This window comes from Corylus avellana, chromosome ca11, assembly GCF_901000735.1.
Source record: "Corylus avellana chromosome ca11, CavTom2PMs-1.0".
In the NCBI taxonomy this organism is placed as follows: domain Eukaryota; kingdom Viridiplantae; phylum Streptophyta; class Magnoliopsida; order Fagales; family Betulaceae; genus Corylus; species Corylus avellana.
Window position 1 is genome coordinate 19,726,127 of NC_081551.1, and position 66,810 is coordinate 19,792,936.

The following is a 66,810-nucleotide window of genomic DNA, read 5'->3' on the forward strand; positions in this document are numbered from 1 at the left end:
TAAATATTGATCTATTAATGATCATCACATCACAGTTTTATTGGTGATCATTACATCACAGTTAGAAAAACTCTAACCTTTCTTATATTATTATTCATTGAGATGCCTAATGCTATACATTATCGTCTATCTTACTTCTATTATATTAGGCTGAAGTGACCGTGTTCATTGACTCTCTAAGTTTTTTGTTTAACAAAGATTGATCTAACGCCGGATAAGTACTGTCATGTTAGTTCAGTGAGATTAGGTATGGTATATAATATTAATCGTGCTTATTAGTATATAAAATAATAAAATAATAAAATTAAAATTAAAAAAAGGAAAAAGAAAAGAAAAGAGGAAGTGCATTTTACCCTTTACTTGAATCAAACATAAAAAAGGAAGTTGAGTATTACAGAGGCCCACTGACGACCGACCCCACCTCGGACCATCCATTATCTGTGTCTCTCACATATCATCATATCCTATATCAAATATCCAACTCCTCCACTTTTTCAACTCTCCCCTGCTTTTCTTCTCCACGCCACCCCTCCCTACCCACCACCCAACTCCTCCTTCATTCCCAAATTCCCCCATCTCTTTCTCTCTCTCTCTCACAGGCGCACAAACAAACATACAGTGATGCAGATTCCTTCTCTCCGTGCGACACAAAGCTAAAAGAGATAAACCTGTCAACTTTTCTGCTCCCTTTTTTATCTAAAAATTCACTCTCCAACCTCTCCTCTCCTTCCTCTGTCACACCATCATGGTTTTCTTTGAAGTCAAGCAACAATAACAGAAACCAACCCCACTCCCTTATACTTTTCCATCTCTCACACCCAATACGAATCCAAAAAACCGACACACACTCTCGACAAAACTGACCCACCCATCGCACCAACAATGGCCAGTATTTTGAGGGACAGAATATTGGGATCCTCCAAGAGACACTCACTTGGCGGCTCCAAAAGGCACGACGAGCCCCAGAGACCCATGCAGCACCACCAACAGCAAGTGTACCCGGTCGAAGACCTGCCCTGCCCATTCGGCGACCTGGGTTCCAACTTCTCGGACTCGGAGCTTCGAGAGACGGCCTACGAGATCCTCGTCGCGGCGTGCCGGAGTACCGGGACGAGGGCGTTGACCTACATCCCGCAGTCGGAGAAGGCCGACCGGGCTCCGGCGCTTGCGCCATCAGCGTCGCTGCAGAGGTCGCTGTCGTCGTCGGCGAGCCGGGTGAAGAAGGCTTTGGGGCTGAAAACGACGCCGTCGAAGAGGAGAAGTGGTGGTGGTGGTGGTGGTGAGTCGGTGAGCCAGGGGCGAGTGAAGAAGGCGGTGACGGTTGGGGAGCTGATGAGGGTGCAGATGAGGGTTTCGGAGCAAACGGATTCGAGAATTAGGAGAGCTCTGTTGAGGGTCGCTGCTGGGCAGGTGAGAACTTTGACCTTTCCCTTTGAGAAATTTACAACTTGGGTTGGACAGTTTTTTTTAATTCTAATTTTTATTTTGGTCTACTTATTGGTTTTGTGATTTGGATTCTATTTGGAAGCTGAGAAAGTTGAGGGAAATGAAAGGAGGGAAAAATAAAAAATTGAACTTGTTCTCTTTTAATTCCTAAATATAGTATTGAAAGTAGAAAACGCAAGTGAGGACTGTGTTTAGTGTCTGTGAACTTGTTTTGGATTTCTGTCTGAATTGACTGTTTGGTTTCGCTTCATTGTGAAAGCAAAGAATATATGATTCCAAATTATTATTATTTTTCTTATTAATTTAATGATTGAGGTTTAAGTTCTGGCACCTTGTGTATTCATTATCGTCTTGTAATTTTGCACTTATAAGTTATTCTCTTGTTTGTTTCTATATTGACTTTTGGGGGTTATGTTTACTGGTTAATGGCACTAAAAGTTCTTATATTTTGTACCTATTTGGATAAGGCCATTGTAGCGAGACGTGCTTATAATCCATGGTTTATTGGTTTTTTCTTGCTTGCGTCCTTTTAAACTGGTACGGTGATTTTTTTGGTTTCTATATCATGAATCAGCTTGGAAGGCGAATAGAGTTGATGGTTTTGCCACTTGAGCTATTACAGCAGTTCAAATCTTCAGATTTTCCCAATCAGCAAGAATATGAGGCTTGGCAAAGGAAGAATCTGAAGGTTTTGGAAGCAGGACTTCTTCTGCATCCTCACCTGCCACTGGAAAAGACTGACACTGCAGCACAACGGCTCCGGCAGATTATTCGTGGGGCCCTAGAGAAGCCCCTAGAAACCGGAAAGCACAATGAATCAATGCAAGCCTTGCGTAGTGTTGTTACGTCTCTTGCTTGCAGATCATTTGATGGATCTACATCCGACACATGCCACTGGGCAGATGGGTTTCCACTGAACCTCAGGCTCTACCAAATGCTCTTAGATTCATGTTTTGATATTAATGAAGAAACAACTATTATTGAAGATGTTGATGAGGTTTTAGAACTCATAAAGAAGACCTGGGTAATCCTCGGATTGAACCAGAAGCTGCATAATCTTTGTTTCTCATGGGTTTTATTCCACCGTTATGTTGTAACTGGCCAAGTAGAAAGTGACCTGCTATTTGCATCCAATAATATGTTGATCGAAGTTGAGAAAGACGCCAAGGCAATAACGGATCCAGTTGAATCAAAAATTTTGAGCTCTACGTTGAGTTTGGTATTGGGCTGGGCAGAGAAAAGGCTTCTTGCTTACCGTGATACTTTCCACAGTGGTACTATCGAATCAATGCAAATTGTTGTCTCTCTAGGGGTATTGTCAGCCAAGATATTGGTAGAAGATATCTCTCGTGAGTATCGTAAGAAGAGGAAAGAAGTTAATGTGACCTTTGAAAGGGTTGAAACTTATATAAGATCATCGCTACGCACTGCTTTTGCTCAGGCAAGTTTCTTCCTTTCAGCATGATATCCCTAAATATGAATATGCATACAAGATGAAACCGATGTCCAACAACCTGTTGATCCTGATGTGTATATGGTAGGCTTTTGACAGTGAACCACCAGTTAAAACTGTTCTGTTGGTGAATCCTCTAAAAGTATGACTCCAGAGTTGACTTCCACAGAGGACTTCACCTTTCTGATGTACTGTTCGGTTAGTGAATCCTCTAAAGGTATTTGCTTCCAGAAAATGACCTTCATAGGGGACTTCACCTTTCTGATATAGAACTTGAATCTTTATCACAATTTCGTAATATTGTGGAGGAGTTTGTGACCATTTCCATTCTTTTTATGACACATCACCCAACCTGATTCATCACAATCAACTTTTTATTGAATTTATCCTTCCTCCTGTACTCCTACGATTGCATTTTCTCTCCTTAACTGAATCTGTTATTCCCTCCAAACTTGAATCTACTATTCCTTGAATTCTTTTTACTTGTCAATCATCATTAGTCAATTGACATTTTCAAGATAGTGTAAAGTCCATGGGGGATAAACGATATGCGTCGACTATTAGGTGTATGTTTTATTTGTATCCATGTGCATGGTGTGAAATCCTGACAATGCACTTTAACCTATATGTATTTTCCAAGTGTATTTCTTTTTTTCCCAGTCAATGTTTGGGTATACAAAATCCAGATGATTTTTTCCCCAGTTTATGTTTGAATACGTATATATGTTTTTTAATAAGCTCACTTCTTAGCTGCACTATGAAAATATGACTCAAGGTTCTAATTGATTTGTCTTAAGTCAGAAAATGGAGAAGGTGAACTCAAGCAAGCGTATATCTAAGAACCAGAACAGTCCTCTTCCTGCCCTTTCCATCCTTGCACAAGAGACTAGTGAACTGGCTCTTAATGAGAAAGAGATATTTAGTCCAATACTGAAGAGGTGGCACCCTCTTGCAGCAGGTGTTGCTGTAGCTACCCTTCATTCTTGCTATGGGAATGAGCTGAAGCAATTTATTACAAATATTAGTGAGTTGACACCTGATACACTACAAGTGCTGAGAGCCGCTGACAAATTGGAGAAAGATCTTGTGCAGATTGCAGTTGAAGATGCAGTGGACAGTGAGGATGGTGGGAAGTCTATTATACAAGAGATGCCTCCTTATGAGGCTGAAGCTGTAATTGTCAATCTGGTAAAGTCATGGATAAAGACAAGAGTTGACAGACTGAAGGAATGGACTGACAGGAATCTACAACAAGAGGTGTGTGATGGAAGGTTCTTGTTGATTTTCAAGATATAGATTTTCTTTAAATTTGATCTAAGTTTATTGCAGCCTGGATTTAGCCAGCACCTGCAGATGCAAATTTGATATGGCTTAATATTATTATGCGACCCAGATATGGATTTTTTTTCTTCTTCTGTTTTATGTGATCAGTATCATCTGAGATTCAAAAGGATGTGACCACTCACACACACAAATAGTCATATACCTGTCACATTTGTATTGCAATGGCACCATCATTATGCATTGATTCTCTCCTGGACCACATGCGGAGGTCAAGAGTGAAGAAGTGCATGATGAGCAAAACAAGGCAGACAACTCTGGAGTCAGATAAGAAATCTCCATGTGCTCTGCTTGTTGATGAGAATATATTTTTGATGCTATGTCAATGAGCTTTGGTATGCAGTACATATAGTGCTTCTGTGTGTTAGCGTTTAAGGGATCGGGTTTGGGGAATGCACGAATATCATCTTAATATATTGAGGATGACCCAATAAAAGGTTGTTTTCATTGTTGGTTTGATTGGGTTTAGGTATATGTGGGTTGGTGTTTTATCTCTATTCATTGTTTAAACTTTTGTTGCACAATTAGAATACAGGTTTTTAGTTTTAGGAGTGAAAATATTTGCTTAGGAATATCTAAGATGCTGTGTACTATGGGTAAAATCTCTTGGGCATCATCTTGTAGAATTTAAACTTTTTAGCCAAGTTCAAGTCTTCATTTTGCTTGAATATGGTTTCACCTGCTAATCCAAGTGGCTAGCAATGTTTGTCTGTTATAGTATCTTGTTCCAACACCTATGAGTTAAACCTTAATTTATTTGTTGATTTTGTTCAACTTCAAATATTTTGAGTCAAACTTATGTTGATGAAATTTGTTCAAGCCTGAAATACATTTTCTAGTTTCCTTTATATGTAGTATGTGGTGGCAATTGGCTTCCGAGCTTCATTAACACAACCTAGTCATTTCCAAAATTATGTCATTCATTAAAGATCAGTGTGAAAATTATCCTTTTACTAGTTGACCAAACCATGCTGACCTCTTTCCTGTAGGTATGGAATCCACGGGCCAACAAGGAGGGGTTTGCTCCTTCTGCTGTTGAAGTTCTCCGAATCATAGATGAAACTTTGGATGCATTCTTTATGTTGCCAATTCCTATGCATCCATTGCTGCTTCCTGAATTGATGACTGGTTTTGACAGATGTCTTCAACATTACATATTGAGGGCCAAGTCTGGCTGTGGTATTATTCCATATCCAGAGAATGATGGATGCATTGATTTTTAAGTTATTACTTTTTTCAATGATCCCCAATTCTTTTCTTTGATCTGCAGGAACCCGAAATACTTACATTCCTAGTATGCCTGCTTTGACTAGATGTTCAACTGGATCAAAGTTCCATGGTGTGTTCAAAAAGAAGGAAAAATCACATATAATACACAAGAGGAAATCTCAGGTTGGAACTTCAAATGGGGATAACTCCCTTGGGATACCCCAGCTTTGTGTTCGCATTAATACTTTGCAGCAAATACGAACAGAGTTGGGAGTTTTGGATAAGAGGACAATTGCTCATCTTCAAAATGCTGAATGCACTCATGTGGACTATATTGAAAATGAGACGGGAAAAAGGTTTGAGCTTTCAGCAACTGCTTGTGTGGAAGGGATCCAACAACTCTGTGAGGCAATAGCATATAAGATCATCTTCCATGAGCTAAGTCATGTTCTTTGGGATGGCTTGTATGTTGGGGAAGTTTCTTCTTCTAGGATTGAGCCCTTCCTTCAGGAGCTTGAGCAAAATTTGGAAATTATTTCATCAACAGTGCATGACAGAGCCAGAACGCGTGTGATTACTGAAGTAATGAAAGCTTCTTTTGATGGGTTCGTGTTGGTTTTGCTTGCTGGAGGCCCTTCACGTACTTTCACTCAACAAGATTCTGAAATAATAAAGGAGGATTTCAAGTTTCTTACAGACCTATTTTGGTCCAGTGGTGATGGATTGCCCGCTGATTTAATAGATAAGTTTTCAACCACAGTTAAAAGTATCCTCCCTCTATTTTCTACTAATACAGAGAGCCTAGTTGAGCAATTCAGACGTTTAGTTGTTGAGACCTATGGCTCTTCTACTAAATCTAAGCTTCAGTTGCCTCCAACTTCCGGTCACTGGGGTCCCACCGAACCAAACACGATTTTGCGAGTTCTGTGTTGTCGGAACGATGAAACTGCTGCAAAGTTTCTTAAAAAGACTTACAATCTGCCCAAGAAATTAAACAATGCTGGGTTCTGAAAAAAGTGAGTCGATGGACTCGTGGGCAAGCAATGCTTCTGGGTCGTTCCTGATTTTGCTATATTTATTATACCAACATATTTCCTATGGGGGCTTCTAGCAGGGTTGCCCGTGTTGCAGGAAAAAATATAGCTCATGTATAGTAATATTAATTGACCGCATTCGATTTGTTCAGAGCCTTCACTTGTCTGTCACCAGAAATTCATGGGAACAGTGGACTTGCTCCTCGGTTTTTGATTAAAGAAAGCTTGGGAATCTATAACGCACGAGGAAAGCTCCTGTGAAGACAACATTTGTTGGACATGGTGGGGTTCTTGCTCTCTTTCGTTTGACCTCGTTTCATTTCTTATATCTCACACTGCACAATGACAACGAGTGCAGAATACAAAGATGAAGGTTTGGTAATAGCCTAATAGGAATGTGTTCTTTAAATTTGTTATGTGGCCATTTTTATCAGGTAGCTTCTTGTCAGGGGACGCGGCTATTATTTATTTGTATAATCTATTGTATTGACTTTTCAGAATTTTGGCTAATAATGAGAACTTCTTGTTGGAGGAGTTCCGCAGAACCGATTGCAAAAATGATAAAGAGTTTTCCTTTAAACTGGGTCAGAGAAATTTTTTCTAACTCAATTTATAAAAATGACGTGTCCTTTGAAAATGTGAGATCCACATATTTTTTTAATAGTATAGACAAAGTTAGAATTAACTTTACTAAAAATTCATGTACATCTCACATGTTAATAAAAAAAATGACGTCATTTTTAGAAATTGGGTCCGAATAAGTTCTTCTCTGTCCTTGCAAAAATCCGTAAATACGCATACATGTTTTACATAAGAGGAATGATTGACGTCACTCGTGTCTTTTTTGTGTTCATCTAAAATTGATATGATTTATAAAATTACCATTAAATTAGTGCATTCTTACGCATGGGCAGCATGGGATTGTTTTATGGGGCCTAAGGTCTGCAATAGGTTCTAACGGTATACAAGGGCAAAAACATATCAATTGGCAAAATGCAATCCCAATCCGATCAACTCCATGCAGCTATATCGCGTGAATCGGCGATTCATCTTGGCTACGACTTTAATAACTTTGGGGTTTCAAAACCAACCAAAAGGCACAAACTGTCCTTCAATGGACCATAGAAGATGTACACTGAATGTAACCCTAGGCGCCAAGCCCAAACAACTAATCCAAAATTGTTCTCTCCCATCCGCTCTACCCAAGTGTTAAGACTAAGAAGAGTACAAAATCTTCGACCGATCATTTGCATTTATGTAAGGAGAGAATAACTTCTATAAGGTCTTAGCACAAACCAAGGCCTTTGAGCCCCCCAATAAACCTTTCTTCTTCTTCTTCTCTAGACCCACTATTAACCACCAACCCGCTGCCAGCAAGCCCAGACAGCGCCATAGACGACGCCTGCCGGCCCAAACCTTGTCAGTGCTCCTCTCCCTCTCTCTCTCGCACACACCGGCAGTAGAGAAGAACTCCCTCTCCCATTTCAAAGATTTGGGTTGATTGCTTGATTTTCAACATGTTCGACAGAAGAGAAATGTGAGAACTCAAATCTTGAAAATTAAGCAATCAAGCAATCAACCCAAATCTTTGAAATGGGAAAGGGAGCACTGGCAATAGACTGCCGGTGAGATAGAGAGAGAGAGGGGGTGGCCGGCGTGGTCTCCGGCAAGTTTTGGGCCAACCGGTGTCGTTTCTGGCGCGGTTTGGGCTTGCCGGGGACGAGTTGGTGGCTGATAGTAGGTCTAGGGAAGAAGAACATGAAAGGTTTATTTAAGAAGATTTTTTTGTTTTAACTCGTATGAGTTCTTGATAAGAATAAATTAGGTGTTTATGTTTTTTTTTTGTTATGGTGTTCCACGCTGATTTGTCATACTCTTATTGGAGGGCACAAAGGTCTTGGTTTGTGCTAAGACCTTATAGAAGTTATTCTCCTGTAAGAAATATGCTTAACTATGCCAATCCTTCTCCAATGGCTCTCAGGTACATTTTATATCTATCAAATACAGTAACTGAATTAAGAAATTGCCTATCAGGAGACAATATGACATTCAGTGCCAAGGATTCTTGTTTTTTGATCCACTTCTTTTCGTGCTCGTTGTATTCTGCCAAGACCAAAAATAATAAAACAGTAACGTTGATATAACATTGGGGCCAAATCTCAAGAAATAACTGAGTAAGGAGGAATAATGTACCGATTTTGATTTCTTGGCCTTGCCCCTGATCCTGTTCTTCGGAGGTTTTAGTTTGTATATGCGAACCATCCAATGATGAGTTGTGAACACCTAAATTGATATTAAAGCCCCAGAAATCCGATCAGAAAAAGAACGGTGAGCTTTACATGAAAAAAATTTCAGATAAATTTGACTAGTTGCACCAAGATCAGTAAAGCTCATCAATCATTGGTTGCCCTCACTATAAAGCGAGAATGAACACTTGCTTATGGTACCTATTCTAACCTTATAGAGTGTTTTCCAGCAGTGCTTGCAAAAACACCCTCGTTCCTTTCTCTACAGCCTCTTTCAAGAATTTCCCAGTAGCAGTGCCTTGCTCCTGTTTTATATTCATCCTGGCTGCAGTGTTTCGTTTCAAGATCAGCAAATTTTCCACGCTTCATTACCAATAGTCCTTGCAAGAGCACTTCCCTTCAATGAAATGATGATATCTGTTTGAATCTCTCAAGATAATTGGTCGTCCAATTATTTTGGATACAAACTTCATAAACACATGGCAATCTCCACAAACCCGAATATTTTTTATAATCCTTAAGGGTGTGCCTCCATGAGGTTTTCGAATTAACCCATATGCAAGAGCAAGTTTCTCGCTGTGGTAACAGATAGATTCATACTTTTCCTTTTCCCCCACATCATGAAGAACCAAGTTTGTGTTAGGAGCAAAGCCAACTTTATGGAGTTCCCTAATCAGTCTGTTTAGTTCTTCATAAATTTTTTCAGTTTCCGGATGAGTCCGATCTTCTGAAACAAATTTGTGTACTCTGTTATCAATCTCAATCCAACTGTAAGCAGCAAATTTTTTGACATTCTTGTTCTTCATGAGAGTTCTCATGGATGCCACATCTTTCCATCTTCCACAAGTAGCATATATGTTGGAAAGCATGATGTAAGGTCCAGCATTGAGCGGATCCAATTCAAAGAGATTCCTAGCTGCCATCTCTGCTTGTTTGATGTCACCCTTGATTGCACTAACAGATAGAAGGGTAGACCAGATTAGACAATTTGGTTCATGGGGCATACCTTCAATAAGATCTACTGCTTTGTCCATGTAACCTGAACGACCAAGGAGATTGATCATGCATGCATAATGATCCAAAGTAGGTATCATACCATGCTGTTTGCTTATTGAATCGAAATATTCATGTCCTTGTTCAATCAAACTAGCGTGGACACAAGCAGATAAAACACCTATAAAAGTAACATTATCAGGTTTCAAGTTTTCTTGCAACATTTTCTCATAGAGGGCCAAGGCCTCTTGATGCTGTCCATTCTGTGCATAACCTCCAATCATCGCATTCCAGGAAACCACATTCAAAGTTGGCATTGTTTTGAAAACCATCCAAGCATCTGAAGTGACTCCGCACTTGCAATACATATCGACAAGGGCACTAGACACAAGCAAACCATCATCAACTCCCATATGAACTGTTTTTCCATGAACAGCCTGGCCATTATACAAAGAAGCTAATTTCGCGCAGGAACTAACCACACTTGAAATAGTAAAACTATCAGGTCTGACATTTGCTAGTAGCATCGTGCCAAACAACATCAAAGCATCCTCTTCTCTCCCGTTTTGTGTATAACCTACTATCATTGTAGTCCAACAGATCTTATCCTTCTCCTTGATCTCGCTAAATATCTTACTAGCTTCATCTACATATCCACATTGAAAGTAAGCTCCGAGAACATTTGAAATCGTAACTTGGTCAGGCTTCAAATCCCATAACTTCATTTCATGGAATAACTCTATGCATTTCTCAGGCTGGCCATTTTTCACATACCCAGAGATAATCGAATTCCAGGAAACCACATTCCTGTTAACCATTCGATCAAACAAACATCTTGCGCGATCTATGTCACCGCATTTGGCATATATATCTATCAAAGCATTCCAAATAAAAACATTCCCACACAAATTACCGACAATAATCCTCCCATGAATCTGTTTCCCACGCCTCAAATCCAATAACTGCGAGCATGCATGCAATGCGCTGACATGGGTATACTCCGTAGGTTCAAAGCCTTCTTCCTGCATTCTCACAAACATCTCCAAGGCCTCGCTGGAACACTCATTTCCAGCAAAACCTGCAATCATCGTATTATACGAAACTGAATCACAGAAAGGCATCTGACCAAAAGTCGCCCGCAAATCCTCGACTGAACCCGTCTTCGCATACGCAGATAGCATAGCATTCCAAGAGAAAACGTCCCTTTTAAGCATTCTGTCGAACAGGTTTCGAGCATCCAAAAGTTTCCCAGATTTTGCATACAAATGAAGAAGACGATTTTGAATGAAAGCGCTGTCCGGTTGGAAGAAGTGAAGCTCCATGTGGTTTTGCAGTCGCTTGGCTTGGTCAACTTCGTTGGCTCGGACGCATTCGAGCAGGAGACGAGTGTACGCCTCAGAAGTTGCAGACCCACGAGAGTACAAGAGGTCTACCGCGTGGCGAAGATTGTGCTTGGCTTTCATTTTCGTTTGACTTTCGTCGTCGTAGTAGTAGTTGTACTCCGAAATCACGATTGAGGTTTAAGTTCTGTCACAAAGTTCCATGGTCTATACAAACAGAAGGAAAAATAACATATAATACACGAGGAAATCTCAGGTTGGAACTTCAAATGGGGATAACTCCTTTGGGATACCCCAGCTTTGTATTCGCATTAATACTTTACAGCAGATTCGAATAGAGTTTGGAGTTTTTGGATAAGAGGACAAATGTTCATCTTCAAAATGCTGAATGCACTCATGCGGCGTGCGGACAAAGACAATATTGAAAAATGAGATGGAAAAAGGTTTGAGCTTTCAGCAACTGCTTGTGTGGAAGGGATCCAGCAACTCTGTGACTCTCTGTGAGGCAATAGCTTATAAGATCGTCTTCCTTGAGCTAAGTCGTGTATTTTTTTTTAATTGAAAGGAGAAAAAGGTTAAGGGATCTTTTCCGCTTCTTTATCCTAATCTAATGGAATAGAGAACGGTTGATTCTATGAGAATGCTTCCAAATACTAGATAAGAAGCGGCTCATTTAGCCAAACAATATGTTCTATAGTTAGCACTTTTAGAAACTTTCTTAGCTTTCCAGTTGTAGAAAGAAAGCAAATACAAAAAAAGGTCAAAAACACACTAGAAGCTCGTGCTAAGTCATGTTCTTTAGAATGGCTTGTATGTTGGGGAAGTTTTTTCTTCTAGGATTGAGCCCTTTCCTAGGGAGCTCGAGCAAATTTGAAAATTATTTCATCATTAAAAATACCCGTACATGTTTTACATAAGAGTAATGATAGACATTTTCTTTGTTTCTCTTGTGTTTATTCAAAATAGACGTGTCTTTTAAAATTACTATTAAATTTGTAATAAATTATTATTAGATTTTGATCAAATTGTAATTTTAAAAGCCATATTAATTTTAGTTGAATACAAAAAAAAAACACAAAAGTAACATCTATCATTACTCTTTAAGCAAATATAAATATAACAACCATGCCAATATAAACAACTTTTAAGCCCAAGGTTGCATCCCTTGTTGCTAGTACGTCAGAGTTTCTTCCTTCTTCTGATTTTCAATCTCCTTTTTTTTTTCGCCAGATTGAATTTGGTGGGTGCTAAGAGGAATTATGGGTCTCTAGTTAGACTTTTAACAATGTTATTGTGATTTGAAGTGACATCATAAAGTTGCGCTCACCCTCTCCAACAGATCACCTCCATTATTCGGTGGCAAGCACTTACGTAGTGGTGGTTACTTTCTAATGGTATTTTGGTGTCTACTTTTTAAATCATATGTACAACTTCTATGTGATTGTTATATGATCATTAAACAGTAATATATGTCGTGCCTGTGAAAAGTGACCATTAAGGACACATTCTATACAAAGACTATATTAATCAGAACCCTGGCTATCTTTGAATAATCTGGCATAAACATATTAAACAATCTGGATTCAGTTTTTTAACAAAACAAGTTCTTTTCTGTAACTGTATAGCCTACACAGATGGGCAGCGTGGGAAATTTTTTGGGGCCCAAGGTCTGCAATTGGGGCTAACGGTATAACCGTATAGATGCGACTGACTGTCAATTCTGTCATCACTGAACCATACAATGATGAGTTGTATGCAACGAACCCATTAAATTTGTTAGAGAAAGAAAACAGGAAGAGAAGTTGGTAATGCCACAAGGCACAAACTGTGTCCTTCAATGGACCATAGAAGATGTACACTGAATGTAGCCCTAGGCAACAAAGCCCAAACAACTAATCCAAAATTGTTCTCTCCCATCAGCTCTACCCAAGTGTTAAAAGACTAAGAAGAGTACAAAATCTTTGACCGATCATTTGCATTTCTGTAAGGAATATGCCTAACTATGCCAGCGCAATCCTCCTCTAATGGCTCTCAGGTATATTTTATATGTATCAAATACAGTAACTGAATTGAGAAATTGCCTATCAGAAAAGTAAATATGACATTCAGTGCCAAGGATTCTTGTTTTTTGATCCACTTCTTTTCTTGCTCGATGTAGAGCTTGCTTTCTGCCAAGACCAAAAATAATTAAACAGTTATGTTGTTAACATTGGGCCAAATCTCAAGACATAACTGAGTAAGGAGGAATAATACATACCGATTTTGATTTCTTTGCCTTGCCCCTGATCCGGTTCTTCGGAGGTTTCAGTTTGTATATGCGAACCATCCAATGATGAGTTGTGAACACCTAAATTGATATTAAAATCCACAGAAATCCAATAAGAAAAAGAACAGGAGCTTTACATGAGAAAATTTTCAAATAAATTTGACTAGTTGCACCAAGATCAGTAAAGCTCATCAATCATTGGTTGCCCTCACGATAAAATGAGAATAGTACCTGTTCTATTTTTTAAAAAAAAAAAAAACTGCTAAAATAAAATAACATTTTGGAAAAGAAATCCATGCAAACATCACAAGAGCTAACCACATCAAATCTCAAAACTAGCAAAGGCCCAAGGGGCCGTATTTAATTATGTGACAAGAAAGAAGCTGCTTTATTGGCAATGTTATACACCCTGGGGGGCCACGGTTTGACAGTATGGAAGAATAACAGAGGTTAGGAAAACCAGATTCCTGAACTACATAACGTTTGCATAGATTAAACTGCTTTTATTTCAAAGCCCACCACATTCAGCAAACATATTAATCACAGACAATGCTAATTATATCCCACAGCGCACTTTTCTAAAATTCGATGTTCAGATCAACTTACCTCTTCGAAATGGGTAAGTTTGAAATACTTCTTTCCAATTTCTGTCCGCCTGACCCTATCAAAGGCTTTACCATCTGTCTCCACAAACCTGTTGTAAAGAGATAATAATTCAAAATTTAAACAGGCAAAACAAATGTACTCTCCATATAGAAACCACTCACTTCACAGCAAAATCAGACCTGTAATAGGAGAGTTTGTACATGAGGCAGTTTAGCATGGTGGGAGTGGCCTCAGAATCAATCCGATACTGACCATCTCTCTGCAAACAGAAGAAAACATAGTTAACACTTTGCTAAATCAAATGAATTACCTAGTAAGCTACAATATCATCCAGTTCCTTTGCCCCCCCCAAAAAAAAAATCCAAGACCCATTTTGTTAGTTATTACTTTTTTTTTTTTTTGGAAAGTAGTGATCATCACTTACAAGGTAGTCAGGCTCCTTGATATGAGGAAATACACCACCTCCTATACGGACCATCCACAGGAACTTATTAATATCATCACTGGGGTAGCCAACGAGACCTGTAAAGTAAGACATCAGAACAAAGTTCCTTTTTTTTGGGGTATATCTCAGCATACAAGACAGAAATTACCTCCAAAGACAACAAGCACATATTTTACATCCAAAGAGTCAAAAATTTCCCAAGCTGCCTTTTCCGGAGAAGACATGGCAGTACCAACTGTTGCAATGTGTGTGTTGTTCCATGTATTATTGTCAACAATGACAGTACGATTAGCCATAGCAGTAGTTTGGTACCCATAGTCCCACCAAGATGCAACCTGAAAGAATACAGCAACAATCAGTGTCAGTGAATATCTTCGTTTGGTCAGACGAGGCTATGTTAGTGATCAAAGTTTATTAGCAGACACAATAAGCTGTTATACAGGCCACTAAATCCATCTGGTGGAGAAGTCGTGTCATTCTCCAGCAAGTATTCTTGTATAAATACCATTAATTAAGGTGACAATTACCCCAGGTACCCTGAATAGAAGCAGTTAGTGGCAACAAATTGCTATTGCAGACAGGCCCAACATGTGCATTATTTGTGATGTAGCTTGAAATACATCAACGTATAGTATGATTAAAAAAAAAAATTATGAGTTAATTCTTGCATCAAGATATATATTAGGACATAGTTGGCTCTAAGCAGTTTTACTCTCCAGACATTGGCATGCATTTTACATTACACTAGATTGAAAAACAAAAATAGTCGACTAAACCCATGGCAATCAACAGAATCACTCCTAAAGCGAGCTTAAAGCAATCTGCCACCCATTTATTCTCACCCAGGCAGTTATATCTATCGTAGCTTATCCATTTAAAGCTCCACGAGTAACTTTTCTTCCTTCTCATTTTGGCCATAAAAAATGATTTTTCTAGTACTAAGAGTGAGCCCATTGGTGAAAATAACTGCAATCGAAACCAAGATGAAAATATTTTCAAAAAAATATTGTGCAATGAGAAGTAAAAGACTCAATAATAAGTTAGTATAATCATGAAGGCTAAAATTATAAACAAGATCATGATACAGCTGCAACTTTAAACCATAATACCAGAAAGAAACTGAAGAAATAATAGTCCAGACTTCAGATTCATGACAACAAATGACAAAGTCAGTCATACAAATGTTAAATAGAAGAAAAGCGCAGTAAAAGAAAGGAAAATACATGATGCTGAACTCACTTTATCATCCACCTCGGTGTTGTGGCTCAACCATGCATAAGCCTCTCGAAAATCATCAAAAACATGAAGACCATCATTTGAATAAGATGTTAGAACGATAGAAGGAGCTGAATAAGCTTCTGCTGCCGCCCAGACAGAGTGAACCTACAAAAAGAAATGTCATTCAAAATTAGAGGCCGCTTTTATTAAGAAAAATATTTTAGTAAACAGAAAGGGGAGCAGAGAAGGAATAGAGCAGGTATCCCTTTAAAAAATGCTAATAAAATTAAAAGTTGATACATGAAGAATAAATTTTGATTAGTTTTATATATATAGGTGAGGAACCCCTCCAAGACAAGGCTATTTCGTGTACCCACCCTGTCAGGTAAACTTCGGACCCATACAAAGTGCCCCCTTCACACGGATCGGGTAATAATCCGGCTTCGCCGGCGGGCTGACCCCAAGGAATTGTTTGCACCCAAGGGAATTCGAAACTTAGAACTTGATGGAAATGCCACCAAGACCAAGGCCCTTACCACTTGAGCTAACCCCTTGCGGTTGAAGAATAATCTTTTATTAGTAAAATAATGGAGATAGATTTTTCAATTAATTCTAAATTTCCTGTAGAGTGACATTTAATGTCAAATATAAAGCTTTCAGATGGATGCTACTATTCACATTCAAAGGAAACTTAAGAAAAAAATTAACATTTTTCTTTATAATAAGCAACAGAGAGTAGTAATGTGCAAAACTTCAGAATCATTCTACATGAAAAAATGGGTTGACATATAATTGAAAGTAGTTACGAGTTTAATTGATATTAATTGAATCTATAAGTATATATTCATTCAGCTAAAAAGCAGGAAAAGGAATAAAATAGATTCTTAACAAAAAGATTACTATTGATGAAGAAAGAAAACAAATCCAATACCACATAGAAAGCACCCAGCAACACAAGCAAGAGAATAGCGATAACAGATGCTTCCAAAGGTAAGACCAGTAGCCTCTTCTTAATTTGGGACTTAACGGAAGGCTTTTCCACATGCTCCTTTTCCTTCTTCCTATTCTTTTTTGAGGGTCGTTCCTTTACTGCATCCTCACTTTTTTCAGTCTTTACCACATCTTTCTGTGCAACAACACTATCAGAACTAGAATCCCCTGCCTTAATGGTCAAAAAAAGAAAAAGAACTTTAGCCTGATTAAACTTATTAAGTGGGGCCAGAAGAATGCAAGCAGTATAGTGTAAAGAAAACAAGCTTACATCAGTTTGAGAATTTCCCGCTACTCCAGGTAACTGAAATTTGATCGATCGTGTGAAAACATCAAACGCTCCTGAGAGAGCAATTCCAGACATGATGCATGCTGCTGGAGCAAGTACAAGCATAAGACGTACCTGTAAAAATTAGCGGAAACAATGATGAGAGACATAAATATATAAGAAGAGGAAGGAAGACATAAAGACATCGGCTATCTCAAAATTATCTCACCATGACTCCAGAAAAATAAACTGATGTGACAATATAAAGGACCGCAAAGGAGCTTGCATCAGACAGTGGTGAGAAGCACGCCTAGCAAGTAAGCAGACCATGTTAGATGTATAAGTACATACCAAATCAAGCAAACTTGAATTGAAAATTCAAAACTTACAACAATGCCAGCAGGAACCAAGAATGCCAAGACGTTAATGTCCATAAAATAAGAAGGCCAAGTAGGTGGTTGATGCTCACTAACACTAGCAATAATTGGTATGTACTTGCTTGCATATGTTCTGTCAGAACGCAGTGAAAAAAAATAAAAATAAAATAAACAATGTTGATTTATAACTACAAATATCAAAGCCATAATAACATTATTCCGCAAAATTATGAGAAAAGCAATAGTGCTACAAATAGGCCAAACAGTTCGTTTACATCTCAAAGAGAAAGAAGGGGCTACACTGCCTATGGAGGATTTTTTGGCAGGCGCGGGGGTGGGGGAGGGGTGTTCAAGTTCGATGTATTAGTAACTCAAGAGCAGACAAAGCCTACTCATGAAAACAAACTGCACCAACCAAAGAGGACAGTCAATTCAATTGGGAATCAGCTTGCACTTAACTCTAATTATGACTTCTATTGCTATCATAATTATATCATTACAGGAGAGTCGAGCAACTAAATAAATAAGACATGTAAAGTGTGAACTAGGTACTTACGGATCAAGTAGACTCAAACTTCGTCCACTCCATCCCTTTGTCGGACTTGAAGCTACCATTGCTACAAGTACTGCTAGCACAGCAAAGCCCACTACCCTGAAGAGTAGATAATGCAAAAGGAGCGGTAATCAAATTTGTTTTCTGCCATATTATGAATATATTAAAGAAACTAAATAATGGAAGCTTACAGGCCAATAGATATAACAAAGGTAACAGCAACTTTGAACATTTTTGGAGAGAGAATCCCTTTGATATAATGCACAACAGCCACCACATGGATAATAATGAAAACCTGCAGATTAAATTAGTAACAAGAAATCAAGATAGAAAGAAATAAAAGCCACATGATATAAAATGGACAAGGTCAAAAGTAAAAGAGAACAATCTTGTGGCAAACTGAACAAAATCTAAAAGACTCAGTGGACCACATTGAATCAATGTCATCTAACAATTTATCTCAAGTCACATCTCTAAATGATGTATTTCAAACACTTCCTACTTCATGTCCCTTTTTCTTAGTCCTTATAAAACTCTTCCATGTTTGCAAGACATCTCCATTCAAAGATGTTGTTGGCCTCCAAAATACCATCATAGAAGTAATTTGTCTTGACTTATAACTCTTAAAAGTGGCATGGCCCAGATATGTAGTCTCAATAGTGCCTAATACAAATCTAGCTGGAACAGGTTGCTTTAAAAAACAAAAATCAGAAGATAAGGCAAGTAAAGCACTCAGAAGAAAATCATTGCTTAAACAAATTTTAACAACAATAATATATATATATATATATATATATATATATATATCAGAGCTGATTATCAGTGGGAAAAAGACAACTCACCAAAAATGATGCAAAATGTTCTGATGTCATGACTGCATTGAATCCAACAACAGGCACTAACGCAGCTAACAATGTTCCCAAGACAACCTGCAATGAAAAAGCTATAATTTGGACGAGAACCAAGAGAGTTCATTTATGAATTGAAGAAAATTTTCCAAGTGACATAGCCTCAATTTCTAGTCAAGGAAATCACTGGGAAAATTTGTGATCTTCAAGTGATATTAGTAGTTCAGACAGCAATGAATTAGAGACTACACTCCAATCAATTTTAGCATGTATTCTACTATCTTGATATACATGCATGGTTGTTTTTTTTTTTGTATACATGCCAAGTACAATGAATGCAATGGATACTTACAAGAGGACAATATGCAATGTATAGTCGAGAAGAGAAGCGACCAGTCACAATGCACAGAAGAACATGCATTGGAATAAGGTTAATAATAAAGGTGTAGCCTCCCCAAGAGCAAACCTGAAAGAAATAACATTTTTGCAAACAAAAATAAATATGGTGAACATAGAGAAGGACTCAAATAGCATTAGGATGAACAGCTTACCATGTAAAAGTATGCTATGGCATTCAAAGTGGCATAGAAGAGGGATCCTGTATTCAGTGTCTTGAAGAACATATTTGTAGTCAGCAACAATCCATATAGAAACCCCAACAAAACATCAGTGGGAAAACATTAACCAGCCAAGTACACCCTACTATTTCTTAAACAAACCTTTTTTTTTGTAAAACAAATTAGAATGGTAAAACTATTAATTAGAAAATTACGCCTTATTATTTTTTTTAAGAGACAGCTTTTTTTTAGAAGTAAATACAACACCACAAAAATCTAAAAGAGCATACTGGAATTTAACAAACACTAACCTTTATATAGAGGTAAAAGGTAAAGATCAAAGCAAATATAGCTACAGCTTCATTGTCATAGCTGCCAGCCACAGATCGGGATATATATGATGGAACCTGGAAAGAAAATATAAAATGTACAGTGAATATTATGCATTTGTTCATATTAATGTGTTGCAAATAATTACCAGTAAAATACACAATGGTTCTGCAAATTCAAGAGAAACTTCTTCTATTTACAAGACCAATGTTCTAAACTATAGAATACAACAATTCATAAAAATTCCAGGGATAGGCCATGACATATTTCTTCAAGTACAATCACAACTCAGACTAAGATCAGAATATCTAATAGAAAACAATAAGAGAAATTCAGATTAAGATACCTCAACTGAAAGAAAGATACATAGCAAAAGAGAAAGGATAAAACAATCATAGATCAAAAGTATTTAGGACAACTCAAAATAAAATGATTTTGTTTTGCTGCTGTTCTCAGTCTTACAAAATTCAAATATAAGAAAAACTTGCAGAGTTATGAATACCCGCTGTATCATTTACCATGGCCAAAAGAACCGCCGCTGTCAGTCCAGCACCAGCACCCTTAACTTCCTGTAAAGGTGGGGGTGATATAAGATCATTATCAAAGCTGAGGATAAAATCCAAATTCTGAGGACACGCATTTCAGTGAGAATACATACCTTAGTCAGAAGGTAAGTAGCCCATGAGGCAAATGCAGAGAATATAGGTGCAGTAAATACACAAACAGTTTCCACAGACAGAGGAATGTTTAAAGAATTCACAATCCTACATTCACAGAATAATTTCTCAAGCATATTAGTAACATAAGACTCATACATAGCTACTACTTCAATATTGTTAAGATGGGTAAACCATATCAAGACAAGTGCACTGAATTCAGAAGAAAAATTGAACCACAAAATACACTCCACTAACTTAATATGAACTCTCAAAATTTTTGAAAATTTTTACTTATCAAAAAAAAAAAAAATATGAACTCTCAAATACCCACCACCAGATGGAGCCTGCAGTCAATGTCAATCCAGGGTAAACAGTTCCGCCAATAACACGACCGAGAGGATACCTTGAGAAAAGTGAAACAAACAAAGTCACTTTAGAACTGTTAAAGAACTTCACTCAAGGAGAAAAAAAGTGTAACAAGAATTATGCATGAGAGTTCGTTTTTCTTTACTTTTTTTTTTTTTTTATAATGAATGAGAATCCTTCTTTTATGTATAAAAGAAATTACCAGGTGCGATCGTCAAACCAGTTCCAAAAATCATATATTCCATTCTTTGTCAGGAACTGAAACCGAAAAATAAGGCTGTCATCTTCTACATTGCTTTATATTATGACAAAATAATGAAAGTCGAGGCAGGCACTGCAGACTTAGAAAATGAAGTTCAACGTAGTAGTGTAGTGAACAGTTTTCAAGTAGTCAAACAGAAAATTCAAAACATTATGCTTACCTACGCAACATAAGAAATAAAACACTAACAAACAAAAAAATAAAAAAACAAAACAAAACAAAGGTTCCACTTGGCGGAAAACAAACCTGAGTGACTCTATAATTGAAATAAGGATCGAATTCGTGAATCACACTCTCATACTTTATAACCTGCAAGTTATTCAACAGAACAATGTTACAGCGAGCGCTAGCTACACGCATAAAAAGAAAAGAAAAAATCTAGAAAGACACGGCTACACTCCATTTGGTTGCTGACAAAATGTAAGAATACGAACAAAATTCAAATTTAGGTCAGGCCTCAGTAGTACGGAAAAAGCCTCCAGCAAACTGATCATACAGCAACTATTTTTGTTTTGCTAAGTTATATACAATCTATCACTAAATGGCCTACAGCATTTCCAAAACCATAAGACACGGATGAAATTACTCAAGAGAAAGTTTGTGTGACCGACTGTAAATTCCGTTTTACTTCCATTTCCTTCATTTTCGCAACAGCCAAACGGAAAGACTTCAAAATTGATGACTGAGAAAAGATCGGATCTAGAAGGAAAGTGAGGAAGGTTAAGGATCAGATAGCTTACAGAGAAGAGACGGATCGAGAAGGCCAGAACGCCGATCAGGACGAGGATGAAGAAGGAGAGGACATTTCCAAAAGCGTATCTCAGGGTTGTTCCTTTGGAGGTCTCCGAGCCCTCCATTGATGGCAAATCGAGCTGACTTAGTGCGAGAGAGAGCGAGAGAGAGGGAGAGACTGTGTGAGGGGGTTTTTGTAGGTCGTGCGTTGAGAAGACTTCGGAGCGGCGAGTTTGATTTGTGAGAACTACGAAACTGCCCCTATTATCTTAAATGACAATGATGTGTCCCATGTATCTAACAAAATGACGGGAGCATCCTTTTTATTTACTCGTGGCAAACGATTATTGCCTACGCGGACATTCCTCGTCATTTAATTGGTTGTGGACTACGTGGTTTGCAAGGTGGTGTGATCTTATTGGAAGGACTTTAGTGATTTTGAGGTCTTCGGATATAACAATGTGGGTGAGAATTCACGGATCTGGATCCCTTCAATTAGGAAGAAATTCAACATTCTCTAATTGTAGCCTTTTATTTTTAATTTAGTGGTTTATAAAATTATTTAAATTTTTATAAAATAAAAATTAATATTTAATATATTGGTTAAACAAAAGCAGCTAATATTTTATAAATTATTAATTTTAAAATAAAATGCCACAATTAATAATTAAAAAGTCTCTAATTTCTCCTCGATCAGAAATAATCTTAATTCAAAATTCACTCCACTTCTTAATACCTTTTAGATGATATTTTTAGTTTTTTGTTTGAAAATTTATTTAAATATGACATTTATGTTTGAGTTTATTAATGTTTTTATTTTTTAAAAAAAAAAACAAAAGGGAGAATGAAAGGAATATCCAAAATTGTTACTTTTAAAAACATAAAGAAAAAAAAAAAGTGTAATAATAGGATAAATGGGCAGATAGTGGTTATCCCTTCGTGATTTACTTGTCATATATTTATCTCGAAATCTAAAAAATACTTATACCGAGTTACTATATATATAAAATGCTAATCCCAAGGCTTTGGTTAGAGTGGTAATTAATAGTAGCCCAATCTTGGTTGATGGTGTTCAAGCAGGCGGTTAAAGACCACTCCGTTTTACACTTTTACATGAGTTACAGGCAAATTTACAATTTGCACATTCATATATGGATGCGAATATATTAAAAAAAATGAAAATTGTTTTATTAAACTAAAACAACGTCGTTTTAGGAAAATTAGTAGGGCAACTGATTTTTAATTTAGTTGTATTGTCCAAAGTTTGTAAATAGATGTTTTTTTTCATATTATAGTTTAGTTTATAAATGTTTGTATTACCAAATGTTTACAGCTTTATTTGTATTTTATATAACAATTTACAAGTATATTTAATTTAAAAATTGGATTAAGCTCATCTAAAAGCTCATACAAAGATTTTTTTTTATAAAAATTTAAAAAAAAAAAAAAGAAAAAAAAAAAAAAAGAAAAGAAAAGAAAAGAAAAGATCACAAGTTGCGGTTATGGCTGGATTATGCAAAAGAGCATATGCAAATGCGAATTCTAAATTTTGATCTCTACAAAGTGCAAATACGGAATAAGGGTATTGCCTAAAGGAAACTTGTCCTCATTTTTAAATGGAGGTATCTTTTTGCAAATCCAATAAATTTATGCTCCGTTTATTTTGATGTAAAATATCTTCCATCGGAAAATGTAAAACGTTTTTCAATATTTGGCACGAAATCACTATATATATCATTGAATTATATTAAATTTAAAATTCCGAAAATGTCATTATTAAGTCTCGATAGTGTCCTAACCAAGTCTTGGCATTGTCATGACTAGGTTTCTACGATGTCCCAGTGAGTCATGACCGAGTCCCATTGGTATCCCGGTCGAGTCCAAACTGAGTCCTAATAGTGTCCTAGTCAGGTCCCAAACGAGTATCGATGGTGTCCTAATTGAGTCTTGGTCATGTCACTACGGGGTCCCAACCGAGTCCTAACAGTGTCTCGGCAAGGTCCCGATGGAGTCTCGATCAGGCATTAGCGAATACCAATTGAGCCCAGCAAGCTCCTAACTCAATCTTGGTTGGGTCTTGGCAGGGTCCCGACAGTGTCTCAATCTGGTATGAGATAGTCCCAATTGAGTCCCAACGAGGTCCTGACCAAGTCTTGGTTGGGTCTCGATGGGGGCTTCGGTTAGGTCTCAACAGTGTTCTAACCAGGTCTTGACGATGTCTTTGTCGGGTCCTAGAGATGTCTTAGCGAAGTCCCGACAGTGTCTCAATTAGGTATTGGTGGGGTCCCGATTAAGTCCCGACAATGTCCTAATCGAGTCCTGGTTGAGTCTCGGCGGGTCCCGGTTAGGTATCAGCAGTGTTATAACCAGGTATCAATGATGCCTTGGTTGAGTTCTGTCTAGGTCTAAGTGGGTTTTGACCATGTCCCACCGGTGTCCCAACTGGGTCCCAGCAACGTCTTGGATGGGTTTGTCGATTTGAAAATCATATACTCAAACTCATAAAATGGTTTATGGTTTAAAAAAATGGAAACCATTTTTCATAATTTAAAGAGGCTTTTTTCATTAAAACCGAGAAATATTTTATGTTGACTTTTATTTTACATTGCACAAAACACTAAAAAATACAAAATATATTTTTCAAAAATCATTTTACGCCGAAACAAACGAATTCATAGACTTATGTGGATTTCACATAAATTTAATGATGGATTCGCCAATTCATAATATGAAATTGGTGAAAAATAAGATGAAATAATGATTTTTATTATTTTTCAACTATAGGCCATTAATTGTTGTGGATTTCCATCCGTGTTAAATTACTGATGTGACCCTATTTGATTAAAAAAAATGGGGTAAAGTCCATATACTCCCTCCAACTACTACTTAATTGACAATGTTTATCCCAAACTTTTAATTGTGACAATGTCCCCCAAAACTACAAAAACATTGTCAATGTCCCCCAATGACGAAACTACTCTTAGTAAAATAAAAACAAAAAATACTAAAACTTTGAGAAAAAACCCAAAAAGAAAAAAGAAAATATAAAATCCAAATTTTAAAAATTTTAAAAAATTGAAAATTTTCATTTAAAAAAAATAAAATTTTTCGTTTTTTAAAACATAATTTAAAAAAAAAAATCGTTTATTTTTAATAAAAAATTTGGTTTAAAAAAAAAAAAAGCATTTCCGTTTTTTTAAAAAAAAATCTTTTTTTTAAAAAAAAATTAATTAATTTTTTAAAAAAATTTATAAATGTATTTTTGTCTTATTGAGAAATTTATAAGGGTATTTGTGTATTTTTGCTAGTATTGGGGTGTACTTTGATAATGTTTTGATAGTTTAGAGAGACATTAAAATTTGAAAAAACATTGTCAATTAGGTGGTAGTTTGAAGAGGTATATGAATTAAAAAAAATAAAAAAAAATAAAAAAATTTGAGTATGTTTTCTCGACCACGTTCGTAAGGGCAGCTGCCGACGTAGTCCAAGAGGTTTTGGAAAACTAATTTATCCCTCTCCCTAGAACCCTTCGGCCCTGTCGTCAAATCCTGAAATCCCCATCTCCCAATAACCTCATAATGCTTGCAAGGTTCACTCCCATCTTGGAACCTGCCTAATCTCCCAAATAACCTGATAACGCTTTGAAAGTTCACTCCCATCTTCGACCTTGCCTAAGCAGATCGAGCCACCAATTCGATTCGAAGAGGGCGATCAAGCCTACGACGTCTCACGCTCATTTTGAGGGTCAATCCTTGCTCTCACTCCTTTGATTTAAGGGTTAGTGTTTCGTTGAAACGGTGTTTGTTTCCCCGATCTAGGGTTAGGATTTCATTATTTTGAGCTTCAACATTGCTGGTCAGTTAGGTATTTCTTTTAATAAATTTATTTAATTATGTGTTATTTTTTTGGATTGGGTTTGCTTTTGATATTATTTGTGAAAGTTGGTTTGATATATTTATTTGCTCGCAAATGGGAAATATCTGATTTGTATGCTCTGCATGGTCTCCAAGAATTGGTCGAAAAAGAAAAGAAATTAACTTATGGATTTTAATTCACTCTTTATGTTCTGCTTCAGTTAGAAGGCAAATGAGTTTTAGAAAAATGAAAAAAAAGAAAAAAAAGAAAAAAAAAAAGGAGCTAGTTGTGACTAAGGGTGTTAAGAGAGCAAGCCGCTTGCGAGTGAATTCGGGCTAAACTCGTGCTCGACTCAAATATTAAATGAAGTGTTTTGTGAACACGAATCTTGGCTCGAATATTAAATGAAGCAAGCTCGGTTCGACTCGGCTAAACTCGTGAGCAAGCTCATATAAGGCTCGTCTTGTTTATTAGGCTCGACTCGTATATTTTTTAATAAGTAACAAATAACAATATATAGTAAACATTACTCAATAATAACAAATATATTATATACCTTTGTTTTTTTGTTATTTATGCATATGTGTTTATATATATGTAAATATTATATAAACACACACACACACACATATATATATATACTAGTGGGGATAGCACTAGCAATGCACGTGCTTGGTTCTCAGTGTTAAAATATGAGAAATAGTTAATTTACATAGCACACAAAATCATTCGCTTGTGGAAATCGATCAATCTTCGTTTGATAGCTCTTCAACAGTAGTAATATTGAATCTTTGGCATGGTCCTTCACGTCCATCAATCAATGTAATTCTTAGCCGAATAATGAATTGTTGGTTTGAATAAAGTCTTGCAAGACTTTCTATATCAGTAATGCCCTCTTATTTATAGGAGAATAAAAGTAAGATAGGTTTGATGAATCATAAAAACAATGAGGAAAATTCATGTTGTAAAGGTTCGACAAGAAGTTGAAGGTATTTGTTGGTACTATTAAAAAAGTGGAAGATATTGATAACGTATATTCATAATATTGAGTAACAAAAATATTTTTTGAGCCATGACAATTTTAATTTTGATTTTTTTCTCGGTGCTGTATTACATTAATTTATTTGCTGAGCATTGGAAGAACTTTTTTGCATCTTCGCCAAACAAAGATGCGACTAACAAACCAGTTGCATCATGTAATTTCACATGTACATGACATCTAAAATCATATCATAAAACATAGAAGAAAAAAATTTAGGGATATGATGTTAAAAGTATAAAATTTGTTCATTTTATATTTCCAAATTAAAGAAAAGTCATGTAGAAGTAGATTGTTCATACCGTGGTTGTCCAAAAACATTTGTTTCCATGCAGTTTAAACAAGCAAATGTTTCATTAACTTCTACACATATAGTTTTGCTACATTTGTTGCAGGCCATGTACCAAAAATGTTATTGCAAGTTGTTGACAATGATTTTTGCTTTGACCTAAAAGATGGAGTGCTACATTCATTATTTGTTGGAGTTTATAATTTTGATACAATTGTTTTTTGCAATAAGGTAAATATAGAAAGTTGATTATATATGAGTTTGTGAGAAAGGATATGTAAGATTTTTATACAACTCATCATGGACCAATAGCTTAGACTTTTCTTTTGTTTACGGATGCTGCTTTTAAATTTCAGCATTCCAATTCATTTCACTGAAAATTTAAGCATTATTGGAGAATCCACTCGTATTTCTCGATCTTACCTCTTTGCTCTGGACAATCAAAGAAAAAAAAAATTTAACAAAACCCATCAAATTTCACATAGGAAAAATAAAAAATTTAACTATTAAAGTCATACTCTGATATCTTTGATACACCTCTGTATCAAACAAAACCCACCAAGAGAATTGTGAAAAACCCACCAAACTCAAGAAACCCAGAGAGCACAACAGAAAGTAAACCCTCACCTTCTCTTTCTTTCATCGTTACTGTGCATGAACCGCACCAAATCTCTGTTAAACGCATCTTCCAAAACGGAATAACACAAGCAAACTAACAAAAAAAAAATCCAAACAAAACCCACGAAAAAAAATTATGAAGCACATAAATAAGCTCTACCAAAAAAGAAATCAACTTTTTTTTATGAATCCTTGCCTCTTTCATACACCCGTTTCAAACAAAATCCACCCAAAAAATCGTCAAAAATTCATACAAAACCGACCGAAAAAAAAAAAAAAAAAATGAAGCACATAAATAAACACTACAAAAAAAAGAAATCAACTTTTTTTTTTTAATTATTTTTATGAATGATTACCTCTTTGATACACCTGTTTCAAACAAAACCTACCAGAAAAATTGTCAAAAATCCCTACAAAACCCACAAAGAAACTCATCAAGCACATAAATAAATAATATTAAAAAATAAATCATTTTTTTTTTTAATAAATCCTTACCTAGACTGCGACTTCTCCTCTCTCTTTCTTTCACCGTTGGTGTGCAACAAAATCGACCGAAACAATTGTGAAAAACTCATACAAAACTGAGGAAAGAATGTTGAACAATTAAAATCATTTCAAGTTGGTCTCACGTTATAGGATCCAAATCGTCTTTGTTGGAGCCCAACCGCCGGATTTGTTGAGAGAGCTGGAGCCGAAGTGAAATCGCTGTTATTTTCTGAGAAAGAAAGAGAGAGGGAGAGAAGCGATTCAAAACAAAAATGAGGAAAGAAAATTGAACAATAAAAATTATTTGAAGTTGGTCTCACGTTACCAGATCCAAACCGTCTTTGTCGGACCCCAACCGCCGGATTTGTTGAGAGAGCCGGAGCCGTAGTAAAATCGTCATTTTATGAGAAACAGAAATAGGGAGAGAAGCGATTCGGAAAGAGAAATGCTTGTAAGGGTGCGTTTGGGAATGTGTTTTTAAAAAAATAATCTGCGATTTTAAACCAAATTGCAATTTTAGGGTGTTTGGGATTGCGATTTTAAAAACGCAAATTTTAAAATCGCAAAAAAATCTGCGATTTCCATAAGCTGATTATAGGGTGCTTATTTGAAAAAGTGCGAATTTAAAACAAAATTACGATTTATATTAAAAAGATATTTGACACAATACCTATCTTTTTTAGAATGGGAATGAAAAAAATACCAAGAATACCCACCTAAAATATATTAAAACTTTTATTTTCTCTTTTTTTATTTTTTCTTCATTCTCTCTATCTTGTTCATCCTTATTGGTAATTTGGTCATGAAACTGCAATTATATGCTAATGTTATCCAAACACTCAATTGATAAAAAAAAGTATTTTTTAGTATGTTTTACCAAACACCTGTACGATTTTAAAAAGTAGCAATTTTTAAAATCGCACTTATTGAAATCACACTCCCAAACGGGCCCTAATAAAAAGTCCATATTTTGGCAATAAATGTCACGTGGCAAGCATTTTAAAATGAAAAGAAATATCTGTTCTCTCTCCTACAGGCTTGTTAACCCCAACTGGGTTAACCAGCCTTTTTATTAAAAAAAGAAAAAGAAAAACGCGTACCCCTCCCACCCACATTGTTAGAGCATTCCCAGCAGACTCCCTATAAGGGAGTCTGTTCCCTAAATTTAGGGAATATGTCTAAAAAATTGCAAAAAACGTCCCACAGCAGATTCCCTATATGGTTCCTTAAACCATCAGCTGCTACAGTTGAACCCAATGTTTTGGGTTCAACTGTAGCGATCCACATGCTTATTAAATTAGAAAAAAAATATTCTCTCTCCTCTCTCCTCCCGTCTCACGTCTCTCTCACCTCTCTTTCTCTCTCTCGCACCACCAAACCAGAGATCAAACCAGACGTCTCTTTCTCACCTCTCTTTCTCTCTCTCGCACCACCAAACGATCAAACCAGAAACCCAGATCGATCAAACGAGATATTTCATACCGAATCAGAGATTTTAGGGATTTCAGACCAGAGATTTCAGACCCATAAATCAAATCAAACCAAAGAAACCCATAAATCAAATCAAAGACACAAGGCGTCAAGGTATGTGAGCGCCGATTGGGTCGCAGTTGGATGGTGTCACGTTGTGCGAGGGGCTGGAGTCGCTGTCGATAAAGAACTCGGCGGAGTTGGACGACATGGGGTTGATAGCGATCGCGAGGGGGTGTTGGAAATTGAAGAAATTTGAGGTGGTTGGGTGCAAGAGGATCACAGGGACAGGAGTGAGGACATTAGCTTCCTTGTTGGGAGAAGAAGAAAAGGAAGAAATTACGGGAAGAAGAAATGGGTTGCTGCTGTGCTGCGCTGCATCGGAAAGAAAGAAGAAGTAAATATGAAGGAGAGAGAAAGTATAAATTAAAGGAATAAAATATAAAAAAAGTAAAATAAAAATATAATATTTTAATGATATAGGGAAGTATTTAAGGAAGCTATTGGGGAGTAAATTGATATAAGGAAGTAAAAAGTAGTTTGGATCCTTAAATTTGAGGAATATGATCGGGTAGCTGCTGGGAATGCTCTTATCCGGCCTTCTCTCTTCCATTCCCCTCTCTCTCTCTTTCTCCCAATAGGCTTGTTAACCCAACCGGGTTCTCCTACAGGCTTGTTAACCCAACCGGGTTAACCAGCCTTTTTATTAAAAAAGAAAAAGAAAAACGCGTACCCCCTTCCCACCCACATCGTTACCCAGCCTTCTCTCTCCCATTCCTCTCTCTCTCTCTCTCTCTCTTTCTCCCCCCCCCCCCCCATATCCGGCTGCCGCCCAAATTCGCCGCCAGTCACCCATCCAGCGCGGCCACAATCCACCGCCCCTGCCACCACGAAGAAGAATCAGGGCTGATCATACAAAAACTGGCAGGCCGACCACTACCCTAACCTGACATTTGAGGTAGGCTGAATGGATATAGGATTTGTTGGGCTGAAATCTTGATGGGTTTTCTTGTTAGGACCGATTATAGTAAGATTTTGTGGTTTTTTTTGTTTGATTTAAAACATGGGTAAGAATTTTTGGGTATATTTTGTTTGTCATTGGGTAACCGATATGGGTTTGGTTCTAATTTTGTGATTTCTTTAATTTTTACGGAATTTGGATGATTGATTTTCGGATGGAAGGTTGATTTTTGTTGAGTACCAATTTCCTTGGTCGATGTGTTGAATTTTTTGGGGAATTTTAAGCCGAATGGATTTAGGAGAAGTTTCTTCGGTTATTCTTTGGTTTTATATATATATATAGAGAACCCAAATTTAACCTAACTATCATCTCTGATCTCTCCATTCTCTCGACTCTCCTCTCACAGTCTCCACCATCCTCCTCGCCTCCTATCTCTGTTGCCGCTCCCACCACTCCCCCAGTGCCCCCAACAGCAACAACCACCACCACCGCAGCAACCACACACCTCGACGCCTGGCTGAAGCTGAACGGCTCGTGCCCGGTTTCCAGGAACTTGCCGCTGCCAACCCCGCTGTCCACGCCGCTCTCGGAGGTCGTTTCACTCTTGCAGTACGCCGCGGATCGGAGGCGGAGGAGGTGATAAGATTTGTGGGTTTTTCTTTTCTTTTTGGGTTTTTTTTTCTCCGTTTCTTCTTGGGTGGTGGGTGGTTTGGGGTTTTGCCGTTTGATGTGTTTGTTTGGTTGACCAGAAAAATGTGTAAATATTTTTGGATAGATAGGTATTGGGGTTTCTGTTTTTTACTGAATTATTGTTTGTGTTTGATGAAATTAGAGCAGAAAAAGTATCTTTGTCTTATTAAACAGGTGGGTGTTGGTCTTTCACATAATATTGAATTCTAGGATTGAATCATTTTTGCCAAATACATGTACATATACATCCCAAAATTAATTGGGCTTGAGCTCGAGCTCGAATAGGGTTCCAACCCTATCGAGCCGAGCTCGAGCAACATTTCTAGGCTCGTGTCGAGCTCGAGCTCGAGCCTGGCCTCAAAGTAAAGGAGCCGAGCCCGGACAAGCCAAGCTCGGCTTGTTTACACCCCTAGCTCGTGCCTAATAGAAATAGAACTAGTCGGATTCTGTTGTTACAAATGAGTTTTGGGTTATATATTTTCCTGATGAAAGGTTTACTATCTACTTGCATCTCTGCACGAATTGATTTTCCATTATTTTTGGGGGTTTATTTGCAGGTCCTCACCATTGAAGCTCTATTGGGTTTTTCGATATTGAATAGCTTATTAACATGGCGGCTTTGAAGGAACTTCTTCCGGCTGCGAAATCAACCACAACTTCAATTTATGATCACTCCAATGATCCATGGTTCAAGCAGAGATTTAGTTCCTCTGAGGCGGAAAAATCCTCTGTTGTCAAGCTCAATCCTGTGCCTCCTTACTTGAAGCGTGCGGGTTTTGTTCCTCGAAAGGTAGAGGATTTTGGGGATGGGGGCGCATTTCCAGAGATTCACGTAGCTCAGTATCCTCTCGACATGGGTAGGGACAGATCATCAAAGCCCGGATCGAAGATTCTTCCTGTTACTGTTGATGCCCATGGCAATGTTGCCTATGATGCGATTGTGAAGCAGAATGAGAATGCGAAGAAGATTGTTTACTCGCAGCATAAAGATCTGATACCAAAGGTTCTGAAGAATGATAGTGACGAGACAGAAGCTGATGAGGAGATTCAGAAAGAGATTGAGGAGACTACACAAGAGACAAAAGCTGCACTTGAAAAGATTGTGAATGTGAGATTGAGTGCGGCACAGCCAAAAAATGTACCAAAGCAGTCCACTGAAACAAAGTTTATCAAGTATAAGCCATCACAGCAATCGGCAGCATTCAACTCAGGTGCTAAGGAGAGGATAATCAGTATGATGCAGATGCCTGTGGATCCACTTGAACCTCCTAAGTTCAAGCATAAGCGCGTCCCAAAGGCTTCAGGGTCCCCGCCTGTGCCGGTGATGCATTCTCCTCCTCGGCCTGTGACTGTGAAGGATCAACAAGATTGGAAGATCCCACCTTGTATTTCAAATTGGAAGAACCCGAAAGGTTATACGATCCCACTTGATAAGCGTCTTGCAGCTGATGGTAGAGGCCTTCAAGATGTTCAGATCAATGATAACTTTGCAAAGCTTTCAGAAGCTTTGTATGTTGCAGAGCAGAAGGCTCGAGAAGCAGTAGCCATGAGATCAAAGGTTCAAAAGGAGATGATGATGAAGGAGAAGGAAAGGAAAGAGCAGGAACTGAGGGCGCTTGCTGAAAAAGCACGTGCTGAGAGAACTGGTGTGGCACCCCCGGCGGCTATTCCAATCCATTCTGAGAAGAGAGCCATGGACAGTTCTGATATGAGAGTTGATTATGAGCCTGCTAGGGACAAAGAGAAGGATTTCCCAAAGGAGAGTAGGGAGGAAAGGGAAGAACGAGTTCGACGCGAGAAAATTCGCGAGGAGCGGCGCCGAGAGAGGGAGAGGGAGAGAAGGTTGGAGGCCAAGGATGCTGCGATGGGAAAGAAGAGCAAGATCACAAGAGATAGAGATCGTGATATCAGTGAGAAGGTTGCTCTTGGCATGGCTTCTACTGGAGCAGGAAGAGGAGGAGAGGTTATGTATGACCAAAGACTGTTCAACCAGGAGAAAGGGATGGACTCTGGATTTGCCACTGATGACCAGTACAATGTGTATGACAAGGGTTTGTTTACTGCTCAGCCAACACTGTCAACCCTTTACAGGCCAAAGAAAGATGCCGATGCTGAGATGTATGGAGGTGCAGATGAGCAGTTGGAGAATATCATGAAGACTGATCGCTTCAAGCCTGACAGGGGCTTTACAGGTGCTGCTGAAAAAGCCGCTCCAAGAGATGGGCCAGTTGAGTTTGAGAAGGTGGCTGAAGAGGCTGATCCATTTGGACTGGATCAGTTCTTGACAGAGGTGAAGAAGGGTAAGAAAGCCCTCGAGAAAGTTGGTACTGGAGGGACAATGAAAGCAAGCGCAGGGTCTTCAATGAGAGATGGCTATGAAGGAGGAGGAGGTTCCAGTAGAACTCGTATTGGGTTTGAAAGGGGGCGTTAATTAGCTTTCTTTCTTTCTTTGCTTCTCTCTCCTTCTTGGTTGGACTCGTAGTAAACGAGTTCTTAGTGTCACTTGTCTTATTGCTCAATCAGCTTGTAGTTGCAAAAACGAATCCTAGCTCTTTGAAGCGGTTGTATGAGGATATTATTTTTGTTTGCTTACCAATGTACTATTTTCCTTTATTAGTTGCAAATAAGCTACTATTTCTCATTTGCTGCTCGTGCTATACATGCTCGTCAATTAGAAATGTTGTCTTAAACCAATATTCATTTAAGTGGTGCAGTGGGCTTGAAACTACAATGCATCTATAGGGTAAGTAGTAGCGTACTATGGCTTTGAAGCTGATGACTTATTCTGTTTCACTTCCTTCGCTATATACTGTGCATGAGACTAGGAAGCCTATATGAGTTGTTTGTAACGTGTCAGGAGACTGTATGTGTTTTTTGAATAGGTAACCGAGCAGGGACTCTCAGCTTTAGATAAATTAGATGCACCATACACGTTGGCTAGAAAAGCTAAGTTTGAATTGTTTTAGGTATCAGTTTGTTTGATTTGTTAAATTTTTTCTATGTGAAGTTGTGAGCTTTCAGAGCTGGCACCAATCTATTAGTTTGCCTTTTAAGATCATTTTGTGGTTTGGTTATGCCTTTTTTTTTAGGCTATTCAGTAGTTTCCGCCTTTCCTTGCCTTTTTTGGGTACAAAATTCAGCTCACACTCAAGTTGTTTTTCTTTTTGGCTGATGCAGCCTTCAGTTCAGTACCTAGGTTGCACTGCCAGGTAATTTACTCCTACTAGATTTATGAGCTCCATTCAGCCCCTCCTGCTCAGGCTTTCTAAATCACAGCCACCCAAATTCCTCACAAATTTTTCCCATCTCAATCAAAGCCTCTCAACAACTAGTAGCGCCCCCTTTGACACTCAATTCAATGCTGAATCTCCAACAAACGTGGGACCCTATGACTCAACTCAAGATCCAGCAAAAATCATTGCGACCCAATTGCCAAATTGCAGTAACTTACTAGAAGTTCATCAAATTTATGCACATATTCTCCGGACCCAACTCCTAGATTTGTACCCTGCACCATTTCATTGGAACAACATTATAAGATCATACACCAGGCGAGATGCTCCTAGCAAAGCGCTTTGTGTCTACGTTGCCATGTCACGAGCCGGGGTCTTGCCCGATTCTTATACGCTTCCAATCATCTTGAAAGCCGTGTGTCAACTTTTTGCCACTGAGATTGGTCAACAGCTTCATTCTGTGGCCATAAGGCTCGGGCTGGAGTCCAACGAATACTGTGAGAGTGGGTTCATCAACTTGTACTCAAAAGCGGGAGAATTTGAAAATGCGCATAAGGTGTTTGAGCAAAACCGTGAGAGAAAGTTGGGTTCTTGGAATGCAATTATAGGAGGCCTTTCTCAAGGTGGGCGTGCCAAAGAAGCGATAGAAATGTTCGCGGAGCTAAGGAAATGTGGGTTCCTTCCAGATGACGTGACTCTGGTTAGTGTAATATCGGCTTGTGGAAGTCTTGGGGACTTGGGTTTGGCTCTTCAATTGCATAAATGCGCTTTCCAAGCTAAACCCATTGAAAAACCAGACATTTTGATGTTGAATTCGCTTATAGACATGTATGGAAAATGTGGTCGGATGGACTTGGCATACAAAGTATTTTCGAGGATGGAGCAAAGAAATGTATCGTCTTGGACATCCATGATTGTGGGTTATGCGATGCATGGGCATGTGGATGAAGCACTAGAAAGCTTCCGGTGCATAGAGAGGCAGGAGTGATGCCAAACCACGTGACTTTTGTTGGGGTGCTTAGCGCTTGCGTGCATGGTGGGACGGTGCAAGGGGGAAAACATTACTTCGATACGATGAAGAATGTTTATGGGATAATGCCCCAATTGCAACATTACGGGTGCATGGTGGATTTGCTTGGCCGTGCAGGGTTGTTCGAGGAGGCTAGAGAAATGATAGAGGGGATGCCGATGAAGGCGAACTCAGTAGTATGGGGGTGTTTGATGGGTGCCTGTGAGAAGTATAGGAATGTGACGATGGGGGAGTGGGTGGCTAAGCACTTGCAAGAATTGGAACCTTGGAATGATGGGGTTTATGTGGTTTTATCAAATATCTATGCCAGCAGAGGTTTGTGGAAAGAGGTTGAAAGGGTAAAGAGAGGTTATGAAGCAGAGAAGTCTTGATAAGATTCCTGGCTATAGCTTGGCAACCAGTTCATAGTGAATTTAATCATTTAAATTATTATTTATCCAAAAAACTTGAGTTGACAGAAAAATATGAATTTAATCGTTTATTTTATGTTCTAATAATTATATGAGAAATGAGAAAGGAAAATAAAATCACCTGTGGAGCATAAAGTCCTGGCATTTGGAAGAAATTCCTATTGCTACTTATTGTGGCGACTGTAGTTGTCTTAATACCTGAAAACTTTGGATTCATAATTCCTTCTTGTGAAGAAATTTACAGGGCGTTGCACAATAGTTAGCAATTACGTCGAGAGTTCACGTCCTAACAACCTCAACTGTCGACCTTACAAATATTTTCCTTTATTACTTGCAAATAAGCTACTATTAATTTAAACTGAAAGTGTTGTCTTTAAACATATTCATTTTAAAACTATAATGCATGTACAGGTTGCAGACTTGCAGGTTAAGTGGTGTACATGGGCGGAACTAGCATTTATAGTTTGGGTGGGGGCAAAAGTAAAAAATAAAAAAATTTGGAGGGCATATTCTAATTTTCAAAAATTCTAAGGAGATTTTTAAAAAATTTTGGGAAAACATGGCCTTACAACATACTGTAGTTTTTTCAGAGCAACTAAGCCAAATTCGGTTGGAATGTCTTTAATGTTGCATTTCATGTTAAATAATTTGTGCGCCAATTAGGAGAAGCTATTCTTGTATTGAAGTTAGCATGTTTTAACTTTTAGCTCTCCATTTATTTTAACACTAATAGGAGCAAATAAAAACCGCAAGGTCTTATTCTTATTTTTCAGAGCTCTTATTCACCCATTTGAGACGGTGAGAACCAATACCAGACACGAATTTGGCTCATTTAGTAAAAAGTAATGCTATATACCTCATTTTTATTTTGCAAGTTACTATAATGTTAATGGGGTAGTTTCAACTAACTATTGAATTTGTCTTTTATTTTTTAACAATGGTTGGTTGAAACTATCAGGTCAACATTAAAAGATAATTGTGAGATAAAAATATAGTTTATATAATTACTTCTTGGTGAACCATCATGCTAGACAAGGACTGGTAGTGCTACTCCCGCCCCAAAGATGGACAAAATCCCTTCCAATCTTCTCAGGATGGACGCCAAACGTGGTTAACTCCAGAGGGGAAAAAAATTGTGATTGGCCAACCAAAATTTGCTGCCCTAGGTCCCTGCCCTGGAATTCTCAAGGAATAATCCACTTAGCTACAACACTGCACACTATAATCATATAGTTTATATGATTACTTCTTGGTGAAGCATCATGCTAGACAAGGACTGGTAGTGCTACTCCTGCCCCAAAGATGCACAAAATCCCTTCCAATCTTCTCAGGATGGATGCCAGACGTGGTTAACTCCAGAGGGGAAAAAAATTGTGATTGGCCAACCAAAATTTGCTGCCCTAGGTCCCTGCCCTGGAATTCTCAAGGAATAATCCACTTAGCTACAACACTGCACAAAGCCTCATCTGAAGCTTGAAGGCGGCTCACAATGCAGCCACTGTCACTAAGCAAATGCAATCCCTAGTGAGAATTTCAGCAGCAAGTTGCCCCAACTCATCCCACATCCTATTTGTATTTGAACCATTACACGCAAAACATAGACATGGTTGAAATTAGACGGTGCTGGAGGTCAAAGTAAAACCTTTTGAGATAATGGAAGGGTTAAGGCAAATCATGCATGAACTTTCAAGTCAACATTATACTTCTTTGAAGACCCCGTAAACGAAGTTTCTAATACTAATTACACCTCTATGAGTTCACAGCATTTCATCACACATCCTTCTGTAACAGGAGTAACAAAGTTGCTTAAAACGACCATAACATAGACAATTTACTTCAAAATTTAGCCAAAAAAAAGGAAACAAGGAAGAAGGTGGTCCCGAGAAAAATTAGTTAATCAAATGCCTCATAACCAAAAGAGCAGGCACGAGTCTTGAATATGCCATGCTTGATCAACATGTTCCTAGGATAAAGGGTGTTCTTCCAAAACCACTACTTGCCTTTTAAGCGACCTCCAGAACCACAGTTTGCCTGCAAGCCAGATTAGTGAACACACAGCCTATTAAGCTGAAGGCAGCAACACTCAATTATGAAGAATGGAGAGAGCAAAAATAGGAAGTAACTCATGCAGGGTTATTACTTCTGGCTGGGGCTTCTGACTACAACGGTCTTGACAAAAGCTGTAGCCACATAAACCTTTTAAGCAAACACATCAGAATCAATTTGTTGGATGTTTGGGAAGATTTGTCTGAGTGTAGCAGAATAGCTTGGAGACTTTGCCTGGAATAAAGAAGCATGATCAAATATAGAGAAATTGCAAAAGAAATATCAAATACAATTGCCAAAGTTGAAAGGACACTATAGGTTAAACATCCTTAACCATATTGAAAGAAGGATTACCCATATATCACATATACATGGCAATAAAGCAGAATCATAAGTCTAATCTATAATTAAACTAGTTTTCTTGCAATCATTAAACAAGGATCATTACAGTCTCTATCAGTTAATTAGACACCCGAGAAAATGTGATAATCTTCTATGTCTGCTTTCTATTGTACTTTCTTAAAGTCTGTGTTTTAATAAAACAAATAGGACGTGTCATTGATGACCCAACTTCCTAACATGAAATCCTAATAGGAGCGAGAAGAGTACGAGAATAGCTCTCAATATTTCTTTATTTGGTAAGTAGCTCTCAGATATTCTCGCATAACAATACCCATGATAAAGCACCACTATATTTCAGAGATGCAGACTTTTCAGCAAACCGTCAGCTGATTTATAACTCCCCAGATATGTGTGCATGGCCCCTACTGAATGCCCACTTACCATCTCTAACATTCGTGAACAGACTAATTGGTAACTTCCTCTATGTTTTCAGTAACATTGTCTCACTAGACAACTGTTAGGGAACTTGTCAAGGAGACCTATTAGGAAAATGAACATCAAACATGGGGTGCGACAATAAAGAGCAGATTATAAAGCTTAAGAGTAGATAATCTAGATGACGCAATAGAACAAAATGAAATCATAATAGGTTTCTAAGCGAAAGATGGTAACAAAAAAAGTTGCTTCATCTCACCCTTTTTACAAGGAGAAACCATGAGACAGCAAATTTATAGTAAAGGGGGTAAGAAGTCGTGCAGTGAAAACAAATCATCACACCAAAATGGAATTTGTTGATTTGAGCCGTTCTAGGAAGGGAGGAATGTCGAGAAGACTGCGGATGAAGTTAACGTTAAGTTATAATGGCCTAGAAGTGATAAAATTTATGACCCCACGTAGAGCTCAATGGTAAAAACATTTAAGACAAGGGGCTTTGCTGGTTTACATATGAATACCAGAAGGGAACAAACACGAGAATTAAGATATACTAACAGTCAGGAAGATGGCTAAGCAAAGTGGCAGAAAGCAATAGTGAAGCTTTAAAAGACTTAGGTTCTCCAAATTGTGAATAGCCATACACATGGATTATTTTCTAAGTAGATGGTGGTGAGTGTCTCTCTTGAACCGACAGCAGCCTCAGCAAGGTCTTCAAGCGATTCTATTTGGTTGTCGTTAAGCCATAGATCTTCCAACCTGTAAATAGATATCCATTCAGGTGATAAAATCACCAATAGAAGAAAAAAAAGAGAGCACAATATCGCCCACAGGATTGGGGAGGAATACTACGCATACCTCGGCAGGTTTTGAATGTCATTCACTGATGTTAGCTTGTTTGATGATACATCCAAAACTCGGAGGTTGACTAAAGATGACAGGCCTTCCATCTTAGAAATACCATTATGGCTCAAGTATAGTTCTTCCAGAGCAACGCAATCCTTGCAGAGATAATCAAAGGAAAAAAAAAAAAAAAAAAAACATGTTAGATGTGCAGTGTTTTACATAACAGAATGCCTTGAGAGTTTGCATCATTGCCTTGAGAGTTTGCATCATTGCCAAAAGATGTACTCTTTTACAACAGCAGGTTGGCATACCTCAAATCCTGTTGTAGAAGTTAAACGATTGCTTTGCAAGCTAATCTTCTTGATGCATTTCAGCCCACACAGGTTTACTACTTTGATACGATTTCGCCCCAGCCATAACTCCTGTAAATTTGTTAAGTTCTGCAAATTCTCTATTACCTGAAGTAGAAAAATATGAAGGATTTAGCCAATACTCCAATAAAGAAAAATGATACAACTTATTGTTGTTCCATCCTAGTCAATACCTCACACTTTCACATAGATACACTGACCAAAGGGTGCTCAATTAAACAACCATACTAAGGCTTACACCCAACAATTATGTGTACGCATAAACTGTTATTTTGCTTCGCATCAGAAAGATCCTTCAAGAAAGTAGAGAGCTCACCCGCAATCTGTTGGAGCCAAGTTCAAGAATTTGCAGATCATAAAAGTGGTCAATCTCCTCCATTTTAGTAACCTCATTTTTGGATACATAGAGTTCCTTGAGCGTGTTGGAGACCTTGGCCAATCCGTGCAACGAAGTGATCTCATTGAAAGAAACATCGAAAACCAAAAGCTTCTTGAATATGCTGGCGTCAGGAATTTTCGTTAGCTTATTATCTCTGAGCACCAGCTCCTGCAAAAGGAATTATAGCCTCCATGTCATTCTAGCAACTATCTACACAGTACAAGAATCAAATGAAGGATGTAGAAGAAGCATAATTTCATTCAGCCTGATAACAAAAACAAATCATCTGAGCATCCAACACACACACACATATGCCATTCAATCTTTTCTTTAATTTAAGAAATTCTGAGCTTCAAAGCCTTCAACTCATTTTTCATTTGAAACATTTTCTGACCATCCAAACAGAGCACCAAGAGAACAACACGACACACGCGCACATAGGCCAAGCATCAACAGCCCAATGAAGTACCAAAACTGGAAAGTAAAAAACCATACTATTTTCCCATATTTTCTCGGAAACCGAACAAACCGCCGAGAAAAATCACAGAAACGCGACCATCCCCCATTTTATGGTATTAAAAAAATGATAGGAAAGAGATTGAATACCTCGAGGCCTGACAATGCGTCCCAGCGAGAGATCGGCTCAACGGCGTTGTCATCGACGAGGTTTTGGCGGAGAGACAGCTTTTTGAGGTTGGAGAGTTGCCCAATCCGAGAGTCCAAGGCCGACAACCGGTTTGCCGTCAGGTCCAACTCGGTGAGACTCGGGGGCAAGTCGACCGAGTCGAGATCGTGGAGTTGGTAGCTGGTGAGGTCGAGGACTGTGGAAGAGGGGTCGTCTTCCATCATCGGATCATCCGGTGCTCGGGTCTCGTCGTCCATTGGAATCAGAAGCTACGAGGATGGAGAAAACGGAAAAGTCGAAATAGGTTGCGTTGTTCTGATTGCTCGCTTGTGGGAAAAAATGTCAAGCGAACGACATCATTGGGATTAAACGAAAGAACTTTAGCTTTTGCATGTTGGTTTGGGACTGTAGTTTTAATAAGTTGGATCTTAAAAATTTTGTTTTTAAAAATTGCATTTTTAAAATTGCTACTTATATTGACCTAAATAATTAACTAATCTTATGTAGCTTAGTTAGTGAGTTAATTTGGGGGTGTTTGGCAAAAGGGATGACCGGGGCCTAAACACTGTTTTTGTCATTTTCCTAATGTGAAATAACACTTGTGCCCTAAACAAATCCAAGATAACAAAAAGCTTTACACCAGTAATTATTTTCCTTCTCGCGACCTCTGGTTCCGAATCTACAGCCCAGCCCCCTCCCCCACTGGTGGCGATCCAAAAGACATTGTCTGCATGCGCGTCATCGTGTTCTTCCACGGCGGCGGCTACATCCTCGGCCAAGCCAACTCGATTTCTGTAGGCAAACAGGCGCGCAAGTTCGCCCGAGAGCTCCGCGCCATCGTCTTCTCCGTCAACTACCGGCTGGCGCCGGAGCATCGGTTCCCATCCCAGTACGAAGAAGGGTTCGACGCGCTGAGATTCATCGACGAAATGGACGGACGCGATCTGCCACCCAAATGCTGATCTTAACCGTTGCTTTATCGCCGGAAAAAGTGCCAGAGGGAACTTGGCCCACTTCGTAGCGGTCAGAGCCGGCGAGTACGGCTTCAAGAGGGTGAACCTCCTCGGGCTCATAGCAATACAGCCGTTTTCGGAGGAGAGGAGCGGGTCGAGTCCGAGAACCGATTATTTTGGGGCCCGACTTTGACACTGGACGGGACGGACTGGTATTTGAGAGCTTTTTTGCCGGAAGGATCGAACAGGGACCACTCGGCGGCGAATGTGTTCGGGCCGAATGCTGGTTTTTAGAATAGACTAACGTATCTCCCTGCTTCTACGTAAAACCCATGAACCCACTTTCCAAACCAAATATCACCCACCATTCCAGCCGCACAGAGTAGACTAACGACGGTCACCTCATCAACTCTAATACCCGTCGATCTCATCTCCATAAAACACCTCAATCCTTGTAGGGCACAGTTATTTCTCACCTACCCATCAATCAAGGAAGTCCAAGCAACCACATCCTTCTGCGTACTCTCACCGAACACCCGGTGTGCATCCTCCATATAACCACAATTAGCAAAAGCGGAAATCGATGAATTCCTCACAAAATGATCAAAATCAAAACCAAACTTGACAATTTGAGCATAAAGCTGAAAAGGGTCATCGTTTTTTAACTTGGAAAACGCCTTGAGAAGCAAAGGGAAAGTGTGCTTGTCCGGAAGGGCACCATATTGGCCCATTCTTGCATAGAAAGCGAGCGACATATGCGGTTGTGAGCTTGTGGAAAAAGCTCTGATCATGGTGTTCCACAGACTGGTGGTAAGTGAAGGATGGACAACAGGGTCTGGGACGCCTATTTCGGTGATTTAGGCATTTTCATGACAAAAAACTCAAAAGTGGCCAGATAAAGATAAGGGTAATATGGACAAAGTGTTGATGGTCAAAAGGTCAAAGTGAACAGGATGTAGGCCATGGCTTTTGCCAAACGAAGCCTTGGGCTTTGGGTTACTAGGAACAACTGGGAGGCATTTTGAGAATTTCAGATTTTTTGACTGGACGTACGTATGTGGGACCTTATAGACGTACGCCTGCAAATAGTACTTGAACGTACGCATGGGGGACCACATGGATGTATGCTGACTTTTGGTTGACCACGAGTTAATGCTTGTACATACGATACAGCCTTTGGACCGCTATATAAATAGTATGTGGATGTACGTCCCTATAGTACCATACGTACTTTATTTTATAGGACACCTCCTGCAGTGCCCACAGCTTTTCCTACCCTATAAATACCCCTCTCCACTTGACCCTTAAGCCTCATTATGCCCATGTTGTCATCTAAAACCCCTGCTTGAGTGATTTTGTGAGTTGTGAGAGTTTTTGGAGGATAAATAAAGATTTTTTTGAGGTTTTGCTTCAATGAAGTAATCTTCTAAGCTTAGCTTGTTTCTTACTTAATTATTATGATGTTTAAGTGTTTTTCATAGTTACCTGAGTTGGTAGAGCTTCTAGTTAAGTTGTTTTTCTCTAATATTTATTTAAGTTGGTTTAACGTTTAACCTTTGTTAAACAGATTTTCTTATGCATTGAGGTATTATTTTGAGATTGAAGGTCCTAGAAATCATTTTAGTAGCTTTAGAACCAGTTTTAGATGATAGAATGACATTTGGAACAAATGAGGTTCTACCTAAACTTTCTAAGCGGATGTACGACCTTAAGCTTAGACGTACGACCCGAAACATTCCAGGGAACACCACTTTGACTAGTCGTCCGATAGCCTCAGTTTTCATAGTCTAGGTTCATTTTAGTTAGACTTATAATTAATGATAGATATTTTTGCAATATCTGAGGTTATGGAGCCTCAAGGGAATTTTAATGTACAAACTTACATTAATGCTTGTTGTTGCTTTTTAAGCATTGCATGACTATTTTATATATATCAAATATGTATGTTTACAACTCTCATGAAATACATTTTGGACTCCTGTGAACTTTTTTTTACGAAAACGTATGTTGATAAACAAGATAATAATGAGATTTACAAAACTATGCATATCATTTTTATAGATTAGGTTTAAAGAAATTATTCTAACTCATTTTCTCCAAATTGCAGCATTATGAGGTGACAACAAGGAAATCATTCTCATATTAACATATTGAAAAAAATTATTTAAATCCAATTTGAAAGAAAATTTTGTCCATTTTAGAGCCATATTTCCTCAATCGATAATTTGAGTAGACATTATTAAAAAGCTTAAAAAAGTGAACGACGACGTTGTCTTGTACAAATATTTTATATTCCCCGATCGCTCTCACGTGCCTCTTTTTGGTTTTTGAAATTGGATGTTACACGTGCCGCCCTGATTTGAACCTAAAAGAAGCCCCCAAAACCAGAAACCCCCCTCTCTTTCTCGCTGTGAGAATCAAGGCAGCCATGGAAGCAATACTCACAGACTGCGTACAGAACAGCCTTCGTCATTTCGTATACCGAAACGCCATTTTCATCTGCGAACGCCTCTGCGCTGAGTTCCCCTCTGAGGTTCCTTTTCCTTTTTTTTTTTTTTTTTTTTTTAAAAAGATTTTAATTTTTTTTTTTAATCTTTTTTGGTATTTTCCACTTACTTTTTTACTTTCTCGCCTCTTTGTTTGGTTCCCGAGAAACCGTGCCAAAAAAAGAAGCTTATTTCTTTGAAATCTGAATGTTGTGTCTCATTAGCCAAAGGAGACATTGGCGCATATAATCAAGATTGATACTTCTCGTTATCAAAACCCTCAGTTTAATTTATTTTCTATTAATTCCTTTCTTCTGTGGTTGGTATTATGAGAAATTTGTGGGGAGGGGGTGATTTAAATGCAGCATAGAGTGCTGGATGGAGTTGCGGGTGAAATTGTAATGAACTTACTTATTCACTACCCAAAAAAGAAAGAAAAAAAAAAAACTGTAAAGTAGTGGGTGAAATTGCAAAAACTGTTCAGTGGGCTTGGTTAACTAGGACTCTATCTTGCAATTTTCGGAAGAAGACAAAGCACATTAGTTTTTAGGTTTTTTATTTAAGAATTGATTGCTGTTCATCGAGGGACACATCAATTTTTGGAATTTTCTTAATCATTCCTCTTAGTTCTTGAATTCTTGATGCTTACTTTTTGTTGTATGCAGACGAATATGCAATTATTAGCTGGCTGTTACTTGCACAACAATCAATCTTATGCCGCGTACCATATTTTGAAGGGTATGTGTCATAGTATTAATGTTTTTGCTATTTTTCAACTAATTTGTTGTTATGGTTCTTCGACGTTTCTTTATTGTGGTTGATTTTTTTTTAAAATTATCATCCATTAATCTCTCTCTCTTCTTTTTTCGTTCATTTATTTATGAAGGAATGCAAATGGCTCAGTCCCGCTACTTGTTTGCACTATCATGCTTTCAGATGGACCTTCTTAAAGAAGCCGAAGCTGCATTATGTCCTGCTAATGAGCCAGGTGCAGAGGTATTGGAGAGTAACTTGTGTACAAGCTAACTTCTTTTGATTTTGCTCTTTACAAGAAAAATATTCTTAACCATTACATTTGTTTTCTTCAAATCTGGGATTCAAACAAGTTGCATGATTTATACTTTGGTCACTGTAATCTTTTGTATGTTCCATCACTGCTATTTGTTGGTCTTTGGTTGTCTGTTTTTTATTTTTTGGGGAAGTGTCTGCTTGTTCAGTTGTTTTTTAGGATGATGATGACTTGCTTCTTGTTGTTTATCTTCTTTATGCAGATTCCAAATGGTGCAGCCGGTCATTACCTTCTAGGGATTATTTACAGGTCACTCCTTTTTTTTTGGTCAAGTAGGTTGCTATTTTATTGTCCCATATATCATTTTCTAAACTTCCAGAATTCTATTACCTGTTGCTTGAAATACATGTACAGTACAAATGAGAAACAAATAAGGTGATACAATACATTGTTTTATAAAAAAAGAAAAAAAAAAAGCAAAACAAAAAGAAATGAAAGAGACACCCTTAAAACTGGTTTCTCTCATACAGTTATATGAAGTGGATGTCTTATGAAGTGGTCTTAAACTTATTTTCAAAGTTACAAATCTATTTGCATTTTACTTGACATGATATCAGGTGAAAGAAATATATTAAATAAAGTTCTTCCCCTTCCTTCCCCAAGAATCAGACTCTCCCACTCTGTGTGTCCTTTCATGTTTCTTCGCTGATTAATTGTAGTAGAGGTACAAGGCCGCTTTTTCTTATTTTGTGTTAGCTTCTGTTCCTTAATTTGTTTCTATTACTTGCAGCTCTAGCTTATCCAAAGTCCTGGATTGAATTAGTGCTTGGACAATGTAAACTGGGTCATTAAGTGCAGTTGATTGTATTTCATTACTATGTCTTTAATCCTTTGTGCTCTATGAATTATACTTCCTTTGTCTTACGGCTAGGAAGTGAATCTGAATTTAATTCAATTCTCATCTTTGAATGTCAGAACTAACATAAAGTCTGAAATGGTTAGTTGTTATTGACGTGCATATTGCATAATTATGTGTATGTGTGTTTGTGCAATTTCTTAATTCTGAATATTAGCTTTTTATTTATTGAGATTTTATGTTGTTTTAGGTACACTGATAGAAGGAAAAGTGCTGTACATCATTTTAAGCAGGCATTATCAGTAGATCCTTTAATGTGGGCTGCATATGAGGAGCTATGTGTATTAGGTTTGTACAAAGAATTTCCACATGGTCCAAGTTCTTGAACTGCTGTGCTACCAGCGTAATTGATAATTTCACACAGCAACTGATCAGTTAATTCTCAGGGCTTAAAATGTTATGTTTAGAAATTTAAGCTGATTAAGAGCCAACTTACTTCATATGTTGAGTTTCATTTTGACTTGCTAATTAGTGGATTAAAATTCGTTTAAGTTATCATTATTAGCAGATGTTCTCCCCCTCCCCCCTTCTTATCTCATCTTTGTACGTTTTATCGTGAGAATGTAAATATCATACATATTCGGGAAACTTCACTTACCCCCCCTAAATTGCCACCCCTTTTGCAATTTCCCCCCTAAAGTTCAAAACCTCTCAATTTAGTGTATCGAACTTTTAATTTTTTTCAATATCCCTCCTCTGTTAGGATTTTCCGCTAAATCCTATTAAAATTTTACCTATTTTTTCATAGAAAAAATATTTAATTTTTTTTGCAAAGATTGAGGCATGGGTATTTTTGGAAATACCATTAAATTCAGACCATTGCAATTTTTTTTTCCTAAAATGAATGGGGGTATTTTGGGAAAAGATAATAGAAAAGTTAACGAAGGGGTGAGATTGCAAACAATTGAAAGATGGATACACTTAATTGAGAGAAATTGAACTTTAGGTGGAACATTGTAAAAGTGATGACAATAGAGGGGTTAAGTGAAGTTTTTCCTACATATTCTAATATTGGACTACGCCGCCTTGTGGATGTGTAATTTCATAATCAAAATCTGCATTTGCAGTTCAAGTTAAACTGATTCTTTAATATGTTGTCAGTTGAGTTTGATTGTTAAGGGACATAAATAATGTCCTGCATGTTGGAATGGTCGTGATCGATGCTAGTGTTGTGATCAATGCCCTTTAATTTGAAGAGCTCTTTCCTTTTTTTTTTTTTTTTTTTTTAAAAAAAGATTTATGGTGGGGAAGTTAGGTGATGATGGTAGCGCCTTTTTATTGAGACATGCGCTTTGTCCTTTATTCATGATTTCTAGTAGCTCTGATTTTCATGACCAATGCCCCAGTTGGTCCTATACATGTGACCCGCTATCAAGAAAAGAATTGCAATAAATAAATGATGGTGTGCAATATCGGTTAGCCATAGACCCCCAGTTACTAGATCTAATCCTCCACGAAAAGTAATAAATTCTGCATATTTTTACCCATTTAAGGTATTATTATCGCTTAGCGCTTGTGCTAAGGTTAAAAATGGGGTTGCTCCCTCAGCAAAACTGGGATAAAGTTGAGCCAAAAGATTTTTCAAATTTCTAGTTATAATGATTTCCTAGTTCTTTTCGCTAATTCTAGTTAGGTGTTTCCTTTTGTATACTTCTTGTGTACTTAAGGGCGCCTTACACTTTAAATGATATTTGTCGATTACTTATCGAAAAAAATTTCTATCTGACCATGATCATGTAATTAGAAATATGATCCATTTACATCCCCACTTATTTACCATGTCTGTGTCTGTATTTTAGTTCCCTTTGCTGACTTGGCTTTTATTCAAAGTATATGCAGCTGTTGCCACAACAAGGCATAGGATAATGTCCTTTTAGAATGATGAAGTTTGAGACTTTGGAAGTTAATTAAGCCATAGTTATAAGGGCCGCAATGATATTTGTCGATTACTTATAAAAAAAAAGTTATAAGAGCCGGATTAATTCTTAATAAGGTTTGTAGTAAATGTATTCTATGTTAGGGATATGACTGCAGTTACTTATCAAAAAAAAAAAAAAAAGGATATGACTGCAGTTGCTGCTATTTTTTTAGTGAACAATGCTCACGCAATTGAGGTATATAGTTTGGGGCTTGATCTTGTACTTTTGATCCATATTTAATCAAGGCCTTTCTTTTTTGATAATTTTAGGCGCTGCTGAAGAAGCAACTGCAGTTTTTGGTGAAGCAGCTGCTTTTTGCTTACAAAAGCAGTACTTACCCCATGGATTAGCTTCCCAAAGCTTGAACATGCCAAATGAGGATCGTAGCTCAGTTTCTGCTAGGAACTTTGTTCCAGGCCCAGATGATGCCAGTCCAAGGCAGTTGAAACACATGCAAGGCAATAACCTAAGAGATATTCCTGGAAATTATCATGGAGCAGCTGCTGTTCAGCCTTTAAATGGCAGTTCATCAAACATATCATTCTATAATACTCCTTCACCAATGGTTTCACAGGTATCTTACTTTAAATTACACCTCATAATGTTATATCACAAGTGAGTAGTTAATATAGCATAGTTGGGCTCAAACTCATAGGCTTAAGCTTTTGAGTTGAGTGGTGTCCCAACTTGTTATATTATGGCTTGACTGAAAAACTCCCTAAAGTCTCAATCTCTCTAATAGTTTCTTATATAAGAGGATGTATCTTTAATTTTTGACGATGCTATCTAAGAATTTTTGGAAGTTCCAGGTGATACTTTTGTTCCAAAGACATTTGTTTTGTCTGTCCTGTGGTTTATATTCTATACTTTTTTTTGTCTAAGAGACCAGATTTTGGCCTTTTCCATGTGTGGTGGTTTTAAAAGTTCACAGAATTATTAGTGCTGAGTAGGTAGGATCTCTTTACTTTACATGGGTTTTTAGTTCTTTAACAATAAAGATGTGGGCTCAGGTCTCAGCCTGAACTAGGAAATTCCGAATTTTCAGGTGACACTATGGTGGCAAAGACATTGCCTTTTTTTTTTTTTTTTTTTGGGCTTTATGGCTTATGTACTTGAACTCTATATTTGGCTTATGTACTTGAACTCTATATTTGGCTGCACACCCCTAAGGTTTTCGGGTCTGGATTTTGTAATCCCTACTATGCAGTTCCCACATTTCGTAAGTTCCCTCATAATTCTTGTTTTTAGAATATGTTCAGAGTTCTCTTTATATAATTATATCTTCTCCCAGGAGTAAGCCTTTATCTCATTCCTTTTAGCGTCTTCTCAATCTTATGCTAGTGAAATGCAAGTTTCTCTAGTGTAGTTGCTTTAATTTTCATGTAGGCTATACCTAACTTTTATATGAGAAGTTCTGCACTCATAATCCTTTTTGATGCTGCTCATAAATCCCATGGTAGTAAAAATATGGAGATTTGCCACTGCTTTTGCACCTTTAGCTTATGGACATGATTTGTGCAACAATATTTTGTTTCTTTAGCAAATGTATTGAATTATCTACATCTTCGTTAATTTCTATTTCCTTTTTACTGTAAAGATCAATCAGTGCTCTTAGATCCTCTATGTTTCACAGTTGTCAGGTGTTGCTCCACCACCTTTGTGCAGAAATGCGCAGCCAAATGGTCCAAACCCAAGTATACTCGGTGCTGATAGCTCTCCAAGGTCAACCGTGAACTCTACTATTCAAGCCCCTCGAAGAAAGTTTGTGGATGAAGGAAAATTACGGAAGGTTATAGATTTGTATATTCATGCTCTTTATTTTTTTAATTTGTAAGAGGGAATAAGGAACAGAGAATGGAGTCTTTCAACTGGAATTGCTCATCTCTCAACTGTAATCTGGGCTGATATATAAAACTAATGTATATTCATTCAAAGCGCAAAGTGGGAGTGTAGAGATAAAAGCATAATTACACGTAGCACCACTTTGATGTATCACCTCTTTTGGTCAGAATATAGTGATAATACCGTTATGCAGTAATTCCTTATTATAAATTTCACAATTTAAATTGTTATGTGTCCATTTGTAGAGCATTTGTTTTAACAAATTACTTGGTCAGATTTTCAGAGTGCATATATTGTGCATGAAACTAGGAAGCCTATATGAGTTGTTTGTAACTTGTCAGGAGACTGTATGTGTCTTTTGAATAAGTAACTGAGCAGGGACTCTCAGCTTTAGATACACCATACACGTTGGCTAGAAAAGCTAAGTTTGAATTGTTTTTGCTATCAGTTTGTTTGATTTGTTAAATTTTTTCTATGTGAAGTTGTGAGCTTTCAGAGCTGGCACTAATCTATTAGTTTGCCTTTTAAGATCATTTTGTGGTTTGGTTCTGCCTTTTTTTTAAGGCTATTCAGTAGTTTTTGCTTTTCCTTGCCTTTTTTGGGTACAAAATTCAGCTCACACTAACGTTGTTTTTCTTTTTGGCTGATGCGGCCTTCAGTTCATTACATAGGTTCATACTTTAATCTGTAGGTTTAACTTGTCTACACATCTTATGGCATCTTTCTGCCCGATCTTAATAATTTGGTGGGGCGTGGTTGTTCTTGTTTTTGTGTTGAAGCTGACGTGACATTTTCATTTTGTTCATTAAGTGATTGGAGCCTGTCTTATTAACCACGTTTCTTGCAGTAATTTTTTCTATTGCTTGCTTGGTATATCCATGTAGACCTTGTTTGTGGGAGGAGTATTCTTCATTTTTAGATCTTTTTGATGCACAATTTGAAATCTTCCCCCTTAAAATTATTTTGTTTCCTTTGTTTCCAGATTTCTGGGAGGTTATTTTCTGATTCTGGCCCTCGACGAAGTACAAGGCTTTCTGGAGATTCAGGGGCCAACACAAATGTGAGCGCCACAATGGTTGTTGGAAATGGAACTAGCAACGCTTCTAAATATCTTGGCGGTTCCAAGCTGAGCTCTATGGCATTTCGTGCTGTGACAGTTCGTAAGGGTCAGTCATGGACAAATGAAAATATTGATGAAGGTAAAGAATCTCTTCTATCTTATACTAATTCAGTTAAATTATACTATCATATGAGGATTGAAAACTGTAAAAATGATGATCTGTCACTGATATTCCTTACTATTAATTGTTCACTACCACTTGGTTAATGATAAAAGGACTTGATTGCAACTAAAGCTATAATAGTTATCTAAGCCACGTGTGAACTCAAATTAAACTGCATTATGGATCCAAGATTTCTTTCTTATAGATTACACATGATGACTTCCAATATGTTAATGTGAGCTTGGCCAGAACCCGAAGTCAAATTTTTTTATTATGCTATATTTCTGCCCAATTGCTAATGAATTGACGCTCTATAAGCTTTCAAATTTTATTTCATATAGGGATACGCAATGAGACTTTTGATGATTCTCGTTCAAATACCACATTGACAACTTCTAGTTCATCTCCCTCTGGTGATACTAGATCCCTTGAACAAGAAGGAGCAACTATTCCAATTAGTGCAGCTATTATGAATGGCTCAAGAGTCATTAGCGGTGCTTCAGAAATAATGGGCCTTTTGAGAACTCTTGGGGAAGGCTACAGACTTTCCTGCATGTACAGGTGCCAGGTATTAAATGATTATTCTTGAATAAATGAAATATAATTTTTATTTAAATAGAACAAAAAAGAAGATTTGTTTGGAAGATGATTTTGTATTTCCTGTCTCATGCTTAATTGTTTGATTGGTTCTGGGCTGTACAGGAAGCACTGGATGTATATCTTAAGCTTCCACAGAAGCAGTATAACACAGGCTGGGTGCTTTCCCAGGTAGTTTGGTTTTTCAAAATTCTGTTCTTAACGCTTTTCTGGATTTTATACCTTTTCCCCATCTATCAATGAACTGGTTTATTTACATGCTATCGATCTGTAAATGACTCTTCTGCTAGAGCAGTAGAATCTCTGAAATACATTCGTTCATGTGTTAAATGCAGGTTGGAAAAGCATATTTTGAACTGGTAGATTATTCAGAAGCAGATTGGGCCTTCACTCTTGCCCGCCAGGCATCCCCTTACAGTTTAGAAGGAATGGATATGTATTCTACAGTTCTTTATGTGAGTTCCCGTTATATTGTCCTTGAAAAAATTCTTTGTTTTTCCCCAGGATGCAATCTGAAAATAAACTCCCTTAGCTGGGTAACTTCAGTGAACTTAAGCTAACCACAAAATGGGGGCTTAAAGTCATTGTTATTCTACTTATTATGTCATAACTACTCTTAACTTCAAGTATACTCTTAATATATTTTCTTGCATTTATGATACTGGATGTGTGCAGTAAAAGTTTCTCCCTTTATTGCTTCACTGACAGTTATTCTATCTCTATTGCAGCATTTGAAGGAAGATATGAAGTTAAGTTACCTGGCTCAAGAACTTATATCAACTGACCGCTTAGCTCCTCAATCTTGGTAGCGTTATCAATCTTTCCTCAAATAACACAGTGCATTCTAGTCTTAGTTTTCTTATAAAACTGCTTAGCATTAGAATTCTGCGAGTGACCTTTTATTACTCCTATTTTGCATCCTCAGAGCTGTTTCTCCATCACTTTTTTTTTTTTTACTTTAATCTTGTGTTTAAAGTTGAGCTGCAATATGCAGTACAATCTTTAATTATCTCGTCTTAATGAACATGGATTTTAGTTTTTTCCTCACTCTTGTGGCATTTATCTTCCCCTGAAAAGTACTATTATTATTATTCTCTATTAAACTCTGAAATCTTGAGTTATGCAGACTCATATTTATAGAAGTATAAATTGTTCCTGCCTACCTGTTCAGGGGAAGGAAGGAAAGGTTTTTTTTGGCATTTATCTTTCAGTTTGCCTTATGAGCTGTGTTTGTTTCTGCCCTCCTGTTAAATGGTTGTAATTGTGATGGCTACTCATAGCAGTTCAGTGATTTTTGGTTTTTTGGCATTAATTACCTACTTTACACATCGCTAGGAATGTGTCTTTGCAAATTTGAGGGTCAAAAGGCTGTGAAGCTCTTAGATTCTTGTTTTTGATGGCTGTATTAGGACTTGTTAGTTGTTATTATCTGCATTATTATTTCTTATATGTTTCCTTTTGAATGGACATGCAGGTGTGCTATGGGAAATTGCTATAGCTTGCAGAAAGACCATGAAACTGCTCTGAGAAATTTCCAGCGATCCGTTCAACTTAATCCGAGATTTGCATATGCACACACTCTTTGTGGTCATGAGTATGGCAGTCTCTTTTCCCACCCTGATTTAACCCATAAAATTGAATAGCTACTAGAGTGAATTTATCCATTGGTGGTTAATTCTTACTTTTTATTATTTCAGCTAGGTATTTATGATCTTGCAATTGCATCCTTATCTGCAGATATGTAGCTTTGGAGGATTTTGAGAATGGAATTAAGAGCTACCAGAGTGCACTTCAGGTTGACGCAAGACATTATAACTCCTGGTATGGGCTTGGAATGATATATCTCCGCCAAGAGAAGTATGAGTTTTCAGAGCATCACTTCCGGATGGCTTTCCAGATAAATCCATGTTCTTCTGTTATAATGTGTTATCTTGGCACAGCTTTGCATGCCTTAAAGGTTTGGTCTCTTGCTATAATGATTCCAATATTGTAGCTTCAAGAAGCATATTGTCTTTGAAAACTCTCTTAGGTTCTGTTCGGGTTTGCGATTTCAAAAAGTGCAATTTGAAATCACAATTTTAAAAGCACAGTTAAGTGTTTAGTAAAATTGTGGTCTGGCCTTTAATATTGCAGATTAGCTTTTAAAATAGCATGTTTTTAAAAACACACCCCTTCCCTTGCCTTCTAAACATAGTTTTTTCTATATTTTCTAACCACAATTTTTTAAAAACGCATTTTCAAGCAATTGCGATTTGGTTTAAAATCACATTTATGGGATGGCTTTCAAAATCACAGTCCTAAATGCACTTTTAATTGTGTTTCTATCATCCGACAGAGAGATGACGAAGCCTTGGTGATCATGGAGAACGCTATTTTAGCCGATAAGAAGAATCCTCTTCCCATGTATCAGAAGGCTAATATACTAGTTAGCTTGGAAAATTTTGATCAAGCCCTAGAAGTCCTGGAGGAGCTTAAAGAGTATATCCCTCGTGAAAGCAGTGTGTTTGCTTTGATGGGTAACATTTATAAGCGGCGTAATATGCATGAAAAAGCAATGCTTCATTTTGGTCTTGCTTTGGATTTGAAACCACCTGCGACAGATATTGCTGCCATTAAGGTGATCAACTTATTTCGTAGTTATCTTATTGCCTTTAAAATTGGATATTATTATTGCAATGCACCTTCAGTTTCCAGAATTCTGTAAATTTCCACATAAGAAAATATGATTCTTTCTTTTTGAGGATCGGGGGAGTTTAAATGAGTGGGCACAGTTCACTATATTCCATATCAAATATCTTTGGAATACATTCATCAAGGTTTTAATTTGTAAACCAAGCTTTATAGCCTAGCAGTATTAGTGTGGGCCTTGTAGAGTTGGGGATTCTTCTATCATAAGTTTAAAAGGGTTTAAAGCTTCAATTATCCCACAAAAATAGTGAAGAGAGCGGGCAGGGTCCCACCTATGAAGTTAAAGCCATAACCAGCCTCTTTTGTTATGTACAACCTTTGTTTTAAGGGTGGGGCTGCTGTTCCTCCGCCTGATCTGCCATTTCCAAATCTTTCTTTCCCATCCATTCAATTTAATGCAGGCCTTCTCAATTCTTGTGATTCTCAGCCCCTTTTTCTCATTATTACAAACAAGTTTGCCATTCAGTTTTGTCATGAGATTAGTTATGCATCTTTTAGCTTCCTCTTTTTTTTTTCTTTTTTTTTTTTTGTGAAAAAATAAAAGCATTTATTTTAAGTCCGATTACTGCACAAATAGATTGCATTTTTCTTTTTCTTTTGTTGTAAATGTTTGCTATGTTCACTCATTCTTCTAATCTTATGACAGTCTGCCATTGAGAAGTTGCATGTGCCGGATGAACTAGAAGAGGAGTTGTAGATCTAGTTGCTTTGACAGGCAGAATATGAGAATGATCTAATTCGGCTCAGATCATTTAGCCCCAAGGAGTTTGGCCTGCTTGTGCTTTCGATGGATGATGAATAAAATGGCTTGATGCTTGGGACCCCTTCTAGTTGGCAGATCATGTGAAGTGGCCTCATTTCTGTCGGTGATTCACAAACTAACAGAGGATGATGTAACAAAGGTATTTAAAGCTCTCTCATATACAGTGGTATCATGATTGATGCCAAAGAAAAAGTCTTGTATCATTACTCTGTATTTACTTGTTCATAGTTGCAGTTGACTCACCAATCCCTCGAGTGATACTTGGGCTCAATATTCCATATTATTTCCTTCTCTTGTTGATCGTGGGCTGCTAATCTGCTTCCACTCCTTCTGCACCCGTCAGTGATTTACTTTTTTATTTCAAAATTGTGGGACTTGAATTACACGTGCATGTAAAAAGTCTTTTAATTATACAAAAGGTGGGGTTGGGCAACACCAACAAAGATATCATTACAAACATGGCAATACAGAAAAAATTAAAAGATTTGTAAATGAATCAAATAAATGACCGGGTCAAGTAGTTACGTGGTGTATGGGCATAGAAACGGGTTGCCAAAAACGGTAGTTTTTTAGGCAGTATAATGAAAGTTATTTAGAGAAATGCCTACTGCAACGACAAGAGAACTTGATGGTTATGACAGGGAGGATAACATTAGTAATGACTAGACCAAAGCCGATGTTAGAGGAGCCTCATTGCCATGTCTCATTTGGATTTGGAAGTCTTTGTAGGCAGAAGGAGTACCAGCTATGAAGATCTAAAGAAAAAGGTAAGAGGGGAGCTGGGGCGGTGAGTGAATTACAAATGTGGTAGATGAAGTAGAGGCTGACAACGATGATAGAGTGGCAAATGGGCAGATGAGGGAAGGGATGTACGTAAATTTGGCAAAAAAAAAAAAACCCTCTTTCCTCGTCTTCTGTCTGCATTCAGGGACGATAGAAAATTTCATTCACTACAAAAACCTTAGAATTATGGACATTTTTAATGTGACATTTTAAGGCAAAAAAAAAAAAAAGCGTCTCTACTTAATTAGGGATGCTCAAATAGTGACATTTTGCAAATATTCCTAAGTATAATGATTAAAATTAAAATTAGGAACGTTTAAATAGTGAAAATGTCCCTAAAAGGGGACATGGCAATAGTGTGCACATCACCTTTTTGAAAGGTGACGTTTTGCACTGTTTAATTGTCCATTCTCTTTAAAAATTAAAAAAAAAAATTCCCAAAAAAAAATTATTATTATTTTTTAAAATAAAATAAATTCAAATATATATATATATATTAAAAAAAAAAAAGTGGTGCGTGTGAGTGATAGAGGATAAATTTTGAAGTTTTTGGATGTGGATGGTTGTTATAAACGCTTCAAGTGCCAAAATTTTTAAAATTAGGGATGTTTGAACAGTAACTTACTGTTCACACATCCTTATTCAGTAACACAATTCACACGTCTCTATTTACGTGTGAATAGGGACGTGTGAACAGTACATCCTATTTTTTTGAATATGAACGTTTAAACAGTAAAACGCCTCAAATTAGTAACGTTTTCAAAAACGTCCCTATTCCAAACATTACTAATTAGGCTTTTTTTTTTTTTTTGATAGTGATTGCGAAACAATTCACTCACATACAGCTCAGGATTACTCAACAATCTCCAAATCAAGCAAGGGGCATGTTAATAATGATAGCGCAGAAAATGAAAACAGCAAAACCAAAAGCAACAATAACAACTACGAAAGCACGAGTAGTACTACAAATTAATTATGGTTTCTGATTTGTGCTTGCATGGAGATGAAGAAGAGCTTCTTCCATTCTCTTTGCCATGACCTGCAAACCCGATCCGATAAAAACGCTCAAATCCTCCGGCATCCACCCTTCCACCGGTTCAACTTCATACCACCAATGAATACTACACCCTTGTTCATTGGGAACCACTTTTACGGTCGATACGTAGGAGTTGAACCCAACATTTCCATCAACAATGGAATAGCTAAAAGTGAGCTCTGTTGGGTCAATGGACAGCAGCTTCTGCTTCGTCCAGTTCATAATTTGTTCGCCATTATTAACTGGGGTTTTGAAGCCAGCACAGTAGCGGACGCACCCAGGTTGTCCATTGATGCCTTCAACAGCAAGGCAAGTTGTGAGAGTTGGGAACCATTTGTTGAGGCCGAAGAAGTCTTCCAAAAGAGGCCACACTTGCTCTGCTTTGGGACCTGCTAGCTCTTCACTAGCCTTGCCTTTCCATTTACTTATTTGCTGCTCATCATTAGCCATTTGGATCGGACCGGCGACGAAATTCCTGCAAAATAATGAAGATGTCGTTAGAAAACCGCCAAACTCGGAGGACCAGGAGCACTCCGACACCCAAGTTACCTCTTTTATCTCTTTTTCCTCCTTAAAGAGAGTTGGGAACCACTTGTATATACCTAATTCGAAATCACACCATATATATTGTAATAAAAGTGACCCTTTAAATAGAGGTTTCAGCATAATATGCACCATGCATGTAAGATATTTTCTTGTGAACATTGTCCACCACATGATGTATGTGGTCGATCCTTTCCTCGTACCATGTTACAATCGAAAAGGGTCCTCCAATTTCCAATTTTCCCTATCACATGACGTGGATCATCATGATATATATATATATATATTGTGAATACGGTCTTGTGAGATTTATTTTACACTGGAGTACTAAAGTTTTCTACATATCATGATATGTTATGATTGAGTTTTTTTTTTTTTTTTTTTTTGGTGAGTTGTTATGATTGAGGTTCGAGTTGTCGATTGTGGTGTTTGATTGCACAAACCTGTACATGATATAAAACGTGGACCAACTAGTGGTGAAGGAAAAAAAGATTAGTTTCATTTGTACTATCACTATAAAAGGATTAGTTAATTTGAAACTTCGATATAATCACTTATAAATTCCGGTTTCAGATAGCAAGTTAACACTCATGAATTTTTTTATAAATTACATACTTTATGTGGGCTACTTATCTGTCTAATATAGAACTAAAGTTAACACTCATGAGTTTCTTTATAAATTATATATTTTATGTGAACTACTTATCTTTTTAATACAAGACCAAAGTATTATAAGTAAGAAATCCATTAAAGAATTGGAATCGATGGCACATATGACCAAAAATAGCGGAGGTGTTTGAGTGTCTAGGGTAAAGAATCTTGATAAGAGATAGGAAAGAAATTGATTGACTTGATATATAATATAGGTGACATGAGTTTTGAATTTTTTGTGAGTAAAACGTGAAAAAAATGTTTGGCAAGGGGAAAAAAGACATTTGACTTTTCAAGGAAGAAGGACAAGAAAGACTCGGCAAACATAACTTTTTGAGAGGTATTTGGAAAAAAACGTTTTGATGTGATGTAAAGGTGATAGCAATTTTAAATTTTTTTGAGTGTTTTGTTTTGAAAGTTAGTTGTTAATATTTTTATTTTTTTGATAGAAAAAATAAAATGAAGGTGTTAGGTAACGGTCTATTTTGAAAAGGAAACAAATATAATAAAATAAAAATATAAAAAACGAGCATCAATAAAAATAAAAAATAAAAAAGATCTAATATAATATTCTAAAAACAACATTAATTTCAGGTGTGCACTTAGGGTTTGTTTAGAATTGCATTTGAGGAGCTAAAAAATGCGTTTAACACTTAAAAAGTCTGTTTGAAGAAAGAAAATATTCGTTTGGATAAAAAATTAAAAGGTGTTGAATTAAGGATTCAAAAAGTCTAAAAATAGTCAAAACGCACTTTTGACAAAAATTTAAAAATAAAATTTTTGTAAAAAAAAAACATATTTTAACTTAAAAATTCTATTTCTCAAATATAATCTCAATCAGGCTCTTATAAGATAACTTTACCATGATAAAATGATACATGATATGCAAACTCACTGACTTGTTGGTATAACAGAGGAGGAAAAGGAAAAGAAAAAGAAAAGGGGGAAAAAAGAGAGAATATATATATATATATACTATGCTCTTGACTTTTCCAGATGCGATGATGAAATTGGTGGCCCTAATTCAACAAATTGCTCTTTAATTTCTTCAAAAGAGGGACGGTGAGGACAATCAATTACTATGAAGATGATTATCGCTTAGAGAAATTGATTTATTTTCTTCCTTGGTCCTTTTTTTTATTCTCTCAATTTTCAAAATATCGTCGGATATTTGGGGTCGGGAGAGAATGTACATATATATAGCTCCTCTCTATTGCTTATATGCTGGATTTACTTCTAGTTTGAAAACATCCATTTATCAGTGATATTAATATTAATTTTCGGGAAAATTTTACTTCTGTTTTTCTTTGGTTAAATACTATTTTCAGTACTTATAGTTTATACCAAAATCAAATAGCCACCTAGATTTTTAAAAATACCATAAATGGTACCTGAGGTAAGCTAATAAACTCACTTAGTACCCCTGTCAAGATTCTGTTAAGTTTTTTAATGAAACGCCACATCACCTTTATACGTGGACATCACGTGGCATGGTACTTGAATTTTTGGATACCACATCATATATATATATATTTTTTAAGGGGAAACTTCACTTACCCTCTATAAACTTTTGCGCATTTTGCAAACACCCTCAACGTTCAAAATCTCCCACTTTGGTGTAGCCAACTTTGATTTCCTTCCACTTTCTCCCTTCCGTTATGATTTTCTGTTAGATCCTAACGGAGGGGTGTGAAATTTCTAAAATACCCTTAGTTTTTATTTTAAAAAAAAAAACTCTTGACCCATGGGTTCACTGGTGGATCTAACCTACCCGTATTGTGACCCACGGGTCATAATTTAAAAAAAAAAAAAAAAAAAAAAAAGACGGTCGGTGGGTGGGTCACTTGAGACTTTTTTTTTTTGTAATATAATAATTATAATAATAATTTTTTATTTATAAATAAGGGTACATTTGGAATTTTTAAAATTTTTAAGGATATAAAGGTCTTTTACTTATTTCACCATTTGATTTGACTGCAATATCTAATGGTAAGGAGTATTTGGAACAAAACGAAAGTTCAATACACTAAAGTGAGAGATTTTGAATGTTGAGAGAGTGTTTGTAAAAGACACGAAAGTTCATAGGGTAAGTGAAGTTTCATCTTTTTTTTAATAAAAAAATCCCCTTTTTTTTGGGCCAAACCCTCAAAATTTTTTTTTTGAGGTTTTGGCTCTAGGGGGTGGCCGAACCACCCCCTTGGCCCCAAGGGGGTCGTTCGACCACTCTAGCGGTTTTTTTTTTTTTTGGATTTTTTTTTAAAATAAAATAAAATATGATGTGGCATCCAAAAATCTAAGTGCTACGCCATATGGCGCCCACGTATAAGAGTGATGTGGCGTTCCGTTAAAAAATTTAACGGAATCTTGACAAAGGTATCAAGTGAGTTTATTGGCTTACCACATGTACCATTTGTGATATTTTTGAAAACCTAGGTGGCCATTTAATTTTGGTGCAAACCATATGTACTGGAATAATATTTAATAATTTTTTTTTAAAAAAAGAAATTTCTTTTGATCTTTTATCATTTCACAATTATACTCATAAACTTTAAAAAGTGTCAATTTAATATATTCATAATTTCTTTAAATTTTGGCCAACGCCTAAATCCTTACAATTTTTACAAAGTCCGTATTTGGATTTTTAAAATTGGAGCAAGTTGTTCTGCTATCGGAGTGTAAGTTAATGATCATATCCACAACTTTAAAATGATACAAGAGACAGTAAAAGTAAAAGAATTTGGTTATAAAAATTACTTCAATTCCAGAGCAAATATAAATTCAACATGGTAAAGGATAAAAAAAAAAAAAAAAAAATTGTTCTCCCCTTTCTGGAACTAAAACCTCACATGTGAAGGCTAGAGTTGCTTAGAGAACCAAATGGGCAGATCTTTGTGTTTGTGAGCTCAACTTGAATATGTTGCTAATTAGAAATAGAATGAGAATCTTCTGTGTCTAATCTATCTTATTGTGAAGCTTCTGAAACATGATTGATTTTTGAGGTTTGAGAATTGATTTCTGCATCATCTGTTGCATGATCACTGTTTTTGAGTCTTCTAAGCTCTGCTTTTATTCTTTGGTATCTGCATCATCTCTTGAGAAAGTTTCACTGAATCTACTATAATTACTTGAATTTAAAGAGGTTTCTTGATTTAGAAAGTTTCCATCATGATCATCTCTTGAATGATGATCAGTCAGAGTGGAGTCTAAAGGATTGTTGCCATCTTGTGGAACCCCATTCTCATCATGAAAGCCTTGGATCATCACTCCATCCAACATTTCACTTCTGCCAACAACACCAACATTATTGGCCACTCCACTAGGCTGCTCTGCAATCTCCTCTTTGCTTTCTACAATGTTTTTGTCTTCTTCATTCTCCCTATTTAAGCTGCCTGCTTCAACATCTTGGTCTTGTTTAAGAGTATCATCAGAAATCATTTCCTTGTTCTTTTCTGGTTCCTTAATTTGTCTTTCTAAATCCTCCTTAGCTTGTTTTTTTAAGTTTCCCCATGAATCATCAGAGTTATTTTCCTCATTGTTTATAAACACCATATACTTTCCAAATTGTTCATCAGCATTTCCATCCAATTCATCATCTCCAACCCCTCCATCCTCTTTTCTTTTACCTTCTCCCACAAGATTCATATCATCACCACTCGACCACCCTGCATCCCATTTACGCCCCAAAACAATAAATCCATGTTGATCATTGAGCTTGCCTTGTATGCTTCCTCCATAGCCCTTCCCCTTGCTGTGTGAGTGCTCAATCTGGTACAGCAACCAGAAGCACACACCCAGAAGGAATGCCAATTGTAAAGTTTGCTTTGCCTTTAAAACTTTGAGATTCATCACACCCTTTTATATACTGCTTGTTCCAGAATCCAGAGTGGTGGACTAGGACTAACCAAATAAATATTCACAGGACAAAAAAAAAATTAATAAAACACAAATTACAAAACGAGCATATTCTAAGAATAGAACATGCAAATAAAAGAACAAAACAAATAGAATTAAATTCTCCTTGGGCTTCCATTGCAATATATCATTACCAGATCATGAAGCTTCCTAATCTAAATATTTCCAACATTATCAAATTGACCAATCCTTTTCCTTCTCTTTTCTTCTTCTCCACCCCCACCCACCAAAATAAAAATAAAATCTTTTATATTGCTTTTGTTTCCAAAAACTTAGAATTCATAAATATATTCAAAACTATAATGGTAATTCTCTACATTTCAACAGCCAAACATGTGTGAGAAGAGCTTCATCAGCTTTGGCATAGAATTAGAGTTCAAGCAAGATCATGAATATCAAATATAAACAAAAACTAAAACTAAAATTACAATATGGAAAAGAAAACGAATAATTACCTTTGTTCAGAAAATGAAAAGTGCAAGAAACCCAAAACCCTGGCGACAGAACAAACCCACAACTGTGTAATGTCTTGTTCTTCTTTGCTTTCTTTTCAATATTTCATCTCTTTTCCTCTTTTGAAAGTCTCTGCTTTGAACGTTGAAACTGAGATATACTTGAGAAGAAGAAATTAACGGCTATGTACTTTTAAACGTAATCCCCAAAGTGCCCTCTGGTTGACCGATGACCTGCTGACTTGTAGTCGTAAGAGTTGGTGGTTTCACCTAAATAGGTTGAGAAAAAGGTGGTGATTTGGGAACTCGGAGATTAAAATGTCGTCCATGCCGGCCGCCTTCGAGAACGGCCACTCACGTGGTTAGTTCCGCTGGTGACGGAGAGCACAATACGGGCGTCGAATAGGTTGTTCCCACGTGTCCAAGAACATGCCTCGCACTTTTAATGCCACATGCTCTATTTGGACAATAAAATTGAAAAATACAAAGGAAGTCAGCCCATTTGAAATTTATCTCATTGGATCAATCTACTGAAATTCCATAAGTTTCTGGAATTTTAAATTTTGGCTGTTTATTTTATATCTAAAGGTTATTGTTTTATCACGTGTATAATTACTAATAAAATAACAAAATAATAAATATTTATTATTTTATTAATAGTGGGACATATGGCAGAATAATAATCTTTGGATTAAAAATAGACAGCCTAGACCTGAAATTTCAAAAACTGAAATTTCTCTAAGAATTTCAGTAGATCCAGATCCTACCTCATTAGAGCGCTTACAGTGGTTTATGTATATTTTTATGCAAAATGATTATTAAAACTTACTTTATCTAGTTTAGTTAATAAGTTTTAAAAAACATCATTCATCAAATTATCTATTTTTTCTTTTATCTATATCATTTAAATTGTATTTATTTTTATTTTTTATAAGGATTGTAGTTTTCCTAAAGATCCAGTTTTTCAACTTTTTTTTTTTTTTTTTTTTAAAAAAAAAAAAAGGAGATGTAGAGAGAGAAATAGTATGAGAAAATTTTGGAAAAAAAAATATGTGAAAGAGAAATAGTAGGAGAAAATAAAATAACTCCTGTGAATAGTACTGCTACATGTAGTATTTTTTTTTGCCAATCCAATGTTGGGGAGGTTTACAAATCTGATTAGCCAATTTAAATAAAAGTATTATTTGACTTCTCCATTGTGAGTGCTCTTTACCATGGTTATTTTTTTGAAAGATAGACATTTTCCTCCCCTAAGTTGCAAAAAGAATTTTCATTAAAAGGGTTTAAAAAAAAAAAAATTTGAAAGAAATATTAGATTTGTGACAAATTTTTATAAAATTTATTCTCATTTTAAAATAGAAAACTAATATGATTGCTTAAAAAAATTAAGCTTAGAAAAACAGACAAACTTCATTGTTTGCTAACTTTTCTAAAAATTAATCCGAGTTCTTGAAACCAAAATCCCTTTGCTAGCCCCAAGATGTCACGTAAGACTGTTCCATATGTTTTCCCAGACATTTTTCTACCTTGAATTTGTTTAATTGTTTCTATGCACAAAAGTCAAAATCCCCCCTACCTCAGCTTAAGTAAGCCCAAGTTGATGGTCGTGGAATGTGCAAGCCCATTAGTGAGGCCTATGTCAACTTAGTTGTAACATACCACCTACCTCAGCTTTGGTTTATTCATAAGTAAGCCCACATTGATGGGCTTGCAATGTGCAAGCCCATTAGCGAGGCCTATGTCAACTTAGCTAAATGGACCAAAGAACCTTTGAAACATAAGATAAGGATTTTTTGTTTTAAAATTTTATTACAAATGATATACATGCTTTAATGGTTTGTGTGGCAAGATTATTTTGAAGAGCAAAGGTTTGAATTTTCATAGAAGCAAAAATCATATTTGATCATTATATATATAAGGAAAATATTGGTAGGCGTTCTTATGGTGTTTTTTTGGTATTGGATATTATTTTTTAAAAACCTAGTGAAAGAAATAAGGATAAATTTTCTTTTTTGTTTTTGGGTAAAGTCCACATACCCTTCTCAAATTACCACCCAATTGACAATGTCTCCCAAAACTTTTAATTGTGACAATGTCCGCCCCAAACTACCAAAACATTGTCAATGTCTCCCCCAAGACTAGCGATAAGACAAAAATGCACCTATAAATTTCTCAATAAGCCAAAAATACCCCTATAAATTAAAAAAAAAAAAAAAGATTTTTTTAACAAAATTTTTTAATTTTTTAACTGAAGTTTTTATTTAAATTTTTTTTATTTAGTTTTAAAAAAACGAATTTTTTTTTTTAAACGTAAATTTTTATTTTTAAAAAATTATTAAACAAAAATTTTCAATTTATATATAAAAAAAAAATCGATTATTTTTCTTATAAAAGGATTTTAAAAAAAAAAAATTGGCTACCGTTTGGAATTTTTTTTTTTTTTTGTTAGTTTTAGGTTTTTCCTAGAAGTTTTAGTATTTTTTATTTTATTTTAGTAAGGGTAATTTTGTTATTGGGGAAAACATTAACAATTTTTGGTAATTTTGGAGGATATTGTCACAATTGAAAGTTTGAGAAGGACATTGTCAATTGGGTGGTAGTTTAAGTAGGGTATGTGAACTTTTCCCTTTGTTTTTTTTAATAATATCCACCTAAAAAAAAAAAAAAGAAGAAGAAGAAAACAACAAGAGAAATGGTTGGAAGACTGAATCTCAGCCTGTGTTGGAGAAATGGTCACCACCTCCTGCTGGTTGTTTTAAAATAAACTTTGATATAGGAATCAGAGAAAAATTTTCTGCACTAGATGCTGTTTGTCGGGACTCAAAGGGACTCATCATCAAGGCAATCTCCCAAATTAATCCTCCATGTAATCCTAACTATGGAGAGGTTCTTGTGGTTCTTCTTGCCTCCTCTTGCAGTCTCTTTAAAGTTTAAGCATTTTATTATAGAAGGAGACTCTTTTGTGGTCAGCGTGGCATTTCAACACCCATCTATAGTTCAAGACCGAAAGATTTCAAATGTTATTGCAGACTTCATATCACTCATCCCAGCCTCCTCCTCATGGGAGGCTCAAAAAATGCACAGAAGTGCCAATTTCTGTACTCATCACGTAGCATATTGGGCCGCGGCTAGAGCTCATTTTGACTGCATTCTCATCTACTTTCCTCTCTCTCCCTCTTTTCCCATTTGTAGTGACAAAATCCACCTCACCCTTAACTCTTTTGCTTATTTGTTGTTGGTCGTTTTGTCTGGTTTTTAATAAAAGTCTTGTTAAAAAAAAAAAACAAGAGAATTCCTTAACATTTTTCTTAAATAATGTGAGTATGCAAATGGAACTCTTGTTGAGATAAGGCTGCGGTCGTCGTCGTTGATGGCTGAGAAGAACTTCATGGGACCCAGCGAACAGCCTTACATAAGAAGCCACTTGGCAATCATGAAAGCCAATAAAAGTTTAAAAAAAAAAAAAAAAGCCCACCATTAATACCCAATCAAGCTCACAAGATTGGAACAAGCAAATTATCAAGTCCCAAAAATTGATGTGTTCAATAATGAAGAGAAGGTGATGTAATATGTGGGAAACTTTACTACTTATAGTCTTATACCACCAATAACACGAAACTTAATGTCTTAATTACATGTCTTTGGTCGGACCACCAATAATTTAGGACTCAAATATCTAAATAATGAGGCCCCTTTAATTAATTGTCGACGAAAAATCACATAGGTAGGTGGGCGTGAGAGGATAGAAATTAGCTTAAAGCTAAAGTCAGTGGAACCAACTTGGTCTTATTTAATTCTAGGTAGCCCATTGGTCCCCTGAGTTTTCCAAATTCGGAAGCTGTTTTTTTTTTTCCAAAATAATTTAATACACAAAGGTCTTTCCTTCCTTCTTTCTCTTTCATATACGCTCCATTATTTGTGGGCTGAAACAGTGAAACCCTTAATCGATAAACGACACTGATGCGATGAGATTAGATTGATTGATTAACAATACATCATGCAATTACGTATACGTAACTTTTATTTGACCTTTTTTATGGGCTACTATACTCTATACATACGTATTATGGTTTTGACTTTCTTTCTTTTCGTCCATTATACACATTTATAGCTACTAAATGGACAAAAACATGGTGTACGTACTAAGAAATTAAATTGTCCATATTGAGTGAAAAATTATAAAAAAGTTCACGAGTGTTAAGCTTTTACATTGGTTCTTCTTCGCTAAACAAGAACGGGTTTCAAAAGTTATTATAAAAAGTTCCAATTATGACTTGATTATTTTTTTTTAAAAAAAATAATAGTGTAGATGTAATTAATAATTTTTCTAGATCATTACAATTTAATTCTTAACGGGACCAAAGAAAAACAAGATT

At 36.8% G+C, this 66,810-nt stretch overlaps 8 protein-coding genes and 2 pseudogenes across 11 annotated transcripts; 5 read left to right on the plus strand and 5 right to left on the minus strand.

Moving 5' to 3' along the window:
* Positions 1 to 487: 487 nt before the first annotated feature.
* On the plus strand, positions 488 to 7,017 carry LOC132165418 (protein unc-13 homolog). Its single transcript, XM_059575966.1, has 5 exons — positions 488 to 1,410; positions 2,021 to 2,887; positions 3,701 to 4,156; positions 5,230 to 5,419; positions 5,511 to 7,017. Exons 1-5 carry the CDS (start codon positions 883 to 885, stop codon positions 6,458 to 6,460), a joined length of 2,991 nt encoding a protein of 996 aa, XP_059431949.1. The 5' UTR covers positions 488 to 882; the 3' UTR covers positions 6,461 to 7,017.
* Positions 7,018 to 7,508: 491 nt separating this feature from the next.
* On the minus strand, positions 7,509 to 11,567 carry LOC132165986 (pentatricopeptide repeat-containing protein At4g02750-like). 2 transcript variants are annotated; one of them, XM_059576711.1, is made up of 3 exons: positions 8,941 to 11,567; positions 8,677 to 8,766; positions 7,509 to 8,586 (listed from the first exon to the last, which is right to left on the minus strand). In XM_059576711.1, the coding sequence occupies exon 1, from the start codon at positions 11,183 to 11,185 to the stop codon at positions 9,098 to 9,100; it is 2,088 nt and encodes a 695-aa protein (XP_059432694.1). In that variant the 5' UTR covers positions 11,186 to 11,567; the 3' UTR covers positions 7,509 to 8,586; positions 8,677 to 8,766; positions 8,941 to 9,097. The 2 variants fall into 2 exon arrangements, with proteins under 2 accessions (XP_059432694.1, XP_059432695.1); XM_059576712.1 differs by having other exon boundaries at positions 8,677 to 11,567.
* Positions 11,568 to 12,860: 1,293 nt separating this feature from the next.
* On the minus strand, positions 12,861 to 21,772 carry LOC132165505 (dolichyl-diphosphooligosaccharide--protein glycosyltransferase subunit STT3A). The gene is made up of 23 exons (XM_059576102.1): positions 21,548 to 21,772; positions 21,054 to 21,116; positions 20,748 to 20,803; positions 20,511 to 20,582; positions 20,179 to 20,284; positions 20,039 to 20,089; positions 19,502 to 19,597; positions 19,185 to 19,244; positions 18,986 to 19,099; positions 18,628 to 18,714; positions 17,977 to 18,080; positions 17,789 to 17,884; positions 17,245 to 17,365; positions 17,085 to 17,165; positions 16,859 to 16,990; positions 16,529 to 16,759; positions 15,619 to 15,762; positions 14,528 to 14,714; positions 14,359 to 14,456; positions 14,114 to 14,193; positions 13,935 to 14,022; positions 13,320 to 13,409; positions 12,861 to 13,230 (listed from the first exon to the last, which is right to left on the minus strand). The coding sequence occupies exons 1-23, from the start codon at positions 21,662 to 21,664 to the stop codon at positions 13,168 to 13,170; spliced, it is 2,337 nt and encodes a 778-aa protein (XP_059432085.1). The 5' UTR covers positions 21,665 to 21,772; the 3' UTR covers positions 12,861 to 13,167.
* Positions 21,773 to 30,167: 8,395 nt separating this feature from the next.
* Positions 30,168 to 33,588, plus strand: LOC132165396 (SNW/SKI-interacting protein A). Of its 2 annotated transcripts, XM_059575938.1 has the most exons (3): positions 30,168 to 30,254; positions 30,664 to 30,893; positions 31,505 to 33,588. In XM_059575938.1, the coding sequence occupies exon 3, from the start codon at positions 31,558 to 31,560 to the stop codon at positions 33,376 to 33,378; it is 1,821 nt and encodes a 606-aa protein (XP_059431921.1). In that variant the 5' UTR covers positions 30,168 to 30,254; positions 30,664 to 30,893; positions 31,505 to 31,557; the 3' UTR covers positions 33,379 to 33,588. The 2 variants fall into 2 exon arrangements, with proteins under 2 accessions (XP_059431921.1, XP_059431920.1); XM_059575937.1 differs by lacking the exon at positions 30,664 to 30,893.
* Positions 33,589 to 34,125: 537 nt separating this feature from the next.
* LOC132165397 (pentatricopeptide repeat-containing protein At1g77170, mitochondrial-like) lies at positions 34,126 to 35,733 on the plus strand (annotated as a pseudogene).
* Positions 35,734 to 37,295: 1,562 nt separating this feature from the next.
* On the minus strand, positions 37,296 to 41,059 carry LOC132165599 (protein phosphatase 1 regulatory inhibitor subunit PPP1R7 homolog). 2 transcript variants are annotated; one of them, XR_009438514.1, is made up of 7 exons: positions 40,643 to 41,059; positions 39,974 to 40,204; positions 39,598 to 39,744; positions 39,299 to 39,441; positions 39,085 to 39,199; positions 37,761 to 37,900; positions 37,296 to 37,651 (listed from the first exon to the last, which is right to left on the minus strand). XR_009438514.1 is itself a non-coding variant. In XM_059576230.1 (6 exons), exons 1-6 carry the CDS (start codon positions 40,916 to 40,918, stop codon positions 37,820 to 37,822), a joined length of 993 nt encoding a protein of 330 aa, XP_059432213.1. In that variant the 5' UTR covers positions 40,919 to 41,059; the 3' UTR covers positions 37,296 to 37,819. The 2 variants fall into 2 exon arrangements, 1 of the variants encoding a protein (XP_059432213.1); XM_059576230.1 differs by having other exon boundaries at positions 37,296 to 37,900.
* A 216-nt stretch (positions 41,060 to 41,275) lies between these two features.
* Positions 41,276 to 42,110, plus strand: LOC132166738 (probable carboxylesterase 18; annotated as a pseudogene).
* Positions 42,111 to 43,960: 1,850 nt separating this feature from the next.
* LOC132165966 (cell division cycle protein 27 homolog B) lies at positions 43,961 to 55,357 on the plus strand. Its single transcript, XM_059576684.1, has 16 exons — positions 43,961 to 44,147; positions 44,766 to 44,838; positions 44,987 to 45,096; positions 45,372 to 45,418; positions 46,216 to 46,313; positions 48,214 to 48,518; positions 49,578 to 49,733; positions 50,769 to 50,985; positions 51,351 to 51,577; positions 51,712 to 51,777; positions 51,942 to 52,061; positions 52,335 to 52,411; positions 53,081 to 53,200; positions 53,344 to 53,563; positions 53,942 to 54,223; positions 54,941 to 55,357. Exons 1-16 carry the CDS (start codon positions 44,043 to 44,045, stop codon positions 54,989 to 54,991), a joined length of 2,274 nt encoding a protein of 757 aa, XP_059432667.1. The 5' UTR covers positions 43,961 to 44,042; the 3' UTR covers positions 54,992 to 55,357.
* A 1,348-nt stretch (positions 55,358 to 56,705) lies between these two features.
* Positions 56,706 to 57,532, minus strand: LOC132166412 (lachrymatory-factor synthase-like). Its single transcript, XM_059577214.1, has 2 exons — positions 57,426 to 57,532; positions 56,706 to 57,351 (listed from the first exon to the last, which is right to left on the minus strand). The coding sequence occupies exon 2, from the start codon at positions 57,324 to 57,326 to the stop codon at positions 56,814 to 56,816; it is 513 nt and encodes a 170-aa protein (XP_059433197.1). The 5' UTR covers positions 57,327 to 57,351; positions 57,426 to 57,532; the 3' UTR covers positions 56,706 to 56,813.
* A 3,368-nt stretch (positions 57,533 to 60,900) lies between these two features.
* Positions 60,901 to 62,502, minus strand: LOC132166730 (uncharacterized). The gene is made up of 2 exons (XM_059577603.1): positions 62,438 to 62,502; positions 60,901 to 61,967 (listed from the first exon to the last, which is right to left on the minus strand). Exon 2 carries the CDS (start codon positions 61,914 to 61,916, stop codon positions 61,137 to 61,139), a length of 780 nt encoding a protein of 259 aa, XP_059433586.1. The 5' UTR covers positions 61,917 to 61,967; positions 62,438 to 62,502; the 3' UTR covers positions 60,901 to 61,136.
* Between the last annotated feature and the right edge of the window lie 4,308 nt (positions 62,503 to 66,810).

Bases quoted from the DNA above. Each gene is read 5' to 3' on its own strand.
- LOC132165599 (XM_059576230.1), bottom strand. From the start codon at position 40,918: ATGGACGACGAGACCCGAGCACCGGATGATCCGATGATGGAAGACGAC. The intron at 39,200-39,298 runs GTATGCGTAGTA...ATCTATTTACAG, and splicing joins GACATTCAAAACCTGCCGAG to GTTGGAAGATCTATGGCTTA. The intron at 37,901-39,084 runs GTATGGCTATTC...TCTTTATTCCAG, and splicing joins ACTTAGAAAATAATCCATGT to GCAAAGTCTCCAAGCTATTC.
- LOC132165966 (XM_059576684.1), top strand. From the start codon at position 44,043: ATGGAAGCAATACTCACAGACTGCGTACAGAACAGCCTTCGTCATTTC. The intron at 45,097-45,371 runs GTATTGGAGAGT...TTCTTTATGCAG, and splicing joins CTAATGAGCCAGGTGCAGAG to ATTCCAAATGGTGCAGCCGG. The intron at 51,578-51,711 runs GTATTAAATGAT...TGGGCTGTACAG, and splicing joins CCTGCATGTACAGGTGCCAG to GAAGCACTGGATGTATATCT.
- LOC132165505 (XM_059576102.1), bottom strand. From the start codon at position 21,664: ATGGAGGGCTCGGAGACCTCCAAAGGAACAACCCTGAGATACGCTTTT. The intron at 20,285-20,510 runs GTGGGTATTTGA...CTGTGAATGTAG, and splicing joins ACTGCAGGCTCCATCTGGTG to GATTGTGAATTCTTTAAACA. The intron at 19,100-19,184 runs GTAAGCTGTTCA...TATTTCTTTCAG, and splicing joins CCATAGCATACTTTTACATG to GTTTGCTCTTGGGGAGGCTA.
- LOC132165986 (XM_059576711.1), bottom strand. From the start codon at position 11,185: ATGAAAGCCAAGCACAATCTTCGCCACGCGGTAGACCTCTTGTACTCT.
- LOC132166412 (XM_059577214.1), bottom strand. From the start codon at position 57,326: ATGGCTAATGATGAGCAGCAAATAAGTAAATGGAAAGGCAAGGCTAGT.
- LOC132166730 (XM_059577603.1), bottom strand. From the start codon at position 61,916: ATGAATCTCAAAGTTTTAAAGGCAAAGCAAACTTTACAATTGGCATTC.
- LOC132165396 (XM_059575938.1), top strand. From the start codon at position 31,558: ATGGCGGCTTTGAAGGAACTTCTTCCGGCTGCGAAATCAACCACAACT.
- LOC132165418 (XM_059575966.1), top strand. From the start codon at position 883: ATGGCCAGTATTTTGAGGGACAGAATATTGGGATCCTCCAAGAGACAC. The intron at 2,888-3,700 runs GCAAGTTTCTTC...GTCTTAAGTCAG, and splicing joins TACGCACTGCTTTTGCTCAG to AAAATGGAGAAGGTGAACTC. The intron at 5,420-5,510 runs GTATTATTCCAT...TTTGATCTGCAG, and splicing joins GAGGGCCAAGTCTGGCTGTG to GAACCCGAAATACTTACATT.